Here is a 72,089-nt window from a genome sequence, read left to right as displayed (position 1 = left end):
GTGGCTCAGTCGGTTAAGTGATTGGCTTTGGCTCAGGTCATGATCTCACAGTTCGTGGGTTCGAGCCCTGCGTCGAGCTCTGTGCTGACAGCTCAGAGCCTGGAGTCTGCTTCGGATTCTGTGTCTCCTTCTCCCTCTGCCCCTCCCCTACCCGCAGTCTGCCTCTCTGTCTCTCTCAAAAATAAACAAACATTTAAAACATTTTAAAAAATAGGGGTGTCTGGGTGGCTCAGTCGGTTAAGCATCCGACTTTGGCTCAGGTCATGATCTCATGGTTAGTGGGTTCAAACCCTGTGTCAGGCTCTGTGCTGACTGCCAGCTCAGAGCCTGGAGCCTGTTTCAGATTCTGTGTCTCCCTCTCTCTCTGACCCCCTCTTGCTCATGCTCTCACTCTCTCTCTCTCTCAGAAATAAATAAAACTTAAAAAAAAATTAAAAAATAAAAATAAATTCGACATAAAAATATAAATTTTGAAAAGGGTGACAGACATCCTATTTTTTCCTTTTTTCATTACAAATGCATTACATACTTATTATGGAATACCCAGAAATTTTCGAAAGATGAAACTACTACAAATTTATGTTTATAATCCTACTTACACAAAGATAATTACTATTGGCACTATGTATATATCCTTTCATATTTGATTCTGTTCATAATTATAATAGCTGATTTCAGCGAATACTTGCGTAGTTGCAGGCTTCTCTACATACTTTTACATGTGCCAGATCATTTCATCTTTATGATAATCTTATGAAGTAAGTGCTGTTATTATCCTCATTTAACAGATGGAAAAAACCTGTGCACACAAAAATGAAAGAACAAAACTTTGTTCCTGCATATAAGCAATTTGAAGTCTGTCAAAAACTGTTAACATCAACGTTTTCATATGCTAGAAATAAACAAAAGGCTTGCAGTCATCCAAAGAAAAATAAATGAATCATATGCCAGAAACATGTTCTGAGCATTTTAACTTCCTCTATTCCCATCTCTCTTTCTTTAGGTAGAAAATAACCACAAAACCCAGGAACCTTGCAACTGTGAGAACTGTGGAAACTCAGTCTAGTAGCTACTGGAAGCAGCAGAATGAGGTTAGAATCCCTTAAAAAAAATTCCATCCCTAATGAATTGTCTTTATTTAATCTGTCTGCAAGCTCCCTGGAACAGCTTTGTTCTCAGGCTGTCTTTACTTGACCTGACTCAGCGTGTTCAGAATGGACTTTATCACCATGCTGTTTGTTCAAAATAACCAGCAGCAATTGCTTAATATTGCAGTTCCTGAGGCAGTATCATTAGCCAGAATAAACAAGAGACCACTAAAAACATTAAAGAGATGCACCTAGCTGGCTCAGTCTATTGAGCATCCAACTCTTGATTTCAGCTCAGATCATGATCTCATGGTTCATGAGATTGAGCCCTGTGTCAGGCTCCACACTCTCAGCATGGAGTCTGCTTGGAACTCTCTCTCTCCCTCTCTCTCAGCCTCCCCTGCTCTCTCTCTCTCACTCTCTCTCTCTCAAAAATAAACAAGCTTTTAAAAATTTAAAAGCAAATCTAGAAAATGAGGTGTGTATGAGATTTTTGAAAAGCTCTGATAAATTTCTGAGAATCTAGAAAACCACAAGCATGTGCAGTGCTGTGCACATTCCCAGGAAAGATCTAGAAAACCCCAGTCTCTCACCTCTGGTTCATCTTGAACTTTGCACAGGCAGGAAGTAAAAGCTAAGCCAGAGTTAAAAACTACTAAGCATTTAAGGTTTGCTTAAACACATTCACAGAGCCCCCTTTGCAAGTGTTGGAAACTTAGGATTCATGACATTTCAGGACATTTCTGTCCAATCATTAGCTGACTGCTAAGCTAACTGAGCAGCGACTTCAATGGCCAGATGACAGGGAATACAGATTTGCAGAATCAACCCAGTAAAGTCACTAAACAGCTAGCAGCAATAGAAACACACACACAAAACAAACAGCAATTACAACAATCCAACAACCTTCTGGGAATGCAGATCTGGTTTCTAGAGCTGCCACGTTATGTAACCAGAAGTGCCTAGATTTCAATAAAACATTCAGAGACATTCAAAAATACATGAAACCATGGGTGTTGCCTGCATAGGAAAAAACCATCAACAGAAGTTGTCCTTGAGCAAGTCCAAAGGGTGTATTTACTAGAGAAAGACTAAATCAGTTATTGAAAATATGTCAAAAAAAAAAAAAAAACAAAACTGAAGAAAACTGCCTAACAATTGAAGGAAAGTAGAAGGATGGTGTCTCAGCACATAGAGAATATAAATAAAAACATGGAAAATATAAAAAGAAATAAAATAGAAATAAAATAGAAACTTACTTAGTGGCTCCACTAGCCAGTGCTGAACTGGGATAAAGCCTAACTGTTGGATATTGGAAACTATGATTTTTAAGCCATCCACACACTGTGCATACTCAGACCTATATTTTGTTTCATTCTAAGAGAAGTTATATTCTAAGTTTGCAAACCTAATCTGATTTGTTAATTAAATTTACCATTTACTAGATATTTCTTTTATGGTGTCTTTTTCCTATATTGCTGGATTTTAGGTATTCCTGTACGTTTTCTCTAACACAGTATAGTTGAAGAATAATTGACTAAAATTGATTTAAAAGGTAAAGGTAAAAAATTCTATATAAGTGTTACCACTTTAAGTTCAAGAAAAGATGCCAAAATCACAATACGATTCATTATACACATATCAAAATCCATGGATATATAGTTTATACTTTCTATCAGAATTTTTATTGCCAATTTACACTTGACAGAAATCTTGTTCCAATAAGCTGGTTTTTGCCAAATTTTCTGGGACCCAGATCACTTTTAAACAAATAGTATCTGGTAAGTGAAGGAAGAAACATCAAAGGGGATCCCACATTATTTGTGCCTCTTCCTTCCTTCCTTTCTCTCTCTTTTTCATTTTTTCTTTCTTTCATTTTTGCTTTCTTGTTTTTTATTTTAATTTGAAAGAGAGAGAGAGAGAATGTGAGTGGAAGAGAGGGGCAGAGGGAGATAGAGAGAGAGGATCTTAAGCAGGCTCCACACTCAGAACAGAGCCTGACATGGGACTCGATCCTGGGATATGATCTGAGCCAAATCAAGAGTCAGGCCCTCAACTGATTGAGCCACCAAGGAACCCCTCACCCTCTGGGGGTTTTTTGGTGCCCTTTTATTTATGATATTTGTGGACTCAGAAGTTGCACAGAATTTCTAGGCTGGACAAAGAGCAGCAGCTCAGAGCTTTTATATGTCTCATAGGGTTAAGGAATCACATTTGGAGGTAAGGATAATCAAAAACAAAACAAATGAAAATAAAACCAAACAAGCAAAACCCAGGTGTTTGCAGTCCATGATTCTTCTGACCTGGGAAATGCAAATAAGTGACCACGGACTTTCTACATTGTTTTCCGTCTTGAGGCATTGATTATTCTGAAGCCCACACAGAATGCGTTTTTCTTTTGCTTTTAGCAGTTTTTCTAGGATGTGCCTGGGGATGGTTGTCTTAGTATTTATGGTGTTCGAGGTTCACAAGGTTTCCTAAATCTGAGGATTCTAATGTGATGGGGCAAGCCCTGGAAACAAGGAAGGGGATACTTTTCTCTAACACAGGAGAAAAGAGTAAGAAAGTGTATGGAAGAACATCTACAGTGGAAAGGTTTGGGAGGATGGAGGTGTAAATTCTTGGAGAAGAGCAGTTGCAAAGTGTGGAATTAGAAAGTGCACTAACCAGGGATGAATGAGGGGACCCCAGAACTGCCCTGTGGTGGAGATGAGAGGAGCAGCTGACTCTAGAAAGGCTCCATCAGCAGCTGTTGACTTCTCTCCAGCAAAACTCAGCATCCAAGGAATGGGCCCTTGGCCTGACCAGGCTGCAGTGGTGAATGTACAGAGCAGGTGACGGATTCTACAGGGGGCTGATTTATAAAGCTTTCACGAAATGAAGTTGAAAAGACGGGCTGAGAACAAGTGGTTTGTGGATGAAGGATGGCTCTGAGAGGATGAGTGTCTACAGAACGGAAGGAAACAATTGCAGTGAGTTGACAGTGAACTACAGTGTATGGGGAGAGGACAAGGAAAGGGCATGTGTCAGAGCACAGAATTTCAGAACTGGACCTTTCCAGGTGGGACCTTCCTGGGTCATGACACCGTCTGAAGTCTTGCCATTTGAATACAATGAATATCTGCAGGTAGATATCACTGGAGTTGGTGTCACGTCCTTGATGAAGCATAAATATGGAGGCTCCAGTAACTCCATCTTGGCAAAGGATGAGGTGGAGGCAGACCCCGGAACCAGGGCAGAGTCCCCAAAGAAGGGAGGAGTAACAAACTGAGGAGTGACTTACAGCAACACTTCAGAAAAGAGAGGGTATCACCACGGGGCACCGTATGCCCAAGAGAGAAGTAGGGAAGCAGATGGAGCAATGTTGCTGGAAATGCTCTCCGGGAGCCAGGAGGAAGGAACTTTTTCTCCTTCCTCCAAGATGGAGGAATAAGGCACTTGAGAAGCAGTTCCCAGCCCAGCTTGGGGTTTCTGTAAATAGTGGCTGAGGGAACAATCTCGGGGGGTGGGGGGTGAGGGTTTTCAAGATATTTCTATAAGATACAGTAGCAAACTTAAGGAGACAATGGATTCTCAGAGAAGGAGGGGTCCTCAATAGGGGAGGGAATTGGAAACGGTGGCTGTAAGGTTCTTAACTGAAGCAGACTTCCTCGTTCTTCATTGCGAGGGAGGTAGATGGGGAACAAACAAGAAAGGACTGAAACCAGCCCACAGGTCATTCTTTTGTTCTTCATTGTACAGGGAATTTCAGCTGTTCTGTTTTCTTCCTAAAAATGGCAGTTCCTGCTTCTGAACTCTCCTCAAAAAACCACTGAGTTGCTTTGTTTTTCTTATTTATGGTGATGGCCCAAAATCTTCCCCAGATATAAGACAACACATGGAGATGCTCTAGTGGGCATTGGAGATTTGTAGTTGTGTTCCCAAAGGAGGATTCCTGTATAATTTTTCTTCTAAAAAGCTTAAAATATTAAACTGGTCAATCGAAATACTGAGAAATAATTTGAGAGATTTTTGGCCTAATTCACCCAACAGAACACGTAGAGGGTTGGGAACTTTTCCATATTTAACTCAAAGTAAAATGCTACACAGGTCGAGGGTGACATTATGAGACATTTCCAAGGGTTTGTAGTTACTTTTGCTTTCAGATGAAGTGGTTGTATTTTAAGACTTTATCGGGGCGCCTGGGTGGCTTAGTCGGTTAAGCGTCCGACTTTCGCTTAGGTCATGATCTCGTGGCTCGTGGGTTCAAGCCCCGCATCGGGCTCTGTGCTGACTGCCAGCTCAAAGCCTGGAGGCTGTTTCAGAGTCTGTGTCTCCCTCTCTCTCTGACCCTCCCCTGCTCACGCTGTCTCTCTCTCTCCTAGAAATAAATAAAACATTTAAAAAAAAAAAAAGACTTTATCATAAATGTTTTAAACCGGACGAGATGGTATAGAACCTGATGATGTATATATTACAAATCTCAAGTCAGAAATTATAAGATATTGCATCCTTAGCACTATTGGTTAAGTAAGTCAAACAGACCAAGGCCATGCAGCAGAATTTAGATCTCTCGCCATCTTTCCACTTTAGTGATTGAGTCAAGCTATGGACACAACTCCATTGCTTTCATGTAGTGTTTCAAATATCATCAACTCCTGGGAGAAAACTGCTAAGCAAATTAGTCTGCCAGTTCTAGAGACATGTCAAAACAGATGTTGGCATTTTCCTATTATATAAAGAGTAATTCTAAAGTGTTTATAGTCTTTCTTCTTTTGCTCTCTCCTGATTTTTTCCTTCCTTTCTTCTTCCTTCCTTTCTTTCTAACTTGCAGTCTGTCTTTTATAGAATTTAAGAGTGTTTGCTTTTAAGTTATCTGCCTCTAGGGTTTTGGGCAGATGGAAGGGAAAGGCACCAAGACAAGATGATGGGTCCTGGTAGGTTGTGGAAAGGATGATCCCGGATTCTGAGCTAATGATAGGTGGGGGTTGATGAGAATAAAAGAGAGACATCCAGTGAGTTCCCAGAACCAAGGGCTTCTAGAGATCTCCAAACACCCTTGGTTCCGGAGTGCCTCCAATGACCATTTAGGGTTGCCTGCTCCTTAAACCTCACAGTTTTTCCCACTCTTGCCTGTCTCCTTGCCCTCCTCCCTTCTGGCTTCTCTCCTTCCCCTGCTCCCTCGCCTCTCTATTCCCCATGTTGAATGAACAAATGCATTTGCAGTAAGTAAGTTCAGTGACAGAGCTGTCTGTCGTCATCAGATCTGGGATGTCAGTGTGGTTGTGTCACCTCCTCCAGAAGGCTGTCCTTTTGAGCTCATTCAATAGTCTCAGTTAGACCTGGTCCTCTCTGGGGTGCCCCTCCCCGGAACCTTCCAGGCAAGACAGCTTTCTCCTATTTTCCCGATTTGTTCTCCCGGTCAGCCCTAAGCTGAGACGAGCACTAAGGGCTCTCACAATGCGGATGCCCTTCCAGAAAGCCAGTACAAGAAATCTGACTTATGAGGAGGAACTTGCCTGGCAGAGTATTTACCGATGCCATTCAGGACTTGTGAGACCTGTGTCCAAGTGCCATAGGGTGTGGGCAGCCTTCTCTCGTGGGACAATCACAGCCCACTCTGATTAACACACAAACCCAAGTGTCCTCACACTGAGGCTCTGTTCATGGACAGTGGCTCCTTCTAGAGCAGTTTGATACGTTATAGGTCCTGTTCTAGGTCTTCTTCAGCTGTGATAGCTCAATGTGGAATCCATTACGGTATCCATCCCCATTGGGGATGGACACCACCGAGAGGGATGGTATCCCTTGAGTTTCATCCCACCCCTGTCCTAAGGCAGCTCCAAATGGGAGTTATTGCCTGCTGGATGCGTCTGCATGACCCATGGTTCAGAGAGAAGGTAATTTGAAGTTTTCTTGATGGATATTTTCTAAGGCAGTAGCTCCCAGCACTTAAGCTTCCATAGTGAAACGTGAACTTCATGACTTCGGATAAGAAATTGAATGGGGCTTCTTTAATTTCACTACAGGATGGATCCTCGGCTCTGCAAATGCCCTCAGGCTTTATAAGGTAAGGGTGTGAAATGTCGGCGCTGTGATCTGGGTGACAAGATGTCCATCAAAAGACCGGGTGTTCCTTTATGAACAAACTCTAAAGATCAACATGGACGTCCCAGTGATTCTCTACAAACCCTGATGAAGGGCAGCCAAAGATATCACTGACACGTTTTGTATGAAAACTGAACATTCAGTGAAGAATGAAATGCTTTAAGAAAAGAGAAAGAGAGTCTAAAATGAGCTTGAGTCCAGCGGAAATGGTTAGTCCTGGCCTCTGGCGTCAGGAGAAACAAGAAAGGAGTGAAGGAAGAAAACAACATGAATCCTTAATCAATAGAGATTTAAGACAAGCAGAAAAAAATTGAGAATGCTGCTTTTTTATAAAATTAATATATCACTGGACTTCTCAAGCTGACACAGTAGTGGCTGGAGGAAGCTCAGGAGGCAGAATGTTTTTAGGCATGCACCATTTTCTAGATTTGAAAGGCTTTTGTGAACCCCCTCACAAGAGACTAAGGAAGATGCAATCCACGAAGTGATAGGCAAGAAAACAGTTTATTTTTAAAAGGTCTGTGCAAGGGAAGCAGTGTCTGATAGGACGGCCAGTTCCTAGAGCCCAAAGTTGATAGTGGGAAGTCACTGGGGTCAGCATGACTGGTGTCAGTGCATCTCTGATGGCCTGGGAGAGGGGACAGGTTTCAGGTGGTCAAACATGCTGAGGGCACAAAAGTGTTTAGGCCAGAAAGGACCCCCGGGAAGACGAGAAAGGCTCCCTAAAACTCAGTGGGTCATAATCCAGGGAACGGATAGATGATTGAAAAATAACCATGTAGGTGTTAGCGCTCAGTCCAAATCCACAAACCTTGATTAAGTCTGGAGGCTCAGAGCTGATGCAACTAAGTAAAGGGCCCCAATTCCTTGCTGTCAGGAAGATCACAGGACAGCTAAGAAAAGCAGACTCGAGGATTTAACTGTCCCAATGTGGTGAGACTTCTACAGTGCTGGCGTGAACCACGCATGTGCAATGGAACACCCGAATGAGTGGGAGGAGCTAACTGGGAGCTCCAGTATAATTTCTGAAGCTGTTTGGTCTTTGAAGACAGTTCAGGTACAAGGACTTGTACATTTTAATTTTTTAATATTTTACATTTTAATAGTTTGGTAAGATTATGATCATGCATTCTGAAATACTTTTCCCAACTTTTGTCATATTCCGTGTTTTGTCAGAATTATTTAACTTCTGATTTACCATATAAGCATTTGAGACAAAAACATTTAGAAAGCTTTGGATGGTACAATGTATAAGGGTAATATATTGTGTTTATATATTGCCTTTTAAATCTTCCAAAGTGCATCCTTGCCTCAAAACAATGGAATGCCCTAAATAATCTGGTATGTTGTGAAAGGCAACTATGACTACCCACGTGTATGAACGATTCTGGTTCAGTCAAGTAAGCGGACACAGTAAGTATTGTCTGGACTCAGACTCCAGCTCTCCGACTCTGTTACTTCCTGGGACCTTGGGATGGTAATTAACCCCTCTATGCTTCAGTTTTCCATCTGCAAAATGGAGATAATTATACCACTGATCTCATAGGGACATATGAATAATTCATTGAGTTAATACATGTGAAGCACTTAGAAAAATCCCATGGCCAGACAGGAATGTAATTTCAACAAATGTACGTTGCTATTATTGCTATTTTTAGGCTGAGTTCAAATGTAAATCATATTTCAAGAAGTAATATTTTATCAAAATGTCCCTATGATAGCTGGGAGCCTGCACAATTAACAAAGGAAAAATGTGAAGCATTTGAAGAGTGGAAAAGAGACCTAACACAAAGAACAAACACATGTCCATAACGGGAGACAAGCTGTAAGTTTTGATCAAGGATATATTCTTGGGAGTCTTTCAGGGTTCAGCAAACTCATAAACAAGCTGCAATTACCCCTTGTAGAGGTGCAGATACAAAGAGAGCTGTTCCAATTCTTCACTTCTCTGTGCAAAGCAGAGAAACCCATCAGAGCAAAGCCATTTCCTGCCCTCGGAGATGATGGAAGAATTTGCCCAAACACGGAGCATTCACGTTGCTCTTAGGAAGAAGGGCTTTCTCTACAACTGAGGGAATGGTATCCTCACTAGCGAGCATTCTACAAAAAGGAGCCTGAGATACTTTAATTCACTGAGAAATTACGGATGAGATTGTTGTGTCCATCAGTCAACACCGCTAACTGTCTTAGGCTGTCTGCTCTTGGGAGAATCAGAGAAAGACAAGTGTCTAAGGCAAAGTAGATTTTTATTTTATTCATTATTTTATCTATTTTATTTTACTTTATTTTTTTTCTTTTGTCTGTTTTCTTTTTGGCAAAAGAAGCAATGATGAAAATCGAGAGTTTTGCTGTCAGGTAAAAAATGACCTTCATAGACATCTACTTTACATGTTTATATGCTTTTCATGGCTTCTGAGGTGGAAGGCAGATACCGTGGGAAGTCTGGGTCACGTTGTGGGCGGCGAGGCCAGCAAGGAGAAGTGACCAGTGATGGCTCTGTTGTCATGAGCCCTAGAAGTAAAACCCGGGTTCCGTGATGCTGGGGGCCAGGGGCTGCAAGGTCTTCTCCAGGAGAGCCGTGGGAGTGTCAGCGCACATTCAGCACAGGCTGGCCATCCCTGAGTGTGACATGAGTTGGGGAGAAAGCTGTCTCCACTTGTGTGTGCAGCCCAGAGCTCTCTGTCCTTGGAGACCTGGGGACTAGGGAAGTGAGCGTCAGCACCCTCGGCGACACCACTGGCTTTCGCGGAGGGGTGTGTGCAGCAGCAGACTCCAGGCAGATGTAGGGGTAGACGTTCCTGAATTTAGGGAGGGAAGTGGGCCCGGGTGAGGAGAACAGGCCCTTCCTGGGAGGTGGCTGTAGGTTGGCTCCGCCCATGAACAGGACCCCAGGGCCCTGCTGTCCTGGGTGGCACGTGGCAGCGGGGCCGGAGCACCTGTGCAGGCCCCGCATGGCGCCTGAGGAGCACTCAAGGAGCACTCATGGAGCACCCCCAGTACCTGCGGAGCATCTCAGGAGCATCTATGCAGATTGGAGGAGCGCCCGCGGAGCACCTCGAGTACCTGTGGAACACCTGAGGAGCACCTGTGGAGCACTCCGGGAGTACCTGGCAGCATGAGGAGCACCTACAGAGCACCTGTGGAGCACCCCAGGAGCATCTGTGGAGCACCTCGGGAGCACCTACGGAGCACCCACGGAGCACCTGTGGAGCACTCCGGGAGCACCTAGCAGCATCTGAGGAGCACTCACAGAGCACCTGTGGAGCACTCCGGGAGCACCTAGCAGCATCTGAGGAGCACTCACGGAGCACCTATGGAGCACTCCGGGAGCACCTATGGAGCACTCCGGGAGCACCTGGCAGCATCTGAGGAGCACTCACAGAGCACCTGTGGAGCACTCCGGGAGCACCTGGCAGCATCTGAGGAGCACCCGCGGAGCACCTGTGGAGCACTCCGGGAGCACCTGGCAGCACCTGAGGAGCACTCACAGAGCACCTGTGGAGCACTCCGGGAGCACCTGGCAGCATCTGAGGAGCACCCACGGAGCACCTGTGGAGCACTCCGGGAGCACCTGGCAGCACCTGAGGAGCACTCACGGAGCACCTGTGGAGCACTCCGGGAGCACCTGGCAGCACCTGAGGAGCACTCACAGAGCACCTGTGGAGCAGTCGGGAGCACCTGGCAGCACCTGAGGAGCACTCACAGAGCGCCTGTGGAGCACTCTGGGAGCACCTAGCAGCGTCTTCTGAGCTGGCAGGGTGTGAAGCGCTGACCCCACGGGCGGCCCTCAGCGGCACGCGCACCCGTTGCCGCCCACCTGCTGCCGACCTCCCCGCGGAAGTGACCGGGGCAGAGAGGGCGCACATGTCAGCCAGTCGTGAGCGTGAACGAGCGTGGACCCCGGGGTCACGGGAGAACCGCGCCGGCCCACTACGTGCGGTCGTGGGTGCGGAGGGTCTGCCCGGAAGCGCGATGAGTCGGTCGCTGCCGTGCGGGGTCCCGGGCGCCCCTTCCTGGGCGTCTGGCGCTCGCGGAGAGCGACGGCTGGGCGAGGCTAGCGCAGNGATGGGAATGGGCCGCTGAGCCCCCGAAAAGTCGGGGATGGAGCAGATGAAGGGCGGGGGCTGCAAACCAGTGGTTGGGATTTCAGGCAAAGCAGGAGCAGGTCGGGGAGCAGAGGGGTGCGGGGAGGGGCGGGGAGCCCGGAGCAGCCAGACCAGGAGGGGCCCCGTGGGGGGGCTGGGGGGTGTTTGAGCAGCTCTGTCCCTTGTCAGCTGTGGCTCCTTTCCTTCTAAGGTGAAACACTCATGGGTGCAGGCCCGTGAGGGGCAGGCATGGCCGAGGCGTGGGGAGACGTGCGGTCGCGGCGCTGTTACGGGGGCCGAGGGCGCGGGGCGGGGTCTAACCCTCCCATCGGCTCTGGGAGGACCCCGCACCCTGGGAGGCCCTGCTAGGAAGGGTGGTGCGTCCACAGCCCCGGAGGCGCCTGGGTGAAGAGGGTTTGCAAGTGCAGAGAGAGACAGAGAGAGAGAGAGACAGAGAGAGAGAGAGACAGAGACAGAGACAGAGAAGGAGAGAGGGAAGGTAGGGAGAGAGTGAAGGGCCCTGGGCAGGGCTGGGGCTTGGGCTAAGGAAGGGCCCTCGGTAGCTGGCAGTCAGCAGTTGTCTCCCCCCCACCGGCCAACCCAACCTAGAGAGCCGGATTCGGGGTGGGCTCAGTGCTAGAAAATAGCCAACTGTCTCGTGTATCTTCAAACCCATCACCATTAGCTTCCGGATGCCATCAGGCCATTTTCTGGAAGCCTTTTAGAGAACAAGTTTCAACAGTGCAATAAAACAGGGGCACCTGGGTGGCTCAGTTGGTTAAGTGGCCGATTTCGGCTCAGGTCATGATCTTGTGGTTCGTGGGTTCGAGCCCCACGTCGAGCTCTGGGCTGACAGCTCAGAGTCTGGAGCCTGCTTCAGATTCTGTGTCTCCCTCTCTCTCTCTGCCCCTCCCCAGCTCATGCTCTCTCAAAAAATAAATATTAAAAAAAAAACAGTGCAATAAAACATAAAATGGGACCTGGGTAACAGAAGATGCTAGTGTTGGGCTGTGGATGAAGCTTTGGAGCTTGTGAAGGTCGCCCTTTGGGAGGTAATGCCGGACTCATTTGGAGCCAACAACGGGTTCTTATCCAACCCAGGTAGAACAGCGTTTCACCCACCTGCCAGGCGTCGTTCCACCAGAAAAAGAAAAAGATTAGGTGTTTGGAAACAACACACAGGAAGGGATTAAGGGCAAAGATCCCGGTGTGTCTCAATCCTACATCCATCCCCCCAGAATTGGACGCAGATGTTTACAAAATCTTGTCCGCCTGAGGTGGAAAACCAAGTTAATATGTCCAACGCGAAAATGGTTGCCTTAGAGAGAAGGTTGCCATTTTTTGCCTCCCTTGGGAGGAAGATCATTGTATTTGCTAAATTACATTGGATTTTCTTCTTTGTGACAGGATGGGTTTTGAGGAGAGAAACTATTTCCTCTGGGGAAGTTGGTCTACGTTGCTTTTCTATCACCTCAAAGTACTGTGACCAGCAGACCCCAGGACTAAGCTTTCCATTTCCCTGTAGCTCGCTCTACTCCTCCTCAAAGAATAGCTTTTAAAAAATTAAANTCTCCTAGAAATAAATAAAAAATATTTAAAAAAAATAAAAAATAAAAAATAAATTTAAAAAATGCAGAGAAATTTCTGATACCTAGTGCCTTACCATCCAAAATGTGGAGGGAAAAGTGCCTAAAGTCCTCTAAACTAAATTATTTGTTAAAACAGAAGATTTTTCTAGTTAGAATTAAGACGGATTGTATTAAGCTGGTGCTGAGAAGGAAACACTTGGCTTTCTGCACACTTAAGTTACTACTGTTTTGTTACATTTCGCAGTTAAAATGCCTCTTACCATTATATTGCAGGAGGGCCCACCCTAATGACTCCACTTCACCTTAATTACCTACTTAAATCTAAAGATTTAAGCATTGAAAGATGCCATCACAGTCCACGGTCTCCTGGCGGTTGGAGCTTCAATGCGTGAATTTTGTGGGGACACAATTCAACTCCTAAATTCTAGGTTACTCTAGAGTCACATTTATCTTCGGCACATTTTATGACTGATAATCGGCCTTTACCAATTCTCTTTTGTTCTGACTTTTCTGTTTCTGTACCTCAGTCTCGTGAGGCACCAGGACAAAAATGAATAAGTAAAAAGCGAACGGTAACAATGAAACCAGGTAACAATTAACCAGGAGTTAATCCGTTTTAACTATGACTTCTTTTTTGTTTTTCTTGTTTCTCACGAAGCCCTAATGATTATTCCTTTGAAGTGACTTTCATTTCTGTCCCCTCCTTCCTGTCTCCCATTATGGTCAGACTATTGGCTTATGTCGCTAACTGTAACACAGGGAAGTTCCTAGCACAGTGCTTGACTAAAGAGTGTCACAGCGTTTTTCCTTCAGGGGTGTGCTTGTGAACTCGCTGTCGTTCTGGGGGGCTGTGTGGAGGTCACTCGTGCTTTTCACAGACATTTCTTGACTCCTCCTCAGAACATGATGCAGTTGCCCTTTCTGCCTCTTTGAAAGTGCATGTTGACTTTCTGACCTGATTTGACCAATGAAATGTGAAAGGAAGTAACAGACATTCTTCGTGATGGGTGGTCAGTCAAGGGCCCTCACCTACCCTATCACAGGGGTGTGCACTGGTCCTAAGCTTACTAATCTGATTACTCTCCTCCCTTGGAATTCATTGAAACCTGGGGCCCCAAAGGGGCGACTCTGAGCCCATTCTCTTCCTTTCTGAGCTTCTAAGAGGTAAATACCATGTAAGCTTAGAGTAACAACATCTTCTTGGGTATCACTTTGAGAAAATATGCCTGACACAGAACAAACACAGAAAACCAGAACTGAGAGATGGAGGGAAAGGATTTCTGATGATGTAGTTTTAGTGTCTGGACTTAGAAATCTGCATAACATCTGGACTCTGTGTGTGTGTGTGTGTGTGTGTGTGTGTGTGTGTGTGTATGTGTGTGATATACATTCCCTTGTGTTTAAAGATCAGAACTGGGTTTCTTACTCTCATGCTGGCATTCACTTCCATTTCCCTTCAGTCCCTACCAGGAAGTCTGTAAGACTATTTTCAAGTCTATAGACCAGAAGTCTATAAGATTTTCCCAGTGGACTCTAGAAATTAACCAACTTCATCCATCACTATTATCTTATGTGTTTCTAATGATAGAAAATTCTTGCAGAATGAATTGCTAAGTCTAAGCTCTCACTTACATTGCTCAACACCTGATTGACATCCACCAGTGCTCATCTCTCCCCGCTGCTCTGCAGGGACATAGTACATTGTTCATGAGAAATGTGACCATCCCTATACTTCGTCTGCTCATCCTCCTACCCAAGCCCATTCGTCTGGAATGCTCAGTACCCTCAACTCCATTAAGACAATTCACACCTGTTTTCTAGACACAAATCAAAAGCCAAACTTTCCATAAACTGCCTTTCATTACGAATCTTGACTTCAGGGAAATAACGTTGATCAAACTTCAGTTGCAGAAATACCATAATGTATTAGAAGGAAGAAAATAAATCTATATTTCTCGATTGCTGACTTGAGTTTCCATCCTCATTGGTTAGTATTGAGAAATGTCACCAAGTCTTTTCTATTCTCCAGACTTTTTGTGAAAATCAGCAAGAGTTAATGTTTAAAAACAAACCATGTAGACTGAAGTGAACTTTTAGTAATATTTATTTGTGACTGTCACACAAATATTTATTTACTTGTTTTGTGTTGTGTGTGTATCATTTCTCATAGAGTACAGCTCCTCCAGGGGAAGACCGAGGTGGCATGTATCATGAACGTGACTTGCAGAGAGGAATCTTAGACACACAGGGCTTTAATGAACTCTACTGCATCAATAAACTAATCGCAGAAGAATATGATTAAGAGACAGCTATAGTCAACAGCATTTATGTAGTATAGATTTTAGACATTGGAATCACTGGATAGAGTTTATAGAACTTTCATGATCTTCAGGAAAATGATATCTTTGGCAAAATCAATGTAAAACCTTTCTATGCTTTAAAGTGGTCATAACTAAACAGATTTTGATATTGTTTCTTCGATTTCTGTCACCTTATGTTTTTCCACTCCTGGATTAAAGATCGCATCATCTGTATGAACTAAAAATATTTTTCTTCGTAAAATGAAAAAGACAAAAATTGCATTCATAACTTGATTCTAACAACTGCTTCGCAACTCAGATTGTGTACCACTCTCATTTTTTTTCCCTTTCAAGAATAAAATCAATGGCTTTTGGGTTCTCTATTCTTTGGAGAAGAAACAGAACACATAGGGTGTATTTTCTTGGTCGTTCAATCATTTATGGTCACCTATGAGCTCCTCAATCACAGGAAACTTCCGGCTGCAGCCGCAAATGTCTCTTTTTCTCCTACTAGACAGAAGTACATTCTTTCCCTCTTTACTAACAGTTATAAAACTCTTGGGCGTCTGATAAGACTCCAGATGATCTGTTTGTCCCTAATGTTTGAATGAAATGAACCAAGTACCAAAGCTGGCAGTTGCCTTTTGAGCTAATCTAGATACAGCCCTCTCATTCCACCCTTGAGGAAACTGAGGCAGGAGTGGCAAAGTGACTTTTCAGGTCAGAGACCTCACCGGAGCAGAGTCAGGACTGGGGCCCCATCTTCTTACATTCAATTTCCTGGGGTGGGGTCTTCTGAGTGTGTATGTTTCCCAGCACATGGAACACCTGTGTATGAGGATCTATGGGTGGAGGGGGGATTTCCGCCAGTGGTATCCAGGTCCCTAAGAAGGTCCCCTCTTTGTTCAGCCAGGCAAAGGGCTTGAAGTGCCCCAAACCACATGGAAGCCACAGATACCCATGCTCTGTACTCGGCACTGTCTTTATTCTTACCCTCGTTGCCTATAGACGAGGCTCATCTAGCTGGATTAAGGAGATGTCTCAATACACCTGTCTCTTGGGGCCGTCACGAGTTCATGGAGCTCTGCTGTATCTGATGTGCTTTTGCAGAATTACAGAGGGAGAACCAGGAGTGCCGAAAAAAAGAGCATGCCATCAATAAAAGCTGGTAGACTGGGCAAAGTATATCTTATCAACAGAGCAGAGAGCAGATTTATAGCACACAATTGTGTATTGTGACAAGCAAAAATAGCTTTTTTTTCATGTTCTGGAAACTTTTTGTTTCTTAACTACAAGGGAACTGTTCACAGGTTGCTATTGCCCTGTTGAGGGTAGGGATAGAGATTAAACGCATCTGGGAAGATCCTGGAAGTAATTATTTTACATTCAAGAAGCCACCGTGGAGAGTCTTCTGTAGGAAAAGCATTGTCATGGGGCTTGTTTGGGATCCGAGATGATCACAGACTCTGCCCTCCAGAGGCTCATAATTCATTAGGTGTTTATGCAAGGATGCAAGAGCGACACTGACAAGTTCCAAAAGAGCAGTAAAAGTGATAACTTAATTCCTAAGAAGGGCCAGTCAACTTTCCACTGGGCGTGTGGAAGGAAAGAAGACCCTTTCTTCATGTCTTTTGACCTCAGCAAAGCAACATGAAGAGCTTGTCAGAAGGTGCAATTACACCGTGTGCTTTCCTAAGGCTCAGGTGGGGAAGAGAGTTTCACCTGAGCAATCCAATGGTCAAACACAGATGCTTGTCACAGTTCCAGAAAGTCATTGCTTCACAAAATCCAGAGTCCTCTTATGTTGATGGTTGTATGTGAGCCTGTGCTTTAGAGTTTTGAAGTAAATAAAAATGAATTCTTAAAATTAGGGAGTTCACCAGACTTTAATTGATTTAAGAGATTTTTAAGCATTCGGAAGGTTTAAAAGTGCTGTTATCTGCAGTTGGATGTTAAACAATACCTTTGATCTTGGCCTCTGTACCTCCAAACTACACATTAGCCTTCCCCAAGCTCTTAAGTTGATTTTTTATCCCATTTTCATTGGGAATGCCCAGTCTGTTAAATCTAAGTGAGATCTATTATTGCATAAATGCAATAGTGAGAAATTGCAGAAGTGAGAAAAATGAGAGATGACACAGGCAGCCTTAGCCTGTAGAGTATTTTTTCTCTCCATTTAATATATACATATTTTTCTCTCTCAGCCTGTTTTTTTGTGAGAGAAAATGCTTTATCTTATTCATTCTTATATCCATCAAGTCTACCTTGGTTTATGACACACAGCAGGTCTTTCCTGAGAACTAGATTAAAAATGAACAAATGAATGGATGAAAGAATAAATGGGAGAATTTCATCGTTTCCACTTTGAATCATGAAGCACTCAATCATAGTACAGAAAGTCCTAACCCCACAGAATTTGATGTGCACAAAATGTAGGTCGATGCTTTGGGATGGTCGCTCTAACTTAGTGTAGTGCACAAACTGGATTGAATTTACCACGATGGCACTGGTAAGAGGGCAGTGCCCGGGCTTTGGTAGATAAGGTAGTGTATAGCTCTGATGCTTGAAATCTAATGAGTTCTGTGGACTTGTGTGTTAAGGAAGGAAGGACTAGGTGACATTGAAGCAGGGGTCTCTGATGGGATTGCTCAGGAATTGACCAGCCTGAGGCCTTTACTTCCATTAGTTATCTGTGAGAGCCCAGCTACTGTGCCCCACCTGTGACAAGCCTCCACCACCACCCACACAAGATTGGGTGGTGCTTCCCACACGCAAGAGCACCCAGTTATTCACAATGGGAGGGGCACTATTAGGTATCGGAGAGAACTTTTCATTACACATTCTAGGGAATTAAATGCCCAGGCTTTGTTAACACGGGGGACATCTTGGCTCTCACTCCATCCCCGTCATCTTGATTAGACACCCTAGGTGTTCAGCCAGACTGTATTTTATATCAGCGTTTCTAGTAAACTAATACAGGGAAACTAAATTGGTCTCCCAGAACCCACGAGAACCCTAGTTTCAGCACCAGACTAAAGCTACCCCCGGAGTCTCTTCTGAAAGAGTCTGTCTCATTCATCTATGAAGATGCATACTTGTCAGCTCAAGTGAGGCCTTCAAATCTACGTGATATGTAGAGTGGATTAGAGAGAAATCTGTGTCTAATGGAAACAATAAAAAGATGTAGCCACGAAAAGCAGCTTACAAGGAGGGACATAATGGCACTGCGTGATAATCTTATTAAATAGGAGCATTTATTGGGTAGCCTTGTTTGCAGGCAAATAAAAGTTGGTGGACTGGACAAAGTATATCTTATCAACAGAGCAGAGAGCAGATTTCTAGTGCACAATTGTGTATGATGACAAGGAAAATAATGACGCAATTGTACAATGAGTCCAATAACATTAATTTGTGCACAGAAATAAGATAGGCCAAAGGGCAGCCGCTAAGATCGTGGTGGGCAGAATAATGTTCCCTTCCTCAAAGATGTCCACATTGCCATCCCTACAGCAGGTGAACATGTGCTACATGGCAAAGGGGAATTGAAGTTGCAGCTGAAATTAAGCTTTTTAATCAGATGACCTTAAAATAAAGAGATCCTAGACTACGTGGGTGGGTCCAGTGAAATCACAGGGGTCCTCAAATGTGGAGGATGGAGGCAGAAGGGGAGGCCTGGGTCAGAGAGAGATTTGGAAATGGTATTCTACTGGCTTTAAAGATTGAGCAAGTGTCCTTAAATCGAAGAATGCAGGTGGCGTCTAGAATCCGGAGAAGGCAAAAGACAGGGTCCCCCTCTAGAGCCAGGCAAGTCTGCTGACACCTCGATTTAGTCTACCGAGGCCCATTTTGGTCTTCTGACCTCTAGAACTATAAGGTAATAAGTTGATATTGCTCTTGGCCACTAAGGTTGTAAAACTGTAACAGCATTAGAGAACAAATATAAAGATATTTTCAAACAATTGTAGAATATGTGTACAATACTACTTCAAATAGATTAAATGAGGAGCAGCTAACAGTGAACTTGTAAACATAACTTCTAATTTCTACTCAACACTGATGATTTAGGAATGGGTCTGGAAGGGATGTAGTCTCTCACTTCTGAGGGGGAGACGTTGTGGGGGTGGGGGTGGAAGTTTGTGAGCCGTGGGGCACAGCAGCTGGGCTCCCACAGATGACTTACGGGAGTAAAGCCTCATGAGCCTTCAGCTGGAGAAGTGCATGAATTCGCCCGTGAAGAAATCTTCCTCACATCAGCAACTCTAAATACAGTAAAGCTTGATAAAGAAAATTACATTAAAAAGCCCAAGAATGGAAAGGACATACAATTTATTGATATTAGTACATTCAATGGTAAAAACACATTTACGAAAGTTGCAAAAGAACAAAATCAATTACAAGGAGTATAGATTTACTTACATACCCCTCTGATAATCATGGAAGGTTGGGGGACGAGTATGTCCCGCCTTGTTCCGCTAGCTGGAGATGGCATCTTTCAGTTCTAATGTCAGAGCCAAGGGCTGGGTGTGCCCAGGTCCTGTCAAGCAGGGGTCTCTGCTTTTTCCTTCTGGGGTAGATGACCATATTGTTTCTAGCTGAAACCCCAAGCATAGAGAAGTCGTCAGCTTCTAGTCTTAAAAAAAAAAAAAAAAAGAACACAGATTGAGGCCCACACTCTGTATTGGGAACCAGATTTGGTATCTTACAGCAAGAGGATTTTATTCAATTTCCATTTCTACGAGGTGTTTTAAATCTTGCCCTCTTGACTATTTTCAATCCTAGTGCTCTGTATAGGCTAAAGCTTAGTCCCAACTCATTTCTGGTCCAGAGATATTTACCATAATTTTTATTTAAAAAATTCAAGGACATCTATATGTGTCCTTGTGACACATATATGACATGTATATATACATGTATGTGTGTATATCCTCATCTTTTCTGAATATATGGAGTAAAGGGGTTTTGGATGCCTTTGACCAGAAGTTTAATCCTAAATGACAACTGGCCTATATATAGCATGTCTGGCAGGGGAAAGGAATGGTTTTTTGAAGAGAATACCGAGAGTGATTTTTTATGGTTCATTAAATGGGAAAGAGATATCTTGATCTTTTTTATCTTATGAATATATACAGAGCTGAAAAGCTTTGAAGATTCAGCAAAGCAGTTTTAGTAAGACCCATTTCCAACTAAACTGGATAGTGAACAAAAGCAAAGCGTTGAATGGTGGCCATCTGGTTTTACATTTTGGAAGGAATGAGAAAATGATGTCTCCTATATGGATATTGAGGCATAATAAACCAAATCAGTGTAAGACTTTTTTATAGCATATTGTATCATGAATTGATATGATCCACCCATAAGAATTCTTCTGTTGGTTTCAGAAATTATTATTTTTTCTTAAAAAAATGTTCCAACAGTTTCCAAGGTCGAGAAGAGTGCATAAGCTAAGAGTACAACTTTTAACCAGGAAGCTTACGTGGTCATTTCATTTCTATTTCTACCTAGCTGTGTGATCTACAACAATACAGCGAATCCTGTTATTTACATGTTCTTGCACTACTGAAACTGCTGACTTCTTTTTTTTTTAATTTATTTATTTCTGAGAGAGAGAGAGCATGAACAAAGGAGGGTCAGAGAGAGAGGGAGATATAGAATCCGAAATAGGCTCCAGGCTCTGAGCTAGCTGTCAGCACAGAGCCCAATGTGGGGCTTGAACCTATGAACCTTGAGATCATGACTTGAACCGAAGTCGGACGCCCAACCAACTGAGCCACCCAGGCGCCCCATGAAACTGCTGGCTTCCTATTTATGCTGCAGGAAAGCAGTCAGTCTGTCCACATGTTTGCTGGAAATGATACATCATCATGACTGTATGCCGTGGGAGTCATTAAACCTTTGTTCATAGATGCTGCCATTCCAAATACTTTCTCTGCCATCTATTCTGACTGTACTCAACATATAGGGACACCTGGGTAGCTCAGTCTGTTGGGAGTCCAACTTTGGTTCAGGACACGATCTCACAGATCGTGGGCTGGAGCCCCACGTCGGGCTCTGTTCTGACAACTCAGAGCCTGGAGCCTGCTTCAGATTCTGTGTCTCCCTCTCTCTCTGACCCTCCCCTGTTCACGCTGTCTCTCTCAGAAATAAATAAAACATTAAAAAAAATACAAACACTGTTTTTACTTATCAAAATGTCCTTCGCAAGCAAAATGCAAAATAAATACTCACCTACCTTTACGCTATGTTTCTTTTCCCCTTTACTTAGTGAAGTTTCCTTGAGCTTATGAACTAAGCCTGCACTTTTGCACCTTGGAGCGTTTAGAGTAGCTCAGGTGTGTGGCAGATACCAGAGTGAATCGGCTTATCTGGGGCCAGCAGCTCCAGGATCAGTGTTAATAGTTGCAGCCACATAGACATTTGGAGCAATTCCACCATTTTAAAGTTTGCCGCTGAACCCTCCCTAAGTTCTACTCTAACTGGAGGATCAATGAGGAGATTTATAAAATGCTCAGCATTTGTGTAGTATTTTCCCAGTGGAGAAGTAATCATTTTCTTACAGCAGGATTGCAAAGAAGGCTTTCCCCTTTAGCCTACTGAGATACAAAGGCAAAAGCTAACTTATATTAATTTTCTCCATTCCATTTAATTCAAATAAACACATTTATAAGTAATATTAAGATTGGCTATAAGTAACAATATTTGAGAGAAGAAACAGGAGTCTCGGATAACTAAGAATATTTCAGTTTTAAGAAATAGAAATCAAAGCGGGCCTGGGTGTCTCAGTTGATTAAACATCAGACTCTTGATTTCTGCTCCGGTCATGATCTCATGGTTCATGAGTTCGAGCCCCACATCAATCCCTATGCTGACAGTGTGGAACCTGCTTGGAATTCTCTATCTCCCTCTCTCTCTGCCCTCCCCTGCTCACTTTCCATCTCTCTCTCTCTCTCTCTGTCTCTCAAAATAAATAAATAAACATAAAAAGAAGAAATAGAAATCAACTCTGGTTAAATCAAGGACAGAAGTTTTTTTGTTTGTTTATTTGTTTTTTTGTTTTTTAATAAGGCTGTGATCTAGACAAAGAAATGAAAGAGGAAACTGAATTGGCAGGTGCAGTCTCCCTGGAATGTGCTAACCCTGAGTGTCCCTCTGCTCCAGGTCACCAGTCCAGGGTTAGGAGGGTGATCCTTTCTGGCTTGGTTCACATGCATCTGAGGAGAGAGTTCCTGAAAAAGCTGTTACCAAAGGAAGTGGCAATGGATGGTAGACTGCAAAAATCCAAATATTCTTCTCAATAAATGGTCAGATTTCAACAGAGGGGAGAAATAATCATGAAAGCAATCCAGAGTCATATGTTTTTACTTTGCAAAGTAATTTTCCATTAAATCACCATGGATTTTAAAATCAAAAAAAGTTTAAAAAAGAAATTACCTTCTGTTCAGCAATGTAGTTACTTATGCTGTCCCCAAAGCAATAAGAAGATGGTATGTAAGAGATACTGCACGTTTTTATGGATCTGAGATAATGGACATTTAAATTACTGTACCTTGTAATATTTATTCAAATTGCTTCAATGAGACAGATGACACATAGACCAAGAACTGCTTCAAGAATCATAAAGAAAAAGGAAGGATACCTGGCAATAAGTAAGTTATAGGAAAGGGGTGAGTGGCAGCTATTTTGTCTATTGAAATGTCTGGCTTTATTTAGACTCCTATGAAGTAGTTTGGGGGAGGTAATAACATGTAAGGAAAATTACTAATTGATTAATATCATAATAAATAAATATTATTCAACTATACTTCAATGAAAAAAATGCATTCTCCTGTAAAAAAAAAAAAAGGAATATTATAGTGGAAAGAATCTCATGAGATAAGGGTTGAATAGCCCACGTTAATACTTTAAATCAGGGCAGCTTTAGAAGCAGAATGTGAAGAGTAGATTGAATGCCAGAATCTCGTTTTCCTTGTTCATTTTAACACCCAGATCCCAGAACAGCTGTTGTCACATTGTCGGCATGTGGTAAAAAAAAATGCACTGAAAATTAATAAAATAATCAAGGGAAGATCACTGATGCACAAAATGCTAGGGATCTAAGGGTGAATTTCTAGTCCCATTACTGAAACTAGTTGTATGACCATAGTAACCTTGAACTTTTCCAGGACTAGTTTTAGACAAAGAAGTTGAATTAGATCACCTCCAAAGTCTTTTTCAGAAAAGTTTAATAAATAATCAACAGGGTTCTCCAGCAGCTCTCTTAAATACCAAATGTCAGTTACAAGTAAGTTCAAAGCAAGCTTTAAAAAACAGGGGAGGGGCGCCTGGGTGGTTCAGTAGGTTAAGTGTCCAACTTCAGCTCAAGTCATGATCTCAGGGTTTGTGGGTCTGAGCCCCACATCAAACTCTGTGCTGACAGCTCAAAGCCTGCAGCCTGCTTTGGATTCTGTGTCTCCCTCTCTCTCTGTCCCTCCCCTGCTCATTCTGTCACTCTCTGTCTTTCAAAAATAAATCAATGTTAAAACAACACTTAAAAAAAATAGGAGCAGAGAAAACCTTCTCTCCCTTCTCCATCCAGGCCTGTTCTCACTTTCTTGCCACTGCTCAGAGTGAAGAGTAATATGTTAATGGATGGAGGTTTGAATCAAGGACCCGAGTCAAGGACCCTTTAACAGTCGACCTTCAAAGATTAAAGTGGATGATGTGGCTATTCTGGGAAGAGAACTCTGTCCAGCAGTTGTGTATCTGAAAATCCCTGGCTATCGCTAAGTGTGTTCGCACCTCTACGTTTCTTCTTCGTAACTCACATTTTCCTATTTTTTTTGTATGTCTAGTAATTTTGGATTGTTTCTTGGTCATTGTAACTAATGACATAGACACTATCCTTTTACATTCCTCTGACAAGTATTGATTTTTTTTTTTTTTTTTTGTAGGCAGTTAACTTGATTGGATTCAAACGCCAAACTCTTCCACAATGGACTGCAACCAAAATCTCTGTTTCAATCCTACAGCTCTAGCTGTGCAGCTTGTGGTCGGGCAGCCCCCATATGGCTTGGGGTGAGCAAGGACTTTGTGTAGAGTTTGAATCCCAATCTGGAGCTCTCCCTTGCTGCCTTCCTTTCAGTGATTTTCCCCAATAACTTTTGAGGTCCTGTGGTTGCCACACACTCTGTCCTCTGTCTCTTCAGGCCTGTCATACAACACGTTTCTATGTGAGTTTTAGCCACTTCATAGGCAGCTGACTGAGACCTGCTCTTGGGCGAAAAGCTACAAAAAAAGGGGAAACTCTGACTTCGCACAAAACCATTCTGTTTTTTCTATATGCCCAGCCCTCCAGCACTGGCCTCCCTTTGGCAAATCTCTAGTTTCCCCAAGGTGCTGTTTTTATATTTTGTCCAGAATGTATGTAGAAATCTTCAGGGGAGTTAGTCCAGCATGAAGTACTTGGCCAGAACCAGGTGGGAAACTGCTGAGGCAAATCAGGAATAATTATTTCAGGGTCCGAATGAAGTAAAAGTTTGGTAGGTGTAGAGGGGGAAGCTTTTCTTCCCTGTCCAAATGGAGTTGTGTCTGTGTGTTGTGTATTTGAACTTGCTCAGATCAAGCCTCCAGTTATTGGGCTTTTGTCCTGTTATTGATAGAAAGTAAAGCCAAGAAGAAGAAATTACCAGGAGAACCAGGTTTTCTCAGACAGAAATTCCATGGGGAGTGTCATCCAGGTCTGGAAGGTTTATGGATCAGAAAAATAGAAGTGGTGTAGCTATCCAAAACCAGAGAAAGGGGAAGAATGATCTCTTGATGTAGCCTGCCTGGTGTTCTCCTTTGTATCTCCTGGGCACACACATCTACAAGGGCCATCTGAAAAGTCAGACCTTTCCCGGCTTCCCTAGTTGTGCTTAGAACCGAAGCAATTGGTTTCTAGACTTCTACTAAGCAATGATTGTCTACATGTTCTTTTTCTATCTCGGAGGAAAAAAAAAACACTTCATATTAGGAAGTCAATCCCCAACCTCTGCTCTTTACTCTTGCTCTGTTAGCTTTTGTTTGTTTGTTTTTAATGTTTATTTTTTCTTGAGGGAGTGTGAGTGGGGGAGGGGCAGAGAGAGAGGGAGACAGGATCTGAAGTGGGCTCCTTGATGACAGCACAGAGCCCGACGTGGGGTCCCAACCCACGAGCTGAGCCAAAGTCAGATGCTCAACCAACCGAGCCACCCAGGCGCCTCTCTCCTTCTCACTTTAAAAAAAATTTTTTTTAAATGTTTTATTTATTTCTAGGAAAGAGAGAGACAGCATGAGCAGGGGAGGGTCAGAGAGAGAGGGAGTCACAGGCTGAAACAGGCTGTGTTTCAAACGATAAATCCTGTAAAACCCGGCTCTAAAAGGGCAGTTTCCCCAATTTCTGCCCCGGTTCCAATTTAGGACCAGCCAAAGAAAGCCACATGTGGTCCCTAACCAATCACACAGGATGCCTGCTCCTTATTAGACTGCCTCCGGTGTCCTCACACCAACAGCCTGCAATCGATGAGCCCCTGAGCTGTGCCTCCCATCCACCCCCCCCCCCCATAAACTTTACCCACTCCTGTGCCTGCCATTGAGCTCCTGCCTAACTCCAGTCATGCCGGCTGATGCCCTGGCTCTAAGGCAAGCTCTCTCTAAATAGCCTATGCTTTTCTTATTTGGCAGATCTTCCTGTCTTTCCACAGTGTCATTCAATGAGTATTATGAATCATAATCACAATAAAATAATTATTGAATTAAATATGAAATCGATGAATCACCAAGTGATATATCGCCAGAGGACTCAGACATAATTTTTCTTAATTTTAATTGAACCGTTATTGATCCTCTCTTCTTAAATTCATTTTATTTTGCCAAATCTTGATTTTCTTAGTAAATTATTGATGGGCATTATGCCAGATTGACGTCCTCTGCTTATCGGTGCACGTGGGCTGGTTAACTTTACTTGATTTGCACCTCTCTAAGAAGACCACCAGGGCCAACAATTCTAACATAGTGTCAGAGAGAGACAGCCACACACAAGAGGGGGCAGTGACTCTCGCAGCAGACTGGGTCCTGTCTCTGGCTTCTGCCGATCTTTCAGGCTTGTGACAATACTCAGGGGGAAATTGCTTTGAGCTCTTGAACGTATTCTTCACAAAGCTCATAGATTTCTTGGCTTAGCCCCTTGCAGCTGTAGAATTGTATACATATTGATTCTTTGATGATTCATTCCAGTATTTTTAATGGGTATTGAGTTTGAGCTATTCATGTCTAGATTTCTGATTTCCTTTTCGAATTTTTTCCTCTTATGCGAAGAAAAGCACTACTTTTCTCTGCTTTATCAATTCCTTGGATCCTATGTGCTTTTACAATAACCGCTGAAAACCCAATAATTACATCTGTGCAGTCCATTCTTAGAGGGCTGGGCTTATCCTACTCATAAATGTTCACTTGGGCCTCACCGAGACCTCTCAGCAACATGGTACAGGTGAAACACAGATATGCACATTTCAGAAGATACGCCACACCTGCCACTTTCTATTCTGCAATCTCCCTGCTCAGAAACAACAGGAATCTGTGGGACCAGATCTCCGGCCTCTGACCAACCGCAATGTACAACCCCCTATGGAAAAGGTGACCAAACAGTTTGGTTATCCTGTAATCTGTCACACAAGCCTCTTCTGCCCCTAAACCCAGGGGAAAAAGGGAGGGAAAGAAAACCCCAGATCTCTGAATGTGGTTTCAATCCTGTCAATTAAATGTGACTACTTTATGGCAGTAATTTAGTTAAATTGTTGTTCTTAATAACCATGGGTGGTCTGGCACAGAGCTAGTTAGAAGTGAAAATAATGTAGCCTGTAATTTTGCTGTTAATTTCAGCCTTGACAGATGCTAAGTTTCAATAGAGGGAGTCCTGGTCAGTGGGGAGACGGCATGTTTTCAGGAACCGTGGGGGGCAGGGCTGCACTCGAGATACTTTAAGAGAACTGTAGCCAGTATTTCTTCTTGTACATCAAAAATATAGGTAAGTAAAAGAGGGGGGATTAGGCTCCTCTCACTGGATTTAAAGTTCTGCAACAGGAGGAAAATAATAGTGGAAAGTCATTATGGGAGAAAAGAACTTAGCACCAACATCTATGTGTTTAAATCACTTAATCTTCACTTCTGTCACTAAATCACCATCCAAAAATCTAAGATCTGCTGTCATTTATGTGCGGAACATGGGCTCTCCTTACAAACCAGCAAATTCCTTGTCAGCATGTAAACAAGCCTGGTCAAAGAGTTCCAGAAGTTATCAGTATTTCTTTTTTTTAAATGTCTTTTTTTAATTTTGAGAGACAGAGAGTGAGTGGGGGAGGGGCAGAGAGAGAGGGAGACACAGAATCTGAAGCAGCTCCAGGCTCTGAGCTGTCAGCACAGAGCCCGACGTGGGGCTCAAACCCATAGACTGTGAGATCATGACCTGAGCCGAAGTCGCACACTTACCAGACTGAGCCACCCAGGTGCCCCAGTATTTCTAAATATTTTTTTTTTAATTTTTTTAAGTTTTTTTTTTTTTTTCTAGGAGAGAGAGAGAGAGACAGCGTGAGCAGGGGAGGGTCAGAGAGAGAGGGAGTCACAGGCTGAAACAGGCTCCAGGCTCTGAGCTGGCAGTCAGCACAGAGCCCGACGCGGGGCTCGAACCCACGAACCGCGAGATCATGACCCAAGCGAAAGTCGGACGCTTAACGGACTAAGCCACCCAGGCGCCCCAGTATTTCTAAATATTTTAAGGAGAGAATAAACTGGTTGTATTAAGGGACTGTATGTGAGGGCATAGCGACAAGGCTGAGACCATGCTCACGGAAGGACGGAAAAGAGGGGGTGGGAGGGAGTGGGGTAAAAGCAAGATTTCTCAGCTTCAGCGGGAGAAACACTGCTTGTTCTGGGGTGTCTTCTCTACAGTAGTTTGTGAGATAGAATATGGGTGCAGCCTCACCTGATTATATCTGGGAAGTGTGTGGAAGAAAGAATACACATGCCTTCAAAGACTGAAAACATGTTTATTTCCTGATGGGCACTAATGTGATATGACCTGGAGCATGGCTTTAAAAATTCAAGTTTGTCCTTGGGGGGAGAGGGCGCATGTGGGGATGAGCCCTGGGTGTCGTTCGTAAGTGATGAATCACTGGGTTCCTCTCCGGAAGCAAGACGACACTGTATGTTAACTACCTTGAATTTAAATAAATACATTTTAAAAAATTGAAACTTTTCTGGCAGTGATAGAGAGTACAAAGCTGAAGAAATCTCACGAAGAGAGAGTGAGCAGATTTGTTTGCTATCGAAGAAGAGTACGTACGCATTCAGTCTCCTACATCCTGACTTCAAAGTCAGCTCTCTACAGATTCTGGCGAGGACAGGTCTCCGATGGCCGGAAGCTGTGTGTTGCTGTACTCGTGCACATTTTATTTCACCTCTTTATTGTAACTGCACCTGACTTATTTCCCCCCACACAGGGGCCGGCTGATAGGATCCCAGTATGCCGTCTGGAGGAGTCCCCAGAGGAATAGTTGTCTACATGGCCATCCCAGAGGAAGAGATACACATTTAATGGAGGTGGAAGAACGCTTCTCCAGACAGAAACCAACCCAAACTAGCCTAAGGTAAAAGAGACTGTAATGGCTCATAGAACAGGGAAATCTAGCTTCAGGCATGGCTGCATCCAGGGGCTTGGACATTGTGCGTCCCTCTGGCTTTCCAGCTCTCACCTCTTGTGCCCTCTGAAGGGGCATTCTCCGACCTCTCTTCATGTCGCAGCCAAGGGCCTTCGGTCCGTTGGAGAACTCCCTGGACTGTGGTGCACGTGTGTAAAAGGGGTTAATATTCCTGCCCCACATGGGTTTATAAGAGCCGAGGGAGACACTGCAGATAAAGATCCCAACACAGCACATGCTGCAGGATTAGTGAAGGCTCTAGCTCAGGACCAGCGCACCGCAGAGGTAGTTTTGTGTCTGTAATAATTGTCATCTGGCCTTCCTGGCGTCCCCAGGGTCCTGTAGGGAAATGGGACATAGTTCTGATTGCAGGACGTCAGGAAAATATGCTTTCTTGTGAGGAACACAGATGGCATCAAGGGAACCGGCGAGACAAAGCCTGAAGTCCCGTACACAGGAGTGGCACTCCTCACGCGGTCTGTCTGTCACTGCCCTCTGCCACTCTTGTGCCCTTCTCCCCCGCTCACCCCTCCGTCGTACTCACCACGGTGCCCAGTGAGCACAATACTAGACAGGGTGGAGGTTCCCCCCCACACCCAGGGCTCATCGACGGTCCCGCGAGCTCTTCCACACGCTCGGCGCCCCCTCCAGACCTCCTCCTCCCCTGGGCCTTGTTAATACTACAGACGTCACGTGTCTTTAACTCATATCCAGTGGTAATTATTAATTATATTAAAAATGAATGTGTAATTATATCATCACCACTACTGGAGGGAGTTACAGATGACTCTGAGATTGGTGTCCCCAATATTTGTCACCACCTTTCCATTTCTAAAGAAACCCTGATTCTGTGCGGCTAGCCACAAGTCCAGCTAGAAATCTCAATTCCCTGAGCTTCCTTCCAGCTGGGAGTGACTGTGTGACAGTTCTGTCTAGTAAGTCATAAACAAATTGTCCCGAGTGGAACTTTTTTTTAAATGTTTATTTAGTTTTGAGAGAGAGACGGAACACGAGCGAGGGAGACAGAGAGGGAGACACAGAATCCGAAGCAGCTCCAGGCTCTGAGCTGTCAGCATAGAGCTCGACATGGGGGTTGAACTCAGGAACAGCAAGATCATGACCTGAGCTGAAGTCAGAGGTTCAACCAGCTGAGCCACCCAGGTGCCCTGTCCTGGGTGGAACTTTTAAGGAAACCACTGTTTTGTTGGAGAAAAGGGAAAAGACTTAGCACATACGGTGTTTGGCCCTCCCTCTCATTCTTGCTGCCTGGAATGCAGATGTGGTTTCTAGAGGTACGGCAACCATATTGGGAGCATGAGGAGAGCCGTACACCAAGGATGGTGAGGCAGGAAGTAGGAGGAGCTTGAGGGCCTGGGGACAGTTTGGAGACACTCTTCCCATTCAGAATACGGATACATTTAAACTTCATTTATCTGAAGGAAAAGGGATAAGACAATTAACATTGTCAAGCTTATGTTATTCGTAGCTGAAGAAAACCCTAAGCAATACTGAGTCTAAAATATTCCAAGGAAAAATGGAATGCTAGAAGTCTTAGTAAATGTCATGAAAGACACCAACAAGAATGGGGCCTTGGGCACTCCTGAAAGAAAAATTAGAAAAAGAAACACACACACACACACACACACACACACACACACACACACACAGGCACATGGTCATCTTGTTTTATTTTGGTATTAGATCACCGGCAATAGGACTTTACTTTGGAAAATGTTTTTTTAAAATATCAGAATAGCCTGGGTGGCTCCGTCGGTTGAACATCCAATTTCAGCTCAGATCATGATCCCACTCATGGGTTCAAGCCCTGCATGGGGCTCTGTGCTGGCAGCTCAGAGCCTGGAGCCTGTTTTGGATTCTGTGTCTCCCTCTCTCTCTACCTCTCCCCTGCTCATGCTCAGTCTCTCTGTCTCTCTCTCTCTCTCTGTCTCTCTCTCTGTCTCTATCTCTCTCTCTCTCAAAATAAATAAACGTTAAAAAATAAAAAAAATATATCAGAATAGTATACTCTTCTCCTTATTCTGCTTTTTCAGTAAAAATGGAGGAAAGATGATGTGAAAATTTTTCCAGAAAATTTGTATAATCACCCAAATTAGAGCTAACACCTGCTGGCTTTCTTCATTGTCTTATGGCCGGATCAGATGACTTTCTACGTTGCCCTGCTATTGCAAAATTACAAGGATCAGTGAACATTGATAACTGAAGCATGCAATGGAGGCCAATTTTACCTGATTTGTAAATTTGGGCAATTGCCGTCCGAGACAGAAATTGCCTAACCAGGAGCCCTCTGCTGATACCGGAGCCAGCCAGCGGAATTCACGAGATGTAAACGAGCAGGTTTATATGAATAGAAGACTTCGCACATGTTGAATGCTGTTACTTTAAGTCATCAGTACAATCTACAGATTGTGCCGCCACCGTGTGAGAATTGTCCGGTGGTTTCACCATCACGTGGGACCAGTGTGGATCTTATTGGAAACGAGGTGGGACACAGAGGTTGTGCCTTCTCTCTTTATTGACACCCACGCCTTCTCTGCGCTGTGGAGCAGAATGAACCGCATCTGAGGGAGGCGATTCTGTGTCCTGACTCTTCCCTCGCTGTCAAAGCTCACAGGAAAAGAGAAACATACAAAATAAAAAGCTGAAGGGTGTGAGGGTGGACAATGAGTAAATAGCAAACACAAAAAATTTTAAACCCTGAAAAGACCTGGAAGAAAAGCTATTTAAACCATGTTGACTTTTGGTGGGAGGTTGGGGGCAGGGGCCTGAGCTCCTAAGTAACAGATTTATTTAAAACAGCAGTTCAAGATATGAAGTAACCCTTTGGAGAGTGTAAGCCTTTCAGGAAAGCTGCAAAGAGCTGGTGTTTGAACGATGGCATCTGGTTGATGTTGACTCAGAAGGAAAAGTAAACAGGACCCCAAGGTCATCTATATTCATTCCTCTGAAAACAATGATGAGAGAATTAAAACAAACACAGTTGTTACTTTGGAATTGCTTCCTGTACAAAGTTTCTAAATAATGGATTGTAGGCAGGGCAGGGCACCTGGGTGGCTCTGTTGGTTAAGCATCTGACTTCTGCTCAGATCATGATCTCACAATTTGTGATTTCGAGCCCTGCATCCGGCTCTGTGCTGACAGTGTGGAGCCTGCTTGGGATTCTCTCTCTCTCCCCGTCTCTCTCTGCACCCTCCCTCCTGAACCCATGCTTTCTTTCTCAGAATAAATAAACTTAAAATAGTTAAAATAAAACAAGTGTGCCCTAAAGATCTCACACACACACACACACACACACACACACCTGTTAGAACTAAGAAACAAATTCAGCAAAGTTGCAAGGTACAAAATCAATACCCTCAAAATCAGTTACATTTCTATGTACTAACAATGAACAATCTGTAAAGGAAATCCAGGGAACAATTTCATTTCCTATAGAATATAAATGTTCCCATAGCCAATGATTCCAGTGTTGGAGGCCTGGGAGGGTTTCCCATACCACCACCAAATAATTCCCCACACCAGCTGGGTGTCCTACAGTTGAACTCTACTCTGAGACTATCTACTCTTATTTGTTAGGACATGTAGAGAGTGATGGCACCAAAGTCAGCATTTAGGAAGACTTCCCAGATGACTTTGTAAGGGACTGCGAACCAGTGTGGAGGCAGGGAGGCTGGGAGGAGGCAGGGAGGCTGGGAGGTAAGCGGCCTCTTCCAGGCAGTGGGTGGAGGGAGCTGGGGTGAGGACAGCCAACTGACAAGAGCTGGAAACAATCCTTTGTTTAGTTCAGATTTCTGCGTACCATTGCTTTTTAGCACTTAGATTACGTAGTTGTAAAGGAAGAATAGATGTTAGATGGTCACGGGCACAGGGGGCTGGTAAGACAGCCCTGCTGTTCATTGCTGCAGCCTGCCCCCCCCATCCAATATTGTCCCCACCTGAGACCAGGAGGAGGAGCAGAGGGACACTCATCAAAGTGACAGATCCACCCAGTGGGAGGGACTGGAAGCACCTCACAGTTCACTGTAAGGTAAGACCACAATCTCCTTGCCTTGAGGGCTGACTGAAATCAGTAACTCCGAGTTTCAGTGAGAGGCAATGGAGTGTCTGTCCTAGAAGGAACCAGTCCGACACTCAGTCTGAGTGAGACCCTAATTCATGGCCCTACTTCTGCCTACTCAGTGCAAAGCTGGGTCTAAGGTGATGTTGACATTACACTAATGATGATATTGTATTTTTCTGTTGTACCTTCAGTTATTTTTACTTGATGATATTTTGAAGGTCTAACTCAATAGCGAGGTACAGATGAAGAATAATATATGATCTGGATACTTTCCATTTTTAACGGAACTCTTTTCACAGATTTGTAACCATTTTAAATAGTGGGGGAGAGGGAGGGGGGCANGGAAGGGGGGTGAAGGGAGGAGGGCACTTGTGGGGATGAGCACTGGGTGTTATATGGAAACCAGCCTGAAAATAAACTATTAAAAAAAAGAATAAAGTTGAGGAAACTTGTCAAAAAAAAAAAGAGAGTTTACAAACCAACAAGGAGATGACAAAATAATAGGAACAAAGAATGAAATGTGAATTCAGAAAGTACAAAACTCCAGTCATATGTATCTACTGGGATTCAAAACGCAAAACTCCCCTTCTTACTTACCATGTTGATCAAGGCAAGAGGGAAAGGTAATGTCCCGAGGATGTCAAGGGTATGGAAGCTAGCTCCCTTTAGTAGAAATACAAACTAACACATTTTGGGGGTAGTTGAGAATATCCTTGGAAAGCCCTAAAAATTTGCTTGGCATTTAATCTACATCATCTGTCTCCATGTAAACAGCAGAATTCCATACGGAGCAGGTGGTAAACCGGAAACGCTGTTGTCTTCTGGGATTCGGGGCAACACTATCCCTTGCTCAGTTTCTGGCATGAAAAGCTGAGTAGAGCATGATGTCGTTTACTCATTAACATTTTGTGAATGAATGAGTGGGACCAGCTTTCGGGGAAGATCCAAAGCATTCACTGCATGTAGCCATAGGTGGATCACTGGGTGCTTCACAGACAGGGTTTCCACTGCATGTTTGGGGGAGAGAGATGAGAGAGTTGAGGAGTGAGCTGGGGAGGTGGTGAGGAAGTGAGAGAGCAAAAGCAGTAGAATTTTGTGAAAGTTTGTGGTGGAGAAAAAGAGCCCCACGAGTGAAGGAGGAACGCATAGTGTCAAGGGCTTTAGTTTTTAGGATACCCTTGAGCAATTCTTAATGCTAATGAGTAAACAAGGAAGAGGAGGTTGGTTATACACTAGAAGAAGATAACCGATAAGTCAGGGAGCCTAGGAATTGAGAGGTGGTGTGGATGAGCTGTACTGATCCTTGCTTCCAGTTAACAAGGCAGAAGAAAGAAAGGCTGAATGAAAATGCAGGTGGGAATGTATCATTGCGGGTACAAGTCTGAAATAGATAAACGGCGAATCTAAGGGGAATGTTTGAAACAAGAACTGTTGAAAACCACATGGAGCAGGCGACATACTTGAAAGCATCATCACAGAAAATGGAATATGATTTGCTTCTAGCTTACAGACTAATGGATTGTAGAAGAAGGAAAATCCTTCTATTCTGGTTTGTTTTAATCTAGAGAAATTTTTCTCCTGAACACTTCTATGTTTACTTAGATCTGTACCACCCTTTCTGTTTACAAACTTTTGTAATCATTGTGAATGAAAATATAAAGGAACTGCTCACTGAATATGATGTGACTCATCAGTCCACTGGTTATTACTTTCCCCGCTTACCATTTAAGAAGTGGGAAGAGTTGGATAGAAAGCCCATAGGTTTCATAAACAAATATATAATATAGTAAAAAAAAAATTGAGCAAATGAAAAAAAAACCAGTAATAATACATTTCAATCCCATTACTTCTACTTCTGAATAAAAAGGACTGGAAAAGTCATGTTTGATCTGTGTAATTTAATGTAAAAAATAGTGGAAAGACAGTTCAAAATGATAAAAATAAGCTGCATTGCTGAACACCTTTATAAAAATAGAAATGCTCGTATTTCACTAAGTGTTGCGGACCATGAGTCTGGAGTTCTCTCTTGTCCAGAAAGAGAGTGGATGCAGAAATGAGAAGGAGAGAGGCTAATATCTGGGAGGAGACAAGAACCCCAAGCAGGGCTTTCGTCTCTGTATTTCCTGAGCGCTCAAGATCTTACACACGTGGTAAGACTGAAAAAAACAATCAGATAGTAATCATTAAATCGTGTGTGTGAGAAGCAAAGGGTCTGGGTGGCAAGAGGTGTTTGTGATCAAAGTATATTGACACCATATGGAAAATAGTTTCCTGCAGGTGATATAACAAGTTACTCATGATCTCATTTTAATATCTCGTTAACTAACCTTGGGGGTTTTTGCCCCATGGCAGCGGCTTTCTGCCCTAAGATTTCTGAACCCACTCATGTAAGTATAAGGAATTCTTGAACCTATTTTCCCACAACCAAAACGTATTGTAACATCCGTATATCCTCTACTTAAAAAAAAAAAGTTTTCCATGCCCATCACCCCCTTCTTCTCCCCCACGGTCCTCCGTTAAGTTCCTCCTAATCCTCTTATACGTGCAAACATATGGTATCTGTCCTTCTCTGCCTGACTTAGTTCGCTCAGCATAACACCCTCAAGGTCCATCCATGTTGCTACACATGCCAGATTTCATTCTTTCTCATTGCCATGTAGTATTGCATCATATAGATAAACCACATCTTCTTGATCCATTCATCTGTTGATGGACACTTAGGCTCTTTCCACGATTTGGCTATTGTGGAGAGTGCTGCTATGAACATTGGGGTCCATGTGCCCCTGTGCATCAGCACTCCTGTATCCCTTGGGTAAATTCCTAGCAGTGCTATTGCTGGGTCCTAGGGGAGTTCTACTGTTAATTTTGTGAGGAACCTCCACACTGTTTTCCAGAGGGGCTGCACCAGTTTACATTCCCACCAACAGTGTAGGAGGGTGCCTGTTTCTCCACATCCTCGCCAGCATCTAGAGTCTCCTGATTTGTTCATTTGAGCCACTCTGACTGGCGTGAGGTGGTATCTCAGTGTGGTTTTGATGTGTATTTCCCTGATGAGGAGGGATGCTGAGCATCGTTTCATGTGTCTGTTGGCCATCTGGATGTCCTCTCTGGAGAAGTGTCTGTTCATATCTTCTGCCCATTTCTTCACTGGGTTGTTTGTTTTTTGGGTGTGGAGTTTGGTGAGTTCCTTATAGATTTTAGATACTAGCCTTTTATCTGATATGTCATTTGCAACAATCTTTTCCCATTCCGTTGGTTGCCTATTAGTTTTGTGGATTGTTTCCTTTGCTGTGCAGAAGCTTTTAATCTTGATGAGGTCCCAATCGTTTATTTTTGCTCTTGATTCCCTTGTCTTTGGAGATGTGTTAAGTAAGAAATTGCTGCTATTGAAGGCAAGGAGGTTGTTTCCTGCTTTCCCCTCTAGGCTTTTGATGGTTTCCTGTCTCACGTTCAGGTCCTTTATCCATTTTGAGTTTATTTTTGTGTGTGGTGTGAGAAAATGATCTAGTTTCATTCTTCTGCATGTTGCTGTCCAGTTCTCCCAGCACCATCTGTTAAAGAGGCTGTCTTTTTTCCATTGGATACTCTTTCCTGCTTTGTCAAAGATTAGTTGGCCGTACATATGTGGGTCCAATTCTGAGTTCTCTATTCTATTCCATTGGTCTATGTGTCTGTTTGTGTGCCAATACCATACTGTGCTGATGATGACAACTTTGTAGTAGAGGCTAAAGTCTGGGATTGAGATGGTTTTCTTCTTCAATATTACTTTGGCTATGTAAGGTCTTTTGTGGTTCCATACAAATTTTAGGATAATTTGTTCTGGTTTTGAGAAGAATGGTGGTCCAATTTTGATTGGGATTGCATTGAATGTGTAGATTTCTTTGGGTAGTAATGACATTTTAACTATATTTTTCCGATCCATGAGCATGGAATGTTTTTCTATTTCTTTGTGTCTTCTTCAATTTCCTGGAGGAGGGCACTTGTGGGAATGAGCACTGGGTGTTATCTGGAAACCAACTTGACAACAAACTATCAAAAAAAGCTTTTACTTAAATTCTAGTTGGTTAACATGTAGCATAATATTGGCTTCAGAAGTAGAATTTAGTAATTCATCACTTACATATAATACCCAGTGCTCATCACAATGAATGTCCTCCTTAATACTCACATCCTATACTTTTCATTTTAGTACAAATAATCATAATTGTTTATTTATAATCATTTGGTTCATGTGCCAAGGAGATTTATGTAATCATGTAATCATACATGTAACCCATGTAATCATACCTTTCTCTGTGAGGCATCTCTCTTTCACTTATTAATTTGTCAGATTTTAAAGGAATTCTGAATACAAAATTTGGGGGCCATAGGTGTATTAAAAACACATTTTCCATGCAGGCTTTTCACTTTCAGACATTCAAAGGAAGTTCATAATTTTAATGTAATTGCAATATCTTCCTTTATAGTCAATGTTTATTGTGTTCTGTTCAGGAAAGTTTAGCCCCTTCCCAAGGTCAAAAAATATCCTGTCACCTAGTCTTCCTTCCTCATGGTATTGATGTGTGGATCAAAATCAAAATGAGAAACTTATAGGAACCTGACATAAACCTTCAAGTGTTATAGAAAGGGGGTTTATAGCTATGATTTTTCTCCTTACAATTATGTTGTTCAGTGTAAAAGGAAGAGATATCAATATGAGAAGACAAAATCAAATTTATCCCTTGGATAATTTTACATTACCTGTAGAACCAAGCCTACTTACTTACTGACCATTTTCCCAGTCCTCAAGGTTACATAAATTTTAGGGGCCCAGAGAGAAGAGAAACTAGTTTGACATTGTTGACTCTAAGAAGAGTGGCTTGAGGTACCACAGGCTCTGAACAGTCTGAAAACATGAAAGAGGCTAGGAGTATCTATATGCCAGGTCTGTCTTTCCTTCCTGGAGAGAGCTCTTAAGGAGGGCTTGATGTCCCAGAGAAGTCACTGCTAAAGCTCTTGAGAAGTTGGAGGCATCTCCATCTGAACTGTAGGGGCTTCCATTGTGTTATTGGATGGTAGAAAATCACTCATCTCCCTAGAACAAGTTGACTCTCACTTACTTATTACTTTAGCCACATTTCAAGGTCTGGAGAAGAGACTTAACACAAATATATAACATTACTGGTGTTGTCACTATCAGTCTGTTTCATATGGATTTGGTATAAATAGGATCTTTAATACTAGCAACAGATAGTGACATTACTATCTCGATGTAATGGTGTAAACTATAATTTATTTTTATAGGCACACGGGTGAATGAAAGATGCATTAGAAAATGAATCCATCATTTCCTAAGTTGAAAAGAAAGGAATTTATGGAAACATTTGCTGTGAGAGAATCATTTGGAGGGTGAGGAATTGCAGACAGCTTATGAGCTCCTCGTGGGAGAAGAGGCAGCCTCCCTTCCTGCCAGCTCTTGAGAACAGAGTATTATGAGAGCAGATAAAACCGAAAGAGAACTATTTGAGAGGGTACTAATAATGAAGAGCAGATGACAGCTTGAAATGTGGCGATGATCGAAACCTGAAAGTATTGTAACTCCAGATTCTGCTGGCTGGCATTTTATTGGAAAAGTCTATTTGGTTTTATTGATGTATCTACAGTGTAAAGTTCCTTTTATAACTTCTGTCCTTGGAAAAATGGTCAAAATGTTATTTTTATTGTGTTGAAGTTAAAGTTATGAAAACCTGCTATTTCTTATAAACTAATATGTCCCATAAAGGCAAATGAAAGAAAAAGAAAAAAATAGCATATAAAATAGAAACAGAGATATAATTAAAATAATTATGGTGGGGGCACCTGGGTGGCTCAGTCTGTTAGGCATCTGACTTCTTTGGCTCAGGTCATGTTCTCTCGGTTCGTGAGTTTGAGCCCCACATGCGGCTCAGTGCTATCAGTGTAGAGCCTGCTAAGGATCCTCTCTCTCCCTCTCTCTGCCCCCCACCCCACTACTGTGTGCTCTCTCTCAAAAATAAATAAACATTAAAAAAATTATGGCGATTTAGGGGCGCCTGGGTGGCTTAGTCAGTTAAGCGTCCGATTTTCGCTTAGGTCATGATCTCACGGTTCGTGGGTTCGAGCCCCGCGTCGGGCTCTGTGCTGACTGCCAGCTCAGAGCCTGGAGCCTATTTCAGAGTCTGTGTCTCCCTCTCTCTCTCTGACCCTCCCCTGCTCACGCTGTCTCTCTCTCTCTCCCAGAAATAAATAAAAATATTTTAAAAAAATTATGGCGATTTAAATTGAAGGAAGAAAATATAAATACTTCTGTTAAAGGCACATATAGTGAAACTTCAGAAAAGTTTCAGAGGCAAATAACAACTTATGATATTGAGGTTGATGTATAATCACAAGGTCTTATTATACTCAATTAATATGTAGAAATACAAAAACAAGGTAAATTGTTTAATATTGAGTAAATTCATAATCCACTTCCTCTCCCAGCCCCAAGCAATATGTTGCCTTCATTTCTTGCTGTGAAACTGGTGCAGTTACATTACTCTTCCTGTAAGAAAAAGGAAGAATTTTCAACACATTTCAAATCGGACTTGTCAAAAATTTTCAAAAGTTATTAGTCTAGGGGCGCCTGGGGGACTCAGTCGGTTAAGCATGTGACTTGGGCTCAGGTCATGATCTCATGGTTCGTGGGTTCGAGCCCTGCGTCGGGCTCTGTGCTGACAGCTCAGAGCCTGGAGTCTGCTTTAGATTCTGTGTCTCCCTCTCTCTCTGCCCCTTCCCTGCTCATGCTTCTGTCTGTCTGTCTCTCTCTCTCTCTCTTAAAAATAAATAAACATTTATAATTAAAAAAAAAGCTGGGGCGCCTGGGTGGCTTAGTCGGTTAAGCGTCCGACTTTCGCTTAGGTCATGATCTCGCGGTTCGTGGGTTCGAGCCCCGCGTCGGGCTCTGTGCTGACTGCCAGCTCAGAGCCTGGAGCCTGTTTCAGAGTCTGTATCTCCCTCTCTCTCTGACCCTCCCCTGCTCACGCTGTCTCTCTCTCTCTCTTTCCTAGAAATAAATAAAAATATTTTTTTTAAAAAAAGCTTTTTTAAGGTTATTAGTCCAGCAAAAACTTTTAGTCAAAAAGATTTGTGTTACTTCCTCCTGCTTGTACTCTTTCTTTCCCCCATAAAGGGAGGTTACAATGCTGCCCTTGTTTACTTAGGCAAATGCACCTGGCGAGTCTACCTACAAAATATATCTGATGCCAATACATACTTCTTTCCTTCTCTCTGAGTCTAATCCTCCTCACATCACGGTGGCCTGGATTCTGTCCCTCCCTCTCTCCTTCCCAGAGTGAGATGCTGACCTTGACCTTAAGTCTAAATCAGGACCCCACCCCATCCTATAAATACTTTTTCACGACTACTTATTCTGTTTCTAGAACTCTTCATAGCTTAAAATAATATATGTATTGGGGTTTTTTGTGTGTTTAATATTTGTCTGTCTTGCTTGATGGAGTGTTCTTTGAAGGCACAGCCAAAGTCCTCTTGTTCAGCAAGGTAGACTTTGTGCCTGACACAGGGCCTGGGATCATTTCTGTAAATATTAGTTGAATGAATACATAACCTGGAGTTCTGTCACTATAGTCTGACTTCCAATGTCAAGTCAATGATTCTTTTCTTTTGGAACCCAGTTTCTCTTTCAACAAATTGCAAAATGCTTTTGCTTATTGCCTTTGAACCCCACAAACACCTGTGAGGTTGAAAGAGCTAGTTATTCCCATTTCATAGATGAGGAACCTGAGGTCAGAGATAAAGAGATCATCTAAAGTTCCACAGAAAGTGGAAGACCCTCGTCTTGAACTCCGTTCTTTTGTGGTCAAGTCCAGGAATTTTTATAACGGTGAACTTTAGTTGAGTAAATACTGATCAAAGTTCATTTTGTCTTTCAGCCCCACCACCAAAAGAATGTTCTGAGTACTCTAAAACATAGACAAGTGAGAATTTCCATCACTATATTTGCTTGCAGAGCAGTTCTGACAAATTCTGATATCCTGGAAGCCTATGAAATGCCAAGGAAAATTTTAAAAAATGGTATTGATTCTCTGCCAGGCACTTTGAATACTGTATCGCATTTCTCTCAGCAATGAAGAGAAGTGGAATTCTCTCCCTGTAGAAGTGAGAAAAACTGACACTCAGAGAAATTATGGAAATTGCCTCTGGTCACACAACTAGAAGGGTTGAGATTTGAAGTCAGTTATCTGTGACCTACTCCAAAGCTGTACTTTTCCCAAGGATCAGTATACTATTAGACCTCAGAGAGTAGCCCCTTGTGACCCCAAATCTCTCAGTAAAATAAAATACGTTGACAGCATAACCAAGAATGTTCATATCACATAACTATCCACATGCTCACTGATCCCCACCAAGGTTTCTTAGCAATACTTACTGATTTTTAGATCTTTAACTGCTGATAATTCATATTTTTTTCCATAAAGAAAAAACACTGGTCATCAGTGTTGGTGAGATGTGAAATAGACTTGAATGAAAGCAAACAGGCTGATATTAACCAGCTCAGGATTCCATAACAGAACTTCACAGACTTGGGCTTAAACGAAAGAAATTGATTTTCTCACAATCCTGGAGACCAGAAGTTCAAGATCAACATGTCTTCAGGGCTGGTGTCTCTGATGTTGCCTTCTCTGTGTGTTGGGGTTGAGGATGAGGAGAGAGGAGAGGGAGAGATCGATCTCTGGGGTGTCTTCCTCTTATTATAAGAACACAAGTTACATTGGCTTAAGGCTCCATCCGTAGGACCTCTTTTAACTTAATTACCTCTTTAAAGGATTTTTCTAACATTGGGTTAGGTATTCGACATACAAAATTTGTGGAAACACTGTCTAGTCCACAACAAAAGCCCTCCAGTTTGCAGTCTTCCTGTTTTGGACTTTCTGTGGGTATAATAATTGCCTTTTGAAGGGCTGCCTACATCACTAGGGCCCATCTGTCTTCTGAAAGTTTACAAAAATGTAACCAAGCTTGGGTAGTTGATAGTGGACTATGCTTATCTTGCTTATTTTTGAACCCTGAAAATTCTTTCAATGCCATCATATTGGGAGAGGTTAGTATTGCATTTACCTCAGTGCTGGGACTCCTCGATGTTGGTGTCATCACATTTACATTTGCAAATTTGATTAAACCGGCATCTTTAAGGGTTGATTTCATTTTGGGTACATTCCAGGATTGTCAAGAACTTATTCTTTTTTTATCTTCAACTGCAATAACCAATAAGTAATGAAACTTATTTAACATGTTTAAATTAGATTCTCGAATTTGGGTATTGTCCTTTTAATAACAATTCATTTTTTCAAACTTGACTTCTCACTGGTGCCTTCTAGCATTGTTTTGAATTTGCTCTCAAAAGGTAAGACGGCCATTCACATATTCTTCTCCATATCCATTAAAAACCCCATAGTTTGGGGCGCCTGGGTGGCTTAGTCGGTTAAGCGTCCGACTTTCGCTTAGGTCATGATCTCGCGGTTCGTGGGTTCGAGCCCCGCGTCGGGCTCTGTGCTGACTGCCAGCTCAGAGCCTGGAGCCTGTTTCAGAGTCTGTATCTCCCTCTCTCTCGGACACTCCCCTACTCACGCTGTCTCTCTCTCTCTCTCTCTCCTAGAAATAAATAAAAACATTTAAAAAAAATTTAAAAAAAAACCCATAGTTTGTGGTGAGAACTGAATTGTTTTTAGCATGGATCTCCTAACAGCAGGGACACCAATATTAGGAAGATAATTCTTGTTTCTGTATTATCAATAAATATACTACTTCATTGAGGAAATTGTCTTAAAGAGGTAATTGTAAAATGTCACCTCACGTGTTCGGCACTGTGTGGGTACTCCCAGGGACCATGGTCCCTGACCTTCATTAGCCTACAGTTGTGTCTGAATACAAAGCCATGCTCATTTATAAACACAAAACACATTATAATAGATATCGCTGTAGCAAAGGAGCCCTGGAAGACGATAATGGATGGGCAGATGGGAATGTTAATTCTCACTGTGAAAGAGGCTCCTTTGTGATTCATAAAGCTGGCTGATTCCAAACAGGGCTGTTCTCTTTCATTAGAGGGAACTGGGGAGTGGAAGCGCATGAGCCCAGGCATGGGAACAGCTGGGCAGGGGACTTTTCTGCAGTCTCAGGGTTCACACAGTTATGGGATCTTAAGCCTGGAAAAGGAACTAGGAACCAGATTGTTTAGCGCTTGGAAAGGTGGTCTGGGAAGGGTGAAGACCGTGGGGAGCCATTATCTAGTACAGGGCATATCGGTCCTGAAATACCCATCATTGTCCAGAGTCCATGTTGGTTGAATGTGGCCATTCCTTCCCTCGAGGGTCTTAGTGTTTAATGTAGGGGAGACAGCCAAACTGGTGGAGTCGATATGATGGGCACATTCTAGAGATGAGCACAGGGTGTGGGGAGAGCCACAAAGAGAGGTCTCTGCCCAAGGGAAGAGCACAGGAATCCTTGGTAAATAAAGTGGAGAGTTACGATACAGTTACTAAAACAAAGAATTGTTACCATCAATAATAGTGTATTTCCTTTTCAAAATTATGTTTCACAGGGGAATAACAATGCCATGAATTTCAATTAGTTTATATGCTTATATCACTTCACTCTAAAATAAAATGTGTGATAATTCATGATCCAAATAACTGACTTTCCCTAATTGGAAGAGAAAATATTACTTTTAATCCTTTAACTCGAAATGTTCTCATCCCAACAAAAATGAATGATATTCCTCAAGCTGGGATTTAGAAATGCCAAAACTATAACTTACTTCTGTTATTGAAAGCATGTAGAATGCTTTGTCTTCCAATGGAAAATTCTCAGTCCTATTAATAATTGATTGTTTTAAACATTGGATAAAATGAGATATTCAAGAGCAGAAAATATTCAAATTGACTTACAAAAATTGTGACCAGTTCATGCTATTTGGTTCGTTAACTATTGAATAATTAGCTCATTGTCTTAGAAATCCAGGAGCTAATGAAATGCTAAGGCTGTGTATTCAGTCTCTGCAATTAACGTGCATTGTTCGATTCCAACCCGGTTTCATATCCTTGGGCATGAAGAGAATTTAAATCAAGATTTGCTCTTGTGTTGCACTCAGTACACTGAGAACAAAGTTCACCAGGCCATAAGAGAAAGGAGGCCCAACTATTTACCATAAATACATATCGATCTGTTTTCCTTACTATGTATTCCAAATTTCAATCATTTGTTTGTCATGAAGATTTTACTGTACCTGAGTGAAAAATGTTAGCAACTGAGAGTAAGACAAAATGCTAAGATAGGAAGACTTTCCTCATGAGCCTATAATCTGTTAGGGAATATCGGATAGCTGCACAAATGTCCACGATATGAGAGAGAGCATGTTCCACTAGAGAGTCCATACTATAGAAGGGTCGGAGGAAAGAAAGATTACTTCTGCCTGGAGAGTCAATTATATTTTGCAAGGAGGAGCGACTGGGTTTGTCCTTGAAGGATGATGTTAGGACGGAACAGTTCTTCCCCACTCCTGACGTTTCCTTCTCTGTGGGTAGAGCCCAATGTGTGTAACACTCTGACCTCTGTCCCACCTTCTTCTTTCCGCCTTAGGATTTATCACATTACTAGGTTGGTGGGTAAGAGGAATGTCTCCATTGGCTGAAGGCCTTCCTTTTCTTGTCTTGGTGGGGAGCTTCCCTGTGGGGAGTACAGGTCTCTGCCACTTGAGCTCCGTGTCTTGCCTGGGCATGTGACTCAAAGCCCAGAGGCCTAGCCATGATTGTGTAGACTCTGGGATTAGCTGTCTGTCTCAGTTGGCCTTTACTTTTAATCATTTAATCTTACTGACTGTACCACTGTGGGTGAGACAATCAACCTTCATGACCCTCAGTTTCCTCATCTGTAAGGGGGGTAAACAAGGTTTTATCTCCTAGGGATATCATGGAGTTTAAGGGATGTAATTTATGTAAATCATGTGAACAAACATTGGCTTCCAGAAAGTGACAGATCAGTCATAGATACCATCTAAGTTTTTCATGATGATGGGAATGGCGCTCTCCACTCTGCAGCTGGCTCCAAGTAATGCCTGTGGGTCAAGGACACGTACATCAGGGAAACAAGTATAAAAATTCAGAAGCAAAGAGGGTGAAAACTTGTCCAAGAATGGCAATGTTTAGAAGGTGACTCTTGAGCAAAGACCTGAGAGACTAAGGCACTCAATCAGTCTCCCAAGACTGCCATCACAAGGTACCACAGACTGGGTAGCTTAACTTACAGAAACCTATTTTCTCACAGTTCTGGAGCCTAGAAGTCCAAGATCAAGGTGTCTTCAGGTTGGTTTCTTCTGAGCCTTTCTCCTTGACTTGTAGATGGCCATCTTCTCCCTGTGTCTTCCTATGTGCATGTCTGTGTCCTAATCTTCTTCTTATAGGGACGGCTGTTGGACTGGAGTCCACATTAATGATCTAATTTATGCTCTTTACCTTCTTGAAGACCTATCTCCAAACACAGTCCCATTCTGAGGGACTGGGGATTAGGATTTCAATTTGTAAATTCGGGGGGGAGGATGCAACCCATACAGGCAATAAAGCTGGAAACTGACTATTGAGTTCTGGACAAAATGATCCCAGTGCCCTAGGGTAGGGAGCAGGAGGGGACAAAGACTGAGAGGCAAAGGTAGGTCAAACCAATGTGGTATGGGATGGGGCGGGGAAGTGTATATAAAGGATTGCAGGGGGTCCCACAGAGGGCCAGGAGACCAGCCGGGAGCCATCTCACCTGATTCCGCACCAGACATGATAGTGCAGTAGTACTTGGAGCATGGCCTGCAGTGGATGTAGTGAGAACTGGTCAAATTCTGGCTACTTTTGGCAGTAGAACAGAACAAAATTGGATGTAAGATATGTGAAGGAAAAGAATGGCACTCAAATGAGACGGGGAAGACAGTAGGGGATTGGTATGGACCTAACAGAGGCATCTTGAAGATGAAATGGGATAGTGCAAGCTGTATGAGTTTGTTACGAGTGCTGCAACAAATTCCTCCAAATGTAGTTGTTACAAACAGCACGGTTTATTATCCTACAGTTCTGGAGGCCGGAAGTTCAAAATCAGTTCCACCATGCTATAGTGGCGGTGTTTGCTGGGTTTTTTCTCTCTGGAGGCTCTAGGGGAGAATCCATCCCTGGCCTTCGCCAGCATCCTGAGGCTGTCTGGTTCCTGGGCTGCTGGCCTGTCCCTCCACCTTCACAGTGCTTCTCTCCAACCATCTGCTTTTGTTACCCCAACTCGTTCTTTGATTCTGACTCTCCTGCCTCCCTTTTATATTGACCCTTGCGGTTGCATTGGGATCGCCAAAATAATCCAGGATAATCTCCTCATATCAAGATCCGTATTTTAATCACACTTGCAAAGAAAGCACTTTTCTGTCTTAAAGTTGAATTATTCCTCTTTTGGAGAGAGAGAGGGTACAAGTAGGGGGCGGGGCAAAGGGAGAGAGAGACAGAGGGAGAGAGAGAAATCGAGAGTGAGAGATGGAGAGATGGAATGTTAAGCAGGCTTCAGGCTCAGCATGGAGCCTGATGTGGGGCTCAGTCTCATAACCCTGAGAACACGACCTAAACTGAAATCAAGAATGGGACACTCAACCAGCTGAGCCATCCAGGTGCCCTTTAAAGTCTCTTTTTGCCATGTTATGTATTGACAGGTTTCAGAGAGTAGGATGTAGACATTTTACGGGGCATTATTCTACCTATAGCACTTCTAAAATCCTTAAAACAGTGCCTGGCATGTACTAAGTACTCCTTTATGGTGTTGCTGCCTCATTTTTATTAAAATACAAGGGTTACTCTTCTCTCCTATCAACAGAGTCAATAAAATTTCCCCAGGACTGCCAGGGAAGGGGGTCATGTTCTTGGTGCCAAAGTCTGTAGCCCTTGACACACCTTTATCTCTTCCTGGAACTTAGTATCATACACCTTAGATTAATAGTTAAATGTGTAATCTCAGTGTCACCCATGTAGCTGTGTGTCATTCAGAATTTATAATAGAGCTATAAATGCCACCTCTGTGAAACCACAGTATTGCAAAAATCTACTAAGTATTTGAGCCATTATACCTAATTGTGTAGTTTTATTTTTCCTCAGTTATGATAAGTGTCCTTCCATATCTGAAATGAAATGCATTTAAATCAAGAATTTAATTATAAATTGTGATAATGGCAATATATACATGGAACAGGTGCTTGTCAATTTTGATTTGTAATAGTTTGTCAGGCATAGTAAGCAAACAGTAGTCCCGACTTTGATTGCTTTCTGCGAAGCCAGGACTTCTCAATTTGGTTCTTACAAATCATTATATTCTTGAATTTACAGACTTTCCTGACAACAAATGCACACTATATGAATTATCATTTTAACTGAACAATGAATTTTCTCACAATTATCTTCTCTTGCGACATTCGGAATAAGTCTAGTTGCTCTATGATAAGTGTTGAAGTAAATATCTTCAAATGGGGCCATTTTGTCTCCAATTTCCTATGGTTTTATTAAAACATTTTTATGTTTATTTATTTTAGAGAGAGACAGAGACAGAGACAGAGAGACAGAGCACAAGGAGGGAGAGGTGAGAGAGGAGACACAGAATCTGAAACACAGAATCTGAGCTGTTAGCACAAAGCCCTATGTGGTGCTCAAACTCAAACCATGAGATCATGACCCTGGGTTAAGTCAGATGCTTAACTGACTGAGCCACCCAGGTGCCCCAATATGGTTTTAAATTCATTAATTGACCATTTTGTTTGTTCTTTTCCAACGACAAAAATGAATCTCTATAAGCAAGACATGCACGTGCACTGGCCAATAGTGTTTTGGCAAAGGATAGGTGTAGTGGCATTTTACCGGGTGGGTGGTGTTGCTGGCAGCCCATCACGGGATGTTTTCACTTCTACGCATCTTGCTGAGTGCGTCAACATCTCACTGCCTTCACTGTTTCTTCACCCGGCCCTGTCTCGGGTTTGTCTGCAGCTTGCAATTCTGAAAAGAGAGGCAACACAGCAAAGAATGTACTATGAGGTCGGGTGCCCGGGTGGCTCAGTCGGTTGAGTGTCTGACTTTGGCTCAGGCCATGATCTCAGGGTTCGTGAGTTACAGCCCTGCATTGGTCTCTGTGCTGACAGCTCTGAGCCTGGAGCCTCCTTCAGATTCTGTGCCTCCCGCTCTCTGCCCCTAACTCACCCGTGGTCTGTATTTCTCTCTCTCTCAAAAATAAATAGAACATTAAAAAAACAACATGAGCAGGGGAGGGTCAGAGAGAGAGGGAGACACAGAATCCAAAGACAGGCTCCAGGCTCTGAGCTGTCAGCACAGAGTCCAATGTGGGGTTCAAACCCATGAACCTTGAGATCATGACCTGAGCTGAAGTCGGATGTTTAACCAACTGAGCCACCCAGGCGCCCCCCAAATTTTTTTTTTAAAGAACGTACTGTGTGGTGCTGGCTGCATTTGATCTCCCTCTGTTTGGGTGGAGCCACAGCAAAGGCTTACTTGCTGTTTCCGGTCGAGGTGACAGAACCCCTGAGCTCAGGGTTGTGCTCTGATTATGCCGCATGCCCCCCACATGACTTCAGCGTTGTCCAGTCCAGTGGGTTTGAGCCTCAAAGAACCAGCAGGACTAAGATAATGATCCTGCTGCTGCGTTTACCTCCTTGAAGTCCTTCCCTCTGGCTTTGTGTCTCCATCAGCGTCCACAGAATGTGGCTAACTTACTAGTTAGTCATCATTTTCATGGCTGTTCTTCCCCACAAACTGTCAAAGCAGGGAGTCCTCTCAGAGGGCTTCTGAGAGGCCATTTCATCCAAACCTTCCTTCTTACAGGGAGACTTGTCAAGTTGGTGTGAGCTGGGTCCTTTTCATCTAGTGGCTGGAAGTGACCCAAAAGAAGAAACTTCAAGCCCCTACAGGGACTAGAGAAACCTCCTTACTCAGTCTTTCTCACCTCAATTAAAAAGAAAAAAGAGGAGAATCTTGGTGCCAGCATAGGCTTTGTCATTGGGAGTAATTTGTAATTGGGAAATGCTCATAGCAGCCTTTCCTGGGACATCCCACCTAGTGCCCACCTGAGCGACCCGGCAGGGGTGATGTCCTCCTTTGTTGGGACCACATGGCCAGCAGGGGGCAGGACTGGGTTTGGCCATGAGCTCAGCTTCTAGGACAACAGCCTCTCTAGCGGCGCGGAGGTGAAGGATCACGCATAAAACCACGAGAAGAAGCCAAGAAAATCCAAGTCCTCCGGTTCATTTATAAGATAATTTGCTCTAACAAAAATAACAAAAGGGACAAGGATGAACTATTTTGATATGAGAACGCCATTTTACAGCTAGTGATATATACTTCTAAGTCCAAAAAGGTATGTCTTCTTCGATGGATTTGTTCCACTGTCAAAGAAAAGAGAGAAAAGGAATTTCTTTACTGGGGAACAGATGAGGAGTGAAAGCACCAGTGATGAGAGAGAGAGAAAACCCTAAGTTTCTGTGGGCGCAGTGAGAGCGAGCGACCTTCCTGTTCTCACAACAGACACCTGTGATTAGCTCATAATGTTGGGCGCAGGTTTGGGCAGACATGGCCAGGAAGGCAAGCTGTAGACGGGGCTGCCGGGGGTACAAAGCTTGTGACAGAGGCACAGCTGGGAACAGTAAGGGACAATAATCAGAAGATGGGATGGAGGTGGGTCTGACTGAGTGGAGAATTTGTTAGTGGGGTTGAAGATAACATCCAAAAGTTAAGCTGAAACAAACTGAGCAGAATCTTGAAGACTAGACTAAGCAGATGTTAGTTTTGGAAGGATTGCGAGGAGGGAAGAAGAGAGAGAGAGGAGAAACGGCAGAGAAAGAAGGAGGAAACTGATGGAAATCACATGCCTACTATGAGCCTTGGCAGTTCTGGGTGTTAAAAATACCATCTCATTCGTCTCCCACAAATTTAATGAGATTAAGTTTGTTTCCCTCTTACAGAAAAAGAAACGAGGCTCAAATACGGTCAAGTGCTTGCCCAATTTTTTGAATTGTATTTATGCTTGAGTTTTTACGCTGCTGGAAGTTGGGAGGTCCAAATTTCAAAGTAGACCCATCCAGCTCCAAAACGTGAGCTTCTGCAACTGTCCTGTCCTGTAGAGAAGTGATCTGATGATATGAATACTAATAATTGTAGCTCTCACTTCTGGTGTGCACGTGTGCCAGCTACTACCACCCACATCTCGAATCCTTTCAGCAATGTTCAAGTTAAGTGAAATGCGCATGTTAAGAAAATGAGAGTCAAAGAGGTTAAGGAACTTGTCAGAATGATAAAACAATAAAGGCAAAGCTTGAAATTTGGACTTGGATCTGCTTAGCTGGAAAGCCATTGGGTTCAGTCCCCTTCTTCACATCTTATTGGACTCTCCAGGTGAGCTGTCATAGGAGCAGATACAAAGTGGAAATGGTGGGGATCGAGGCCCTTATATTGTCCTGTTGGATGTACCAGGATTAACCTCACATTGCCATGATTCTCCTTAGACACAGCAGCCAAGTTTCTCTTCCTTTTCTTCCCACTCCCTTTCCAGTCCAGAGGAATGTAGCAGAAACTCACTAACATGATAACGATTCTCTGAAGGTGAAGAAGGTAGGAATTCTGGGGGTTGGTAAAAATCACATTTCTGGTTATTACCAGGGGAAAATGATTCTGACCATCTCAGTCAGAGATGTGATTTACTGGAACTTTCTTGAGAGTTCAGAGAAAAAGCTGGAGGATAGGGCATGGGAACTGGACAGGTGTCAAGGTGAGCTGGGTAGCAGTGTCATGCCATGGGAAGAGTGTCCACCACTGCTTCTGGGAATGATATAATTGCCAGCTGGCCCCATCTCTTGAGGTAGTTTGCTCAGGATATAAAGCTCCTGGAGAGAACATTTCATTGGATGCACCTGTCAGTTGCTCCAAACAGGTCCACAAAAACATCTCTGTAACATGCAGTTCCTCCCAGAAGTGTAGACATTTCACCGATGACTTCAGGAAGATGTGTAACCAGTAGAATAAGTTCCTTGGAACCATGACAAGACCATAATCAACACGTTGTGAAGTATGATTATAAATACATTTATCTGGGAATTTTACTGGCATGAAGTTTTAAAGAGGGCTATGTGCATACTTCATTTCCCCATACTTCTATAGGGGAGTTCCTATGGCTGCCTTCCAAATGGAATACATTTTAAGTCACAGCCGCTAGCTGACTTATTAATAGTGCTTCAAGGGAAGTTACTGAAGACTGATATACTATTCTGGCATTAAAATTCAAGGTTGTCTGAAAATTTGCTCCTTCATGATGAATCAGACCGAGATGGAAGCATGATAAATTTAATTATAATTGACTTTGTGAGGGGATTGCCAGTCACTTATGCATTCACTGAGTCCTATGGAGTAATTTGTTGCACCTGATTGAATGTTAAAACTGAAGAATGGCCAAGGACAGACAGGGGAAATAACAAATTTGCCCATAATTAAAAGGCAAGTCGGTCGTGGGACCAGGTCTGCCTAGAGCAAACTTCCTACATTTAGTCCACTGGGCCCATTTGTTTATCAAAGTACACCATCTGCTTAGTTAGAACAGCCTGATTCTCTCGGCTTGGAGGGCCTATGATGATGTGGTGGTGATTCCAGAAGTTAAAAGGAGAAACCCGCCCCTAACTATACTTGGGAAAGAAGTCAGCAAGCCCCCAGACTCCATCCCAGGAGGGCCACGAGAACACTGTCCTTGGTGCTGATAGGTCCCCCGGCTCAGAGGAGTTACAGGGGCCCAGGCTTTCTATCTCTCCAGTTCGTGGACCACAGTCTGGCTCCTACCAGGATTGGTTCCCTGAAGGTGGCATCACTGGGAACTGGGGCTCTGTCATCCCTCATTCACAGCCTGTGGATGGAAAGGGTTGCTTCTGGGTGCTTCCCAGGAGAGCAACAGGAGCTCCCTCTGAAGCTGGCACCATACCTGTCCTCATCATTCATTGGTCCGGGTGGTACCACATTTCCACTCCAGATCCAAGCAGTGGCAATGGGGCTGGGCTACTTTTTATTGGCCTAGATTATTCAGGGAGCACACCTGCAATTAAGAGTGAGTTACTGAGTTAATATTTAAAATAATATTCTGAAGTAATTGGTGTCTGGATTACAGTAGGGTGTAGTCTAGCACTAATTCAAAATCATTTGGAAACTTACTTTCTTATAATGAATCAGACCAACCTGGAAGCATGATAAGTTTAATTATAATTGACTTTGTGTGAGTATTGCCATTCATTTACATATTTACTGAGTCCCATGGAATATTTTTTCTAATTTGTATGAGCTTTAAGAATGAAGAAGCACAGAAAGCACAGACCAGAAAAGGGAAACAACAAATTTGTCTATAATTAAAAGAAGGCTGGTCTCTGGGCCCAGGACTCCTACTTAGATAAACTTTCCAGAGTTAGTCTACTGGGTACTTTTCTTTATCAATGTATATCATCTGCTTAATTAGAAACAACCCCATTCTCTTGTCTGTGAAACATATGGGGTATTTTCAACCTCACATTTGCCTTGAACAGTGAGCAAGACTCCAGGGCTCATGCCTTAGAGATCCAAGGTACCATAGGCTCCAGTGTTGATGATTCCCATTGCTCAGATGAGTCGTGGGGGTCCAGGCTTTCGGTCTGTAGCCCAGTTCCCCACAAGGTTGGTTCCCTGCCAGGACCCAGGGCTTCAGGATTCCTCATTCCCACTTGAGATAGAGAGAACAGTTCAGTACATTTTCCTAGGATAATGAGAAAGAGTTTCATCTGGAGCCACAGGCAAACCTTTATACAACCTTGGCCCAAAGTGGAACCATTTTGGAATCAATCACAGGGAACAGAAACAGCCTGAATCTGATTTGCCTAAACAACTAGGGGTCACATTTGAAATTAGGGGTATTATTGAGTTAATACTTAAAAGAATATTTTAAAGAATATTGCTATCTATAACATACTAAATGAGCAGATGAGGGAAGGAAATAAAGGAGAGAAGGAAGGAAGGAGTGAAATTAGCCTCTCATAAATAATCTAGACTGTTTGGGGAGCATTATACCCAATAAAAATTTATGCCCAATAAAAATAAAAATGTAAATGTATCAAATATACATATTCATATAAATATAAATATAGAAATGTACATATTTATATATTCATATAAATAGAGAAATAAATATGTAAATGCATAAAATATACATTTCTATGTTTATATGTATGTGATGGGTGTGTTATTTTTGGAAAATACTATGTATTCTTCACTTAATTATTTTTTTGGTGGTGTGGGAGTTTTATAAGGAAAGACTGAAGCATCACCATCCTCAGCTTATATATGAGAACGGAAGCCATTCTTTCTAAAAGCCTAAAGTCCTGCCTTTCAGGAAGAGGCTGAAGAGGTGGTGAGTGTTTGCCTCAGGCCCATGAAGGAGCACAATTCTGCATTTTCTGAAAAGGCAGAACTGACCTGCAGCGGCAGAATGTTGGAGCAGAATCCTAGAATTGCTGAGGGCTTATTCAGGTTTTCTATTTTTTCTTGTGTTAGTTTCATATCAAGGAAGCTGTCCATTTCACTGAGACAGCCAAATTTATTGACATAAAATTGTTCACATAATTCCCCATTATTCTTTTAATATTTGTAGAATATGTGATGATGGCCCTACCTTTCATCTCTGATATTAGTAATTTGGGTCTTCTCTATCTTCTTGACCATTCTTGTTAGAGGTTTGTCAATTTTACTGATCTTTTCAAAGATTAATATGAAGCCAGCTTTGGTTTCATTAATTTTTTCTGATCTGTCCACTTTATATTTTATTCATGTGCTTATTTATTTTTGTCTTAGTTTCTACATTCTTTGCAGTTAATTTGCTCTGCTTCTAGACTCTTGTGGTAGATAATTAATCTTACATCTTTCTCCATTTCTAATATAGGTTTTTAATGCTGCAATGATTCCTATATCCATTGCTTCCGTTATATCCCGCAAACATTCGTATGTTATATTTTTACTTTCATTCAGTTCAAAATATTCTAGTTTCCTTTGTGATTTCTTCTTTGATCCATAGATTATTTCAAACTATGTTGCTAAATTTGCAAATATTTTCAAATATTTGGGATATTTTTCTGGTATCAGTCTTTTATTTCATTTTAAAAATTAACTGTTTTTATTTATTTATTTTGAGAGAAAGAAAAAATGAGCAGGGGAGGGGCAGAGAGAGAAATGGAGACCGAGAATTGGGCTGTCAGTACAGAGCTCAGTGAAGGGCTTGAACGTATGAACTATGACATCATGGCCTGAGCTGAAATCAAGAATCAGATGCTTAACCCACTGAGCCATGCAGACACCTCATATCAGTCTTATTTCTATTTAGTTTTGTTGTTGTGATATAATATACACTGTATGATTTCAACACTTTTAAAGTTATTGGAACTTGTGTTTAGAATTCCATGACCTGCATGGCAAGGAGATGGCAAGAATGAGAAAAAAATGAAATGATGTTTGCAGAATGGGGTTGTGTTATAAATAATCATGTGTGTTATTTGATGGCAACTGGGATTTATCTAATGTCCAGATGAGATTTTGAAAGATTTTAAATAGAGAATAATATGATCAAATCTACAACTTTTAAAGTAACTAAAAATTAAAATACAAATAAAAAGAAAATTTGTGGTTAGTGTTAAATTTGAGATCAAGATTGATGATTTAATGAAAGCAAATATCCACAGAAGGACTTCTACTCAAGTGTTCACAAAAGCTTTTTTTTTTTATAACAGACAGAAACTGGAAATGACCTAATGACAATCAGCTGATGAATGGAAAACTAACTTATGACAGATCCATACAATGGATGATTTCTCAGCCATAAAAAGAGATGAACAATAAATGATACATGCTACAATATGAGTGAATCTTGAAAACATTATGTTAAGTCAAAGAAGCAAGATGAAAAGGATCCACATTGTATGCCTCCACTTACATGAAATTCTGGAAAACGCATAACTATAGTTACAGATAATGGGCTGGTGTTTCTTGGGGCTGGGGGTGGGGTAGGGGATTAACAGTGAAGGATGGAGATGCTCTTTGTCTTGATTGTACTGGTGGTTCCATGACAGTATACATTTGTCAAAAGTCATGGGACAGGATGCTTAAAATAGACTGATTATATTGGCTGTAAGTTGTATCTCAATAAAACTGATTAAAAACAAAAAAAATAAAAAATAAAAATTTGTTACAACCATCATTGTAAATTGTTGATAAAAACGATGTACAATAGTCTTTAGATTTAAAAGAGAAACAAAACAAAACAAAATCTCCAGATTACTTAAACAATTATGAGTTAAAGCTATCCATAAAAAATTATTTTTGAAAACTAATACCTAAAATACAGCCAGCACTTTTCATGACAAAATTTATGATGATAGTGATAGGTGGAATGAGTTAAAAATAAAATTATACATATTTGACTAAGAGCTTCATGTTCTGGCAGAATACTAAGAATCACATCCCATCTCTGGAGTCTGTGAACATGAGGAGATATCATGCCATAAATATGTTTTGTGGCAACAGGATTTTGCAAATATAAGTAAGTTTTCTAATTCATTGACGTTCAAATAGGGAGATTATTCTGAATTAACTGGATGGGCTAGAATGTCCGAGATAATTCAAGTATCCGGCTAATAGCAGCAAGTAGGACCTCAGTCCTACACCCACAGAGAACTGACTGTGGTAGACAGTCCGAATAGGTGTGAAGGTGAGCTCCATCACAAGAGCCCAGACTGGCCAACACCTAGATTTTGGCCCCATGACCCTGGTGATCCTGCTAAGCCACCTGGACTTCAGAAATGTGAGGTAGTAAACAAGCATAGGTTAAGCCATTACTTTTGTGGTAAATTTTAATGCAACAACAGAACACAAATATATTTCATTAAGTTAAAAAGTTATTATTAGTGATTAAACCAACCCATGAAGTTGAGAAAGAACTCCAAGGGAAGAGAGAGAAAAAACGCAATGTCTCTAATGTGTAGGACAGGTTTTTTTTCTTCCCTGATATTCTACCAGTGCTGAGCTCACTGGGTGTGGGCATTTCACAGGCAGGGAGCCTGGGACTCTGGCGTGGGGGCCAATCCCTCCCCAGGAATGGTGTATGGATCAAAGGGCTGTCTGAAGAGCCATTGAAGATACCACGCTGATCTTCACATATTTCCAGGTTAAGGTGGTCTTTCAGTACCACTGGCACCACCAGGAAAAGAGATGGCCATCCTATTTCCCTAAGGTAGGAAATCAACACGAGAAAATTCAAAATGGAAAATAGAAAGCATGGTGCTCCCATTGAAGGGGAGTGGGAAAAATAGGAAGAGAGAAAAGATAAAAGGAATGGAGGAGTGTTTCTCCTTTCTTGGGATCATAATTCAGCTGGAGATATGATGATGAGATCAATGATTCTTTTCCAACACGGGTACCCAGAGCTGGAATAGTTTTGACATGTCTGGTTGCTGAAGTCTGAGGCTGTCCCCTGCAGAATTTCAGTTTAATGTGGGCATGAAACAGAATTAAATGCTAATGATTTCCAGGTAAGGAAAGCTACATACTCAGGGAGCCTTTTGCAAGGAATAGGGCTTCTGACTCATTCTGGTTTCATTGTATATCAAGAGGCTCTTCCACTCCATCTCTCTATAGGAGTTAGTAGGAAAGTTGTTCTAAAATGTTTCTAAGAGTCAAGGTTTCTGTTTTGCATGTGTTTGGTTTTTTTTGGCGGGGGGGGAGGGTGGCAGTGGCCTAACAGACATCCAGCTATTGAGTTTTACTGAAATTCACTTCATTATCTCAAGATTTCTCTTGCAGTCTCTGTAAGAACATTCAGCTAGTTTTCTTTTGAATCTGATTTAATCGAATTGGCCACCAGGGTTGTTTTTTTTGTTTTGTTTTGTTTTTTGTGGTTTTTTTTGGTCTTATTTTATTCCTCTTATGGTAATCTTCATTACTATTGTATATATCACAGATTGGTCCCATCTTGTGCCAAACTAATATCTATGCACTTGTTATCAAGTATGCACAATCCTATTTATGATTGCTATTATCAGATTTTATGCAGGTTAAGTTACTGAGTATTTAAAGCGATTCACTTGTTTGGAGTCTTCACTTCAAACACTGAATGTGTACAATTAATGTTTCCATCATCTTGTCACAGAAGGTACTTTATGTACTAAAACCTCATCCAGAGTCCATTAACTAAGAGTTCTCAATAGTTAGAACCATTAGTTCTCACCCTTTTGCTGAAGATCAAGTGGAGCACTCAGGGCTTTAAATTTACAAGTGGGGAAAGGTGGGGACCCTTAAACATAATAATGCAAATAACAGGCATGATTCTCCCAGGTATTAATGGCATTCAGTAAGTTTTCACATTTATTTGTAAAGCTATCTCAAATAGCTGCCCGTCCAAGAAGGCTTATCTGATATCTCAGTCTCTCCCTGAAGAGTCTGGAGCATGTGAGTGTCCAACCGTCCTGGACACTTATGTTCTATTTTGTGGTACAACTTCCTGTAATTTCTCACAAGCCCCTGACCCGTAGTGTTCTCACTATGAAGAAGGAATATCTTATTTTTATAGTCTGTTTATCAAATAATGAAGAGTTTAGACTATAATAAGATCTTGAATAACGATTTTGGGATTGAATGCTGATAATCTAGTCATTTAAACAGACACAAAGAACTTAACACATTCTGGGCACAAGCTAGGTCTGGGGAAATATTGGCAATGTCTTACGATTGTCAATCTATTCTTGAACTGAATCCTACCTTCCGGACTCATGAGTGAAAAGTCTGATTTTCACAGTCCTATGAGAAGAACGAAGCTCTTACCAACCCACAGCTGCTCCCTATGTGTTTCTTCTTCTTTGATGAGCAGACTTTTTATGGCTACGTTGCTTTGCTCACAGCAGGGAGACACATGTCATTTAATTAACAACTCAGATGGAGGACACGTCATCACTGTATTTAACTTTCTCTGACCTATTAGGTTCACCACATTATATGACAGATAGTGTGGCCTAAGAGGTGAAGGTGTGATCTCTGGAGTCGGTATCTGTGGCTTTCTAAACAGCTCCAACATATAACCCCCCAAATTAATAATTGATTAAACACATTAGAAGACGATTTAACATTTATGTAACAGTTTTGCATTGAGTTGATTTCTAGCAACATCGTGAGGTAAGAGTTAAAGTTTGTTTTCTTTCATACGGATATCTTAATAGTTCTAGTACTATTTGTTGAGAAGACTATCTTCTCCTCAATAGAATATTTTACTACCATTGTAGAAAATCTCTTGAACATGTATGTGTTCTAACATTTCTGGATGGCTTAGCCTGCACCATTGATCTATATACCCTGCTTTATGTCAATATTACACAGTCATGAACATTTAGCTTTACCATCAGTCTTGAATACAGGTGATTTAAATTTGCCAATTTGTTATTTTTTTTCTAAGATGCTTTGACAAGTCTAAGTCTTTTCCATGTAAGTTTGGGAACTAGATTCTCTCCTTCTACAACAACCTGCTGGGATTTTTATTGGAATTTTATTAAATGTATAGATCATTTTGGAGAGAAGTGATATTCTTAGACTTTGCCGTCTTCCAATGATTACATAACACATACATTTATTTTCATAAGCCTTTAATTTCTTTCAGTAGTTTTCAGTTTTTAATGTGCTGGCCCTGACTATTTTTGTTAATTTTTTCTCAAAAATATTTTTTAAGTATTTCACTTTTTTTTGCCATTGTAAATGGTGTTGCTTTAATTTAATTTCCCTGTTGTTAGCTGCTAACATACAGAAATACAATAAAAGCCCTCAGCATTTTGATCACAGTTGTTTTAAACATTCTTTTAAAATTGTTTTGATGTTCTTACTTATTTTTGAGAGATAGAGAGAGACAGAGTGTGAGTGAGGGAGGGGTAGAGAGAGAGGGAGACACAGAATCCAAGCCAGGCTTCAGGCTCTGAGCTGTCAGCACAGAGCCCAACGTGGGGCTCAAACTTGTGAACTGTGAGATCATGACCAGGGCTAAAGTCCAATGCTCAACTGACTGAGCCACCCAGGTACCCCTTAATCATAGTTGTTTTAAATTCATCGTCGAGGATTCCAACGTCCTGCCTTCTTTGGGTCTGGTTCAGATACTTGCTTTGTCTTTCAGAATGTTTTTTTCCTTTCATATGCCTTGTAATTTTTTTGTATTGGGCAAAAGGACTGTGATAAATAGGACTTCAGTAATGTTGTAGTTGGTTGTAGGGTAAGGGGAAACATTCTACAGTCCTATGATTAGGTCTTAGTCTTTTAGTGATCCTATGCCCCTGGACTCTAAACTTTACAAATGTTTCTTAGTTGGGGCGCCTGGGTGGCTTAGTCGGTTAAGCGTCCAACTTTCGCTTAGGTCATGATCTCACGGTTCGTGGGTTCGAGCCCCGCGTCGGGCTCTGTGCTGACTGCCAGCTCAGAGCCTGGATCCTGTTTCAGAGTCTGTGACTCCCTCTCTCTCTGACCCTCCCCTGCTCACGCTGTCTCTCTCTCTCCTAGAAATAAATTAAAAAAAAAAAATAAATTAAAAAAAATGTTTCTTAGCGTTTTTTGTTTTTTTTTTTCCAACCTGATAGGTTATACAAGATGGCTAGAAAGTACTTGAGGGAATATTTCCCTTCTCCCACTTGGAAAATGGATGGTCTGGAAGTTGGGCATTTTCCTTACCCCAGTTAGGCTCTGAGAAAACTCCAGTAAGTTAGGCTCTGGCAAAATAGTTTTTCTCGAGGGCAGGCCTTGTTAAGTAGGACAGAATGTTCTGGTGGACTAAAAAATGGTTTCTTTTCCCTGCCCTCTGCCAGGTGCACAGGACACTTTCCTCTGATCTTCCCTGTGGGAACCTGGTCAGCCTCCTGGAGGTAAAAGCCTTGAATGTGTACGTCCCCTCACCTCCCCGCTACTTCCCACCATGACTATGTCCTGCTGGGGCCCTCATGTCTCAGACTTCTCTGCTCGGGGCCTTCAGCAACTCATCAGTTACCTTTCAGGCTTTCCCAACCGAGCCCTGTTTCTCTTGAGGTCTCTACTCATGGACTTCTGCTTCGGTTAATTGTGACTCTCTGTATCTGCCTGTGCCTCAAAAATTTTAGAGGCTGTGGTTTGTCCTGTGACCTCACTTCTCTGACGGATCTAAGGGGAGTTGTTGATTTTTCAGTTTGCTCAACTTTTTACTTGTTAGGATGGTATGATGGCTTCCAAGCTACCAACATGCTACCCTGGTTTCATTATGATTTATTTTCTATTTTTGTTGCTTCTACTCTCCTATGTCTCATTCCTTTCCTTTAACCTGGCATTTAATTTGTTCTTCGTTGTCTAGATTCTTAAGGTGAAAGCTTAGGCCACTAATTTGAGGGGTTTTCTTTTTTTCTCTTTCCTAATATAATCATGCAAAACTGTATGTTTCTTTTTTTTTAATGTTTTATTTATTTCTAGGAGAGAGGGAGAGACAGCATGAGCAGGGGAGGGTCAGAGAGAGAGGGAGTCACAGACTCTGAAACAGGCTCCAGGCTCCGAGCTGGCTGTCAGCACAGAGCACGACGCGGGCCTCGAACCCACGAACAGCGAGATCATGACCTAAGCGAAAGTCAGACGCTCAACCGACTAAGCCACCCAGGCACCCCAAAACTGCATGTTTCTTAAATGGGCTGCTTTAGCTGCATCTCATATCTAATATGTAGTTTTAAATGCATCATTTAATAAACTATTTTTAATCATTCTTGTAATTTCTTCCTTGATCCACTTGTTATTTGGAATTGTGTTGTTTAGTTTCCAAATATCTGGGGGAGGTTTTCAAATAATTTTGTTGATTTCTTTTTTTAATTCTGCTGTAATCAGAGATTATACACTATATAATTTCAATCCTTTAAATGTCTTGAAAGGTGTGTGATGGTTAGGTATTTGTATTTTTATCTTGGTGAGTATTCATTGTTCGCTTGAAGAGAATGTACACTCACCTCTGCTGGGGTGGGGTGTTTTATAAATGTCAGTTAGGTTGGTTGATCGCCATGGTATTTCATTATTCAAGAGTCTTCTGTCATTATTATTATTATTATTTTCTCTAAAGTACCATGGCTGTTGAGATACCATTTGTAAAATTCCCCACTATGACTCTAGATTGGTTTTTTAAATCCCTTTGTGTTAATTCTTTTTGTACGTGGAAGCTCTAGAATATGTAGAAGGGAACTTGTAAGTCTTCTTGGTTTATATACTTACCATTATTTGATGCTCTACTTTTTTCATGGTCTTCAAAACTACTTTATCCAATCTGTATATATGTTTTGAAGCTTGTTATAGTTGGTATTCACAATGGCATTTCCCCCCCATACTTTCACTGTGTTTTTATATTTAGTGCATGTCTCTCCTTTTAGGGATCCGGCGATTAACGTTTGGTATTCTTCATTATCTGCACTCTTGGTTTATTAATTCCCTTCTTTTTTCTCTTTCCCCACACCTACCCCCCCAGGGCTTTCTTGAGTTTAACATACAATTTTGTCTTATCGTTTACCTTTAAGTTGATTATAGCACTGGTGGAGTGTGAGAACTTTGCAGAAGTAGACTTCCATCTCTGGCTTCCCATCCCATATGCAAGCTTTGTCCTTCGCCAGATGTTATAAACTCCAAAATACACTGTTATAACTTTTGCCCTAAATTGATTTTTCTCAAATTGTGGCCCAGATACCCTGAAGTTTTTTCAGGTTGTACCTGAGGTTTGGACTATTTTCAGAAAATTTATTTACTTTTTTACTCTCATTCTTTCATAAATGAAGGTATACTTTCATTTCCAGAGACTAAATAACATATGGTATTATAACAGATTGAATACAAAATAGATATGAGAATCTAGGTGTCTTCTCTTAATTCAGACATTAAAGAAATTTGCAAAAAATAGAAAACAGTTGCACTCTTCTTGCTGATGATTTTGTTTTAAAATTCTGTTATATTGGGGCACCTGGGTGGCTCAGTCAGTCAAGCATCTGACTCTTGGTATCAGTTCAGGTCATGATCTCGTGGGTGTGAGTGGAGCCCTGTATCTGGCTCTGTGCTGAGCGGAGCCTGCTTGAGACCTCTGTCTCCCTCTCTCTCTGCCCCTCACCCCTCTCTCTCACTCTCTCTCTCTAAAAATAAATAAACTTTAAAAAATAAGATGCAGTTATATTTCTTTAAAAGGATGTTAGTTTTGTTAACAGGTGTGGAATTCTTGTTATTCTAAAGTGCGTCTATACTTATAGAGTGAATATATTTATTTATTATAAGATACATATTATATACATTCACTTTATACATATATTCATTATATATTATATGTAGTCACTTTATAGATATAATTTCACTTGAAAATAACAAGCGTATATATACACATATATATTACTACTCAGTTTTAGTTCCTAATATGCTAAATGTATTAGTAGCTATAATTCCCATAAAGAAAATCTCTTTGATATCCTCAGTTTTGTTTTTAATGTAAAGGGGTCTTGAGACCAAAAGTTTGACAACTTACTGATTCTTTAAAATTTAAAATGAAATTTTAAAGTCTGTCATATTTGCTTACATAACTATGATTTTTACTGTTTTACCTTCCTTCAAATAGATACAAGTTTTATAAATTGTCATTTTCCTTCAATCTGAAGAATTTTCTTTTAATATTTTTTATACAAGTTGCTGCAGTGGATTGTCATCGCTTGTGTTTGCCTAAAAAAGTCTTTATTTTGCCTTCATGTTTAAAAAGCTGCACATGGGACTCCACTCTGACAATTGCCCTTTTACAGAAATTCTAGTGAAAACCGTAACGCCCTGTCTTATTCCCTATTCAGAAAGACCAGTTGCCCCAGCTTCTGGGAATGGATATTTGAGAAGGTCAAAGTCAGTTGTATATTAAGGAAATAAGGCAGTTGGAATGACGGGTGAAATAGAGCATTGCATCCATCTTTAATTTAATGTGATAAATCTGCCCTTTTTATCAATTCATGCTCCATCTGCAGAAACTGGAATATTTTACGTTGAATTCTCCTATCAATTTTATATTTTTGCCTTGACCTCAATTCTTGAAAACCTTTGTTCTCAGAAACATATGTCTGTTAACATCTCAATAATAGAATTTTTAGTTAAATGTAAGAGCTTACCTTCTGTTACTGGTATTGTACATTTTTGGGAAAAGATAAAAAGAAGTAACTGGATGACCTTTTACCATTTTTTTCTCCTAGTATTTATGTTGCTAACAGTGACATCAATAAGCCTTACTAGAAAATTATAATTCTTTATAGNAGCGAAAGTCGGACGCTCAACCGACTAAGCCACCCAGGCGCTCCTAACGATGATATGTTTTACTTGGTGTTTGAATAGAGGTATTTTAGTAGAATCTTATTTTATTTTAAAAATTTTTAGTAGAATTTTAAAGGGAACTAGTCTTTTCTCCTTTGAAACTGACAACATTAGATCTATTTTAGCAACAAATGCAAAGCCCAGATCTTACAGAAGAAAAAAACCACAAATCCAATGACTGGAAGAGAAAAAGTGAGATCTATCCCATAACACCAAACAGGCGGGAGATAAATGTTTAGAAAAATGTGTCATTTTAAAATAAATGTGTGTTTACCAGAATGAGTGTGGAGCTCACACCACTCCCCTTTAGGGGAAGCAGTGTGTTGAAGGAGAGCTGGGAAGCCACCGCCAAGAGAGAGTACCCTCCTAACGGGTCTTTGTCCGCTTCAGCTCCCCATTCTGGGGCTTCCTAGTGACAACTGTCAACCGCCGTGGGTATTCCCAGGAGGGCGGTGGCATCACCTGGCTCACGTTTTACTCCAGGAGCCCTTTGCCATCGGGGCAGATGGGATCCGTTGAGAGCACGTACCTCCAAACCCCACGGGGCTTCTTGCCACCCAGGCACCCCACACTCTTCCCACACCCCCGCCTTCACCTCGATGCCTTCTCCCGGATCTGTGCAAATCCTACTCGGCCTTCAAGGCTCCAGCGAATGACCACGCTCTCTGAGAAGCCGTCCTTAGGCCGCAGGGGAAGTTAGTGCTCTTTTCCCTGCAGTGCGGCAGGCGCTGCTTTCCTGTCACCTAATGGTACCTGGGGTGGTGGTTTACGTCTGCGCGCCTCCTGGGCTGTGCAGGGGGTGCTTTCTGACAGCACCGGCATGTGGTGCAGGGGGAACACGGGGTTCGGGGAGAAGTTAGGAGCTCAGACTCAGTAGGGCACACACCTGTCTCCGTCAGTCTGCGCCATTACCACAAGTCACCACAGATGGTGGCTTATGAACAACAGACATCTACTTCTCACAGCTCCGCAGGCCTGGACGTCCAGGGTTAGGGCGCTGGCAGGACTCAGTGCCTGGTGAGCACCCACGCTCTGGTTCACGGCTGGCTAGCTTTGTGTCCTCCCATGGCCAGAAGACGCCAAGGAGCCCTCTGGGACGTTTTGATCAGGGCACTAATCCCATTCGTGAAGCTTCCACTTTCATGACCTAATCAGCCCCTATCTCCAAACGCCAACACATTAGAGGGTTAGGATTTCTACGTATGTATTTGATCGGAAACACGCATTTGGTCTACAGCAACCCCTGAACTCATACTGTCCCACTCCTGAGTCTCCACAACCCTCTGCCAACCTGCCGTGTGCCGCGACCCTGATCCTCCGGCGCTCGGTGTAGAGGGCCAGGGAGCAGCTGTGTGACAATGACCAACGGATGCTGTCCAGACTGACATGCGGTCTTGTCAGGAAAGATGCGCAGCGGTGGGTGTCAGCTTGTTCTTCTGCTGAGCAGGTGCTCACGTGTGGAGCCCGCGCACAGCTACGCTGTCAAAAGAGCTGTGGAGGTCGCTTTTAGGGCCGGTTTTGTTTCTTAGTAGGAGGCTGTCAGCAAGGGCCTGTCTCCTTGAGTTTTCTGCCCTGAGTCCTCACACAGAGATGGCCAGGATGAGCATCAGGGTCCAAAATGTTGTTAACCATGTGGCTGGTAATGGACAGAATAATCACATTCTCAAATCAAGACATACCTGGTAGTCTGTAACAAATGCGAGAAGCAACACCTGCCTCGGAATATTCTGCAGACATTGCTTTTGGGTTTCCAGCCAGTATCGATGATCAAGCAATAGCCCAGTAGGAATGATCTCTGCTTCTCCCTGAAGGGTTGAGAATCCCCAGTAAACTCTCCTGGTTGCGAGAAACACTCTTTGCTCTGCAGCCTTCAGCATCCTGCTAATATCCCCTAAGTGCGCTCACGTGACTTCCGCACTTGTCCACCCTTGCTGCAAACTTCGTGTCTGGAGTGACTGTTATTTTTGTTGTTGTTCTTGGATGTCTTCCCAAGAACATACTTTAAAAAAAAAAAGGGTTACCATGTTTCAAATCTGTTTCACCATGTAATTCTCCCCTGCAAGTATACACTGTTAAGACTAATAAAAAATACAATTCCAGCTCCTGGACGAGTTACAGGCTCTGCTTGGACTCTGCCAGCGAACAGTATTTTAGTACCTGCAGCACAAGAAAGAAAACACAAACAGGACGTGTTTGCTGTTGTCTCTGCTGTTATTCTAAAGTTTGGCTGAGGACTGACTGGTATTTCACTGCCCTAATTTATAATGCATGAGCCAGAGGCAAAAACATGAGAACTTATATTAGAAAAGATGAGAGTACTAGGTACAGCTTTGAAAGTCTCCTCTAGGCAGAGGTCACTTGTGATTTCAAATTCAGATCAGTCCGAGATAGTGGCAGCTGGAAGATTCTGTTAGAAGAGCTTTGGTTCTGTCCTCATAAAGGGTGAACATTTCTTCCTGATTCCTGATGCTCAATAGCATAGATTTGGAAATGATTCATCACTTTTTCTGTCTTTGTTTACTGATTTCTTTGATGACTATATTATGCCTTTGGACTTCAGAGCCTTAGATGGATCTCCCTGCTCTATGATAATCATCTTTATTAGAAATGTATCTCATAGCAAGCAGCTGTGCTAAACAACCTCAGTATTTTAATTTTTCATGTAATTTTATGCATGTGATCCCAATTGCATGTCATTTTCCTAGTTCATTGTTGTAAGCATTAGCTAATAACAAATCTCAAGTACAGAATGATAAACCTAATAAAATAATCCCAAAGGGGAAAACTGACTCTATCACACTTCCATGAGCATTCTCTGTAAATTCACTTAAGTCTAATTTGCTGACCACAAAATTGCAAAACCAGCTCTCACTGCACCTTATGCTGCTATCACTTTAGAACCATTTTTGCAAAAGAATCCAATGTTGTCAGTTTTTGGCCTCAGAGTCAGATAACTTGGGAACCTATTGAAATCTACAAGTCACATGGTCCAAACCCAGAAATTGCCATGTGAGGTCTTAAATACGTTTATAGTTGTCACATGTTAAAAAAGAACATATTTTTGGGGCGTCTGGGTGGCTCAGTCAGTAAAACTTTGACTCTTGATTTTGGCTCAGGTCGTGACCTCACAGTGTGTGGGTTCGAGCTCTGTATTGGGCTCTGCACTGACAGTGGGGAGTCTGCTTGGGATTCTCTGTCTCCTTCTCTCTGAACCTTGCCGTGCATTCTCTCTCTCTCCAAAATAAATAAAAACTTTAAAAAGAGAACATATCTTTTTCATAAGTAAAAACACATTTACTGTATCAGAATCATCGTCATGATCATATATTGTCTTAATCTCAGTCAAGCACAAAACATTTGAAGTTTTCAGAAGTTGAGTTATAAGGTGTCAGTCAGAACAAACCATGTTTTGCTGAAGTAACAGATAATCCCCCAAATCTCATTGTCTAAAGACAATGATTTTTATTTCTTTTTGCACGACTTCTTCACCGTGGGTTGGAAGGGATGTTCTCATCGTAGTTATCCAAGGTTCAGATGGACAAACACTTACCTTGTGGGTTTTGGCAGTTGCCCTAGTAGGTCAAAGGGAATGTGGCAGATCATATACTGGGCTCCCAAATCTTCTAACCTGCTGTGAAATATTTCACTTCCATTCACATATCGAAGGCCAGTTCTCATTTTTAAGAGGACCAGAAGGTCAGCATTGTCATGTGCTGGCAAGAAGGACAAATGCATGTTTGTACGTCTCTGCCATCTTCCCAGATGTAGAATTCTCCTGCCTTAATTTTCAAAATAAGATTTGGGACTGATTAAGATCTAATCTAACTAAATCAGGGATTTGTAATCCTGGCTGGTCCACACTGTAATCTTGGAACTTTAAAAAAAAAAATCTTCCAGTGTCCAGAGCTGACCATAAAACAAAGAAACTGTAATCTCTGGGGGCAAGACCCAGCCTGGGAGTACTTTATCCCAGTGTGAATTTTCTATACAAATTCAAGAACACACAAGGACCAAAATACCAAAACACAAAGTACAAAACCAGTGGTTCATCTTAATTGTCACAGGTGCACCAGGTGAGGAGAATGATCTCCATGGTAACTCAGCTCTGGGAATTCAAGAATAGTTCAAATTAGTGTTTCTCGCTCTTATGCATTTCTGCCCACAATGAAATGCTTGCTATCTTCCTCAATTTAATACAAAAGTGTTGCTTCCTCAATTTTCCCCCCTAGAATTTTATTTAGCCTGTTGCAAACAAAGGTCTAAAACTGAATAAATGAGGTGCCTTCAGAGAAGGTCCCCGGATGTGTCCTTTGTTACCAATGACTATATTTAAATCATAGGCTTAAAAGCAAAATCAGAGACTTTTAGAATTTTCCAAATTGATCTAATGCTAAGGTTGTGGCCTCCGCAAAGTTCCCTCATCCTCCAAAGCTAGTAATATTGATGCCAGAAGACTGGAGATTCCAGGAATCTGGGCCACAGAGCGACAGAAACATCTACAGGGGCCCATGGGGACAACTTGGTGGGCCATAGGTGCATGATTGTGAATTGGGAGAGAGAAAATGGGTGTGTAGGCACAGAGGGGAAGGATCCCCTTCTGCCGAGAGACCAAAGGAAGAGAAAGAGAGGCTGTGGAAGTGTAGGATTGAATTTAGGCATGAGAAAAACCGCGGACCAGGGAACAGAAAAAAACACAGAAAGAACCCATTTCTACCTCATTCTACGGTTGCAGGGCTTTCTCTGGACTGGGACCTGCTGCCCTGTTCACGGGCCTGGGGAGGAGGGGGCCATTGCAGGGCTCAGTGGCCAGCTCAGAGGCACCGTCTGAGAGCAGTCCCTTCCTTGAGTGCTGTGGGAAGAAGAGTTATATATATACACAACTTCCAAGGAGGAAAAACCCTGCAGGCCCCTGCCAGACAGAGGCCCTTTGTCAGCTGGCTGGCAGAGTGGAAGCACCCCGGATCTGGGGTGCGTGGAGCGGGATCCTTTAAGACATCGGGATGGCACGGGAGACTGTGGAGCAGGACAAACCTGCAGCCCTTTGGGGAGCCAGAGGCCCCTTGTCAGCTAGGCAGAGGGGCAGTACTCCAGAACCGGGGAGCACAGAGCGGGTCCTTCAAGAGATGGGGTTTGCATCCCAGACAAGCACCTGGGAGGTGTGGGAGACTCTGGGCCAGGACTGATAACCTCATTTGTGCCCATGGGGCCGCCTGAACAGAGTGGTTTGGGAGACCCAGTCTGGGGGGGAGACTAGGGCGTCGCCATTTTTCTCCCCATCACAGTCAAGGTGGAGCCTCAGAGAACAGACAGCAGGCCCACAGTGGAGGTGGGACCTGCCTGCACCAAACCACACCCCTCTCTGTGCCTGTTAACTTCACACCTAACAGCAAGATTGGCCCTGATGGAAGCAGACAGAACCTTCTCTAGCACAGACCAGCACAGCCACCGGTTCCAAGGCACCATCAGATATCGGGCCAGCAGTTTTGCATTTTCTGATTTGATTCTTGGTCAATTCTCTCTCTCTCTTTCTCTCTCTCTCTATATATATATGAGTCATATATATATATGAGTCTATCTATCTACCTATCTATCTATATTTCTCCTCCTCATCCTTCATCTTCTTCCTCTTCCTCTTCTTCCGTTTCTTCCTCTTCTTCCTTCCCTTCTCTATGCTGGTTATTCTGGTTGTTGGTTTGTTTAAGCAGACATCTTTAATCTATTCTTTTTACATCTTTTCTGTATCTCCTTTTTTATTTTTATCTCTCTCTCTCCCTCTCTCTGGATTAAGCTGTATAATTTCTCTGATTCTCTGCCTGGTCTTTTTTTTTTTTCAATTTTCTTTTTCCCCACTCCTGTCATTATTCTCTCTGTATGGGATAAGGCTTCTTTCACCACTCCACCTTTAAAAAACTTTTTTCCCAAGGTTACTTCAATGAAAAAAAAATCAAAGCACACCTGGTGGAAGGCCCAAACCACCACTATGAGTAGGGAGATAAAGCAACCAGAGTCACAACAACAGGGAGCACACAACACACTCCAAGAACACCTCCTAAAGGGCCAGGCCCTAGACAGTATATAACCCCTTTTAAATATAATAGTACTCACAGGTGCAGGACACATAATAAACTATTAAAACACATAAGGGATAGAAAATTAGCCAAATGATGAAACAGAAGAATTTTCCACAAAAGAAATTCTAGGAAGAACTGACTGCTAGAGAATTGCTCAAAACAGATATAAACAATATGTCTGAGCAAGAATTTACAGTAATAATGATAAGATTAATAGCTGGGCATGAAAAAAGCATAGAAGACAGCAGAGAATCTATTGCTGCAGAGATCGAGGAAATAAAGTCATGGCGAATTAAGAAATGAGGTGCAAAATAAACTAGATTCAGTGACATCAAGGGTGGAGGAAGCAGAGGGTAGAATAAGTGAAAAAGAAGATAAAATTATGGAAAATGATGAAACTGTGAATAAGAGAGATAAGAAAATACTAGATCACGAGAGCAGAATTAGAGAACTAAGTGATTCAATGAAATGTAATAGTATCTGTTTCATAGGAGTTCCAGACGGAGAAGGAGGAGGAGGAGGAGGAGGAGGAGGAGGGAGAGAAAGGGGAAAAAGGTTTATCTGAACAAATTATAATGGAGAAATTCCCTAACTTGGGGAAGGAGATAGATGTCCAAATCCAGAGGCACAGAGAACTCCCTTCAGATTTAATTAGAATAGGTCTTTTCCATGGCATATCACAGTGAAACTGGTAAAACACAAAGATAAAGAGAGAATTCTGAAAGAAGTTAGGGACAAATGGACCTTCACCTACAAGGGTGGACACATGAGAGTAGTAGCAGACCCGTCCACTGAAACTTGGCAAGCCAGAAACAAGTGGCAGTAAATATTCAATGTACTGAATAGGAAAAATATGCAGCCAAGAATCCTTTATCCAGCAAAGCTGTCATTCATAATAAAAAGAGAGATAAAACCTTTCCCAGACAAACAAAAACTGGAGTTCATGATCAGTCAACCAGCCTTTGCAAGAGATTCTAAGGGGGGACTCTGTGAGTGGAACACTGCAATGACTACAAAGGACCAGAGACATCACCACAAGAATGAAACCTATAGATAACACAATGACACTAAATCCATATATTTCAATAATAACTCTGAATGTAAATGGGCTAAATGCCTCCAAGTGCATGGAAGTTAAAGAACATCCTACTAAAGAATGAATGGGTCAACCAGGCAATTAAATATGAAATTCAAAAAATATATGGAAGCAAATGAAAATGAAAACATGACAGTCCAACCCCTTTGGGAGTTAGCAAAGGCAGTCCTAAGGGGAAAATACATTAGAATCCAAACTTATTTCAAGAAACAAAAAAATCCCAAATACAAAACCTAAAGAACACACCTAAAGGAACTAGAATCAGAATAACAAAGAACCCCCAAAAGCCAGAAGAAGAGTAGAAATAATAAATATTAAAGCAGAAATAAACAACATAGAATCCAAAAAAACAAAACAAAACAAAACAAAACAAAAAAACCACCCAGTAGAACAGATCAATGAATCTATGAACTGATTTTTTGGAAGAATAAACAAAATCGATATACCCCTAACCAGACTGTTCAATAAGACAGAGAACCCAAATAGAAAAAAATCACAAATGAAAGAGGAGAGATCACAACCATCACCACAGAAATAGAAACAATTATTGGAAAATATTATGAAAAATAATATGCCAACAAACTGGACAAACTGGATGAAATGGACAAATTTCTAGACACCCACACACTACCAACACTCAAATGGGAAGAGATGGAAAGTTTGAACAGACCCATAACCAGCAAAGAAATGGAATCAGTTATCAAAAATCTCCCAACAAATAAGAATCCTGGGCCAGATGGCTTCCCAGGGGAAATCTACCAGACATTTAAAGCAGAGTTCATACCTATCGTTCTCAAGCTGTTCCAAAAAATAGAAATAGAAGGAAAACTTCTGGACTCGTTCTATGAAGCTACCATTACCTTCATTCTCAAACAAGACAGAAATTCTACTAAAAAGGAGAATTACAGGCCAATATCCCTGATGAACATGGATGCAAAAATTCTCAACAAGATACTAGCAAATTGAATTCACCAGTGTATTAAAATAATTATTCACCATGATCAAGTGGGATTAATGTGATACATCACATTAATAGAAGAATAAGAACCATATGATCCTGTCAATAGATCCAGGAAAAGCATTTGACAAAATACAGCATCCCTTCTTAATAAAAACCATCAAGAAAGTTGGGATAGAAGGAACATACCTTAACCTCATAAAAGTCATATATGAAAAGCCCAGAAATAATATCATTCTCAATGGGGGAAAACTAAGAGCTTTCCCCCTGAGATCAGGTACAGGACAGGAATGTCCACTCTCACCACTGTTGTTTTATATAGTGTTGGACGTCTACCTTCATCAATTAGACAACAAAATGAAATAAAGGACTTCCAATTGGCAAAGAAGTCAGACTTTCACTTTTCACAGATGACATGATACTCTACCTGGAAAACCTGAAAGAGTCCACCAAAAAGCTGCTAAAACTGATACATGAATTCAGCAAAGTCACAGGATACAAAAATCAATGTACAGATATCAGTTGCATTTCTTTACAACAATAATGAAGCAACAGAAAGAGAAATAAAAAAATTGATCCCATTTACAA

Source organism: Crocuta crocuta, unplaced genomic scaffold, assembly GCF_008692635.1.
Source record: "Crocuta crocuta isolate KB4526 unplaced genomic scaffold, BGI_CrCroc_1.0 scaffold89, whole genome shotgun sequence".
NCBI lineage: Eukaryota > Metazoa > Chordata > Mammalia > Carnivora > Hyaenidae > Crocuta > Crocuta crocuta.
This window is presented reverse-complemented; position numbering follows the sequence as displayed.